Below are 71,696 nucleotides of genomic sequence, written 5' to 3'. Positions count from 1 at the left end.
AGGAACTCCCAGAGGGCTCTACTGCTAAAGGGTCACTTGGAAGCAAATGAGATTGGTTTTTTTGAAGGCGGATTGCATGTGTTCTGTATGAAACAGCCCAGCGTTCTTTCCGGGAGAAACCAGGGGCCAGATTCTGCTCTTACATGCACCAGTCTAAATCCTGAGTAATTCCAATGACTGAAATGGCACAACTCCAGATTTACGTAAGCCAGCGTCTCTGAGATCAGAACCAGGTCCCTTGTTTATAAATAAGGAATCCTTTTTACTGGAGTCTGCACCTTAGAATAGGGCTCTAGTTAACTTACTGCAGGAATCAAATTTGAAAAAACCAAACTGTCCAATGACAACCTGCTTCCTCATTCCCTGTGATTTGCTTCTACAAAACATAGAGGTTCCGGAGGAGCCATGAGGTGATGGAAGGTTCAGCAGTAGGTGGGACAGGGACAACTATCTGAAAGCTTGTCTCTTGAGTAAATACAGTTTTAGGCAGTTTAGCTAGAAGAGCTTGAGATGCCTGGCTCAAATCAGGTCCACCATTTCCAGCTCTCACGTGGTGGGAGGATAAATTTGCAAAAGGACTAATATCCACGTGCCCCTGCTCTCTTACGTGGCTTAGACTTGGCTTTCTTCTTAGTGTAGCTCCTCTTCCCTTTGTGCAGGACGTGTTCAAGTACAGAGCCAGGGCGGGGAGTGGTTTTAGAGAGGAGGAAGGCCAGGGACAATATAGAGAAGGAAATGAAGGCCCTGAGGTAAAGCTAAAACTTAACCCATGCATGCTAATAGGTAATGCTCAATAAAGAGAATGAACAATAATAGTTATGACCAATAACAACAGGTAGGGCTGAGCCTAGACCAAAACCTCTGGCACAATGTAGAACTTTGAAGAAGTTCCATTGGCAATTCAAACTGAGAAATGGCATGAAACAGTGGGTCTAGAGAGACCTGGGTTCAAGTCCCCTGGGTGAGTGATCTGATTCCCCTCCCACCCTTTGTCTGTCTGTTACCTTTGCGCCAGTAATGCAAAATAAAACCTGAGCCGCAGAGTTTGGTAATCTCCGGTTACACTGGTGGGAATAATCCTCATGCCCTGAGTTTGGAGCCATCAGCTGATGTCCACAGAAGTCAGTATAGAATCTTCTTGCTATACGGACCATTGCCTAATCAGCTTTTGGTAACTCTCCTCTAAAGTCTCAAGCAAAGCTCACTGCTGGGGGCAGACTACGGCAGAAGGTGGTTCACTGGTGCAGTGGCAAATTATTTGTTGCACTATGAAATATATTGTACTTTGGGGCTGGTGAGAGCCTGTGGGGGCAGCATGCTCAGGTCCTATGGATGGAGAGGTTACTTTGATTAGTCAGCACATGATGGCCCCCAGCATGAGCTGTGGCCAGTCCTACTCCACCTAGAGGAGCCTGGATACTGCAGTGATGGGCATATGGATCAGGGAATTAATGGCTGATCACCAGCCAGGGTGGCCTTTAGGGTGGTAGGGGGACCAGGGCCAAAGGAAATTGCCATACTCTGTTTGATTCTGTCTTCTACTTTCACTTTCACTGATCCTACTGGAGACCGTGTGAAAATTCACCTTGCCTTCACCTGACTTCAGCGGGAGCAGGTCTGAGCCCTTGCTTTCATGGTCACTGTTTCCCTCTGCACTGAAGGAGCCACACATGGCGTTGCGGAAAAGCACAAGGTGGTGGATCTGAGGCTGAGTTAGATCTTTGCTGACAAAGGTTTGCTCTGTGTGTGGTAATTGCTCCTCCCACCACACTCGGCAGCAGGGATCGCCACAGAAGAACAGCTGCGGCTGCCTCATAAATAAAGTTGTCTAAACATGCACGTAATAGAAAAGTAGATACAGCCTAGTATGTCGCAGCTAGAATGGTCAGTTCACACCAAATTAATCTCTTTTGGTCTCTTGTAATTTATGGTGGCTTGTAGCAGAAATCCCACTGCAGATAAATGGATGGTCTTGCAGCGAGTGTGAAGGCTCTTCCAAAGCAAGGAAATCTTGGCTTGGCAGGAATCCAGAATACTAGCGCAGATTATGAAATGTCCTTTCCGCTGAGCGGCCCAGCGTATCCTGCTTACTTTGCAGCTCTCCGGACTGCCTCAGCTTGTAGCTAGTGTGTCAATGGCTCTGAACAAGCTGCCTGGGTTAAGAACTCAAGCGCTGCTCCCTCCCTTCTTCTAAAACCGCAACGAGCGGCAAAAATGAAACCATGCCCTGAAATAATCTATCCTGAGAGCATGGTGTTAACCTCTGAAGCAGGCCCACTGGGCAGTAAACCAAACAACCCAGAAGTGATCTAGAGGTCCTAGAGAGACACCATTTGCGGCTTCTTCAGTGCAGCGGGAAACTGAGGCCATAAAACTGAGGGCCGAGTCCTGCTCCTGCTGAAGTCAGGCCATGTGAATTTTCACATGGTTTTCAATAGGCTCCCACAACAGTTCTGCAGGAGGATGTTTACACTGACGTTGAGTTGATTGTGTTAATTCCATCATGTAAAACTTGATAAGGAAGGGGTGCAATTCTGATTCTGAGCATCTAATAGAAACTACATTAAATAAGATGAATGAAGACACATGGGCTCTAGCAAATAATTCTCTTTTAGCCCATGGATAGTTTAATGAGGGAACAGACGGGGAAGCAACACCTTGTGTTAGAAGGATGCTTAAGTGCAGCCTTGGAAGTGTTTCATTTCTGGCTCTCTGTGTGGTGTTGTGTTTTTGGTTTTTTTGTTGGTTTTTTTTTTTTCCAGAGCTTATCACATCTGTCTTTGCCCCTGGACATGTGCAAGTTCACAGAAATGGTTCTGTTCCAGGGCTAATGAGTAATTCCATGGTCTTGGGCTCAGAGAAGGGGGATGGAACATACAGCAGCTGGAATTGTATGGTTTGCAAGGAACTCCGCTGGTACAGAATTTCAGGCCAATCCATGTTTTTATTGTTGTCCAACAGGCTTTTCTTAAGATTGCTGCTGAACTCCTTGGCTGTTGGTGCAGAAATGACCCCTCCAAGGGATGCAGAAATCCAGTGGGGATACTTGTTTTCGGCATATCAAGTGCAAATGGAAAATAATTACGCCAACGCAGGTGGTTTGAATTTATTTGGGTGTGAACTTTGCTCAGTTCATGAAGGAAAAAGTGCTTGAATCCAGAAAGTACACAGGCTGTCCTGACTCTGGTTTAGATCTGATTTGTGTTGGGTAAGCTGAGATGAATTGAGTCTTAGTAAGTCTCAGCAGATCACTGTGCGTTTGTTTGTTAAATTCAGCTTTTCTCCAAGCAGCGAGAGAGTTTCTGCCTGATGATTCTGTAAAGAGCACCGGAAACAGAAGACAGATGTCATATGTTTATCAAATGTTTCCATCACACACACTGGTTTTCCCATCCTGGCAGGCTTGCAGATCTCAGGCCCCAAGGCTGGGTTTACACTGCATGCACAGCAATGTATTTGTAGTGTACACAATCACTTATAGATTCTCCCCCCACACACAATTTTTCCTAGTGCTGGCATCCATAAATGAGGTCATGTACACACACACTGCATGATTCCAGCCACGCAGCTTCACACATTTTAATTGCTACTGCACTTTCCCTTTTTTATGTGATCACAATCTGCCTCCTTAGACACCTGTGCATCACTCCTCACTGCCATATTCCTCTTCCTTTCTGCTGTCTGCCTCTTACTCGGTCCCATGGGACGTATTTCTGCTTATCAGAGCTCACAGGCTTTTCCTGTTTAAGGAGAAGTTGGGAGCTCCCCTCCCCCCTTGTAGAGAGACTGATTAGAAAGGGAATTCTTTTTATAACCAAGATCTGAGGATGTACGCTAAATCTTTTACAGCTGCCCATGAAGCATGAACTTAATAGGCCTCTTTCAGTCACTTCACAATCGCTCCAATAAATTATGGTTGAGTGGTGCGAGCACAGGTCAGAGAGCCAGGAGCTGCTGCGTCCTCAGCCAATACACTGATTCTTTCTGGGGCCTTGGACAAGTCAGCAGTGACCTGATTTCCAGAGGTGCTGGGCACAGGGCACTAGCAAATTCACTGCAGTCACTGGTTTGCTACAGTTTGGCAGTTCTGAAAATCTGGCCACAATCTTCTCCTGGCTTCAGTTCATCCTCTGTCCACTGAGAAGAAATATTTCCTGCTTTTCCAAGGTGGCACTAGGTCCCTCTTCAGAGCAGGGAGTGTATTTTATATGATGTCTGTGCCGTGGCTAGGACAGCCTGAAGGTGATGTAATACAACTTAATGAAGTCCTGCAAAGAGAAGTGTTCAAGGTTATGATCACCATCCTATCCTACCCAGTTAGCAGGACACGCACTGCAGTGTCATCACACTTTGGGGAAGGGTGAGACGCTCAGGAGCTCTGGCTTCAGTTCCAAACTCTCTGCCACAGGCTTCCTGGGTGACCCCCAGGCAAGTCACTTAGGGTTTGTCTACACTGCAATAAAAGACGCGTGGTTGGCCTGGGTCAGCTGGCTCGCAGGGCTCAGGCTGCGGGTCTATAAAATTGCAGTGTAGACGTTTGGGCTGAGTTCCAGCTCTGAGACCCCACCAGGGGGAGACTCCAGCCTAAACCTGAACGTCTGCACTGAATTTTGATAGCCCCTCAGCCCGAGTCAGCTGACCTGGGCTCTGAGACTTGGTGCTCTGGGTTTTTTTTATTGGTGTGTAGACGTACCATTAGGCTCAGGTTTTCCAAAGTGCTCAATACCTATCAGCTCCCATGGAGAGTAGTCAGAGCTGCTGGGGACGGAGCTTTTGAAAATCTGGCCATGCGTCTCTGGGCCTCAGTTTCCCATCCATGATATGGGGATAATAGCACCTCCTTCCTCTTGCCATTGAAATAGACAAGACGGACAAAGGGCAATTCCTTCAGGACAGGGACTCTCTTACTTTGTCTTTGTACAGGGCTTAGGGTTGCTAATGTTGGTGGACGTATTCCTGGAGGTGTCATCACCTGACCTGATCTTTAATTCCTAGAGACTCCAGGGCAATCCTGGGGGTTTTGTAACCTAGCACAGTGGGGTTACCACTGCAGTGCAAGGCTTTGCATGCTATTGCAGTCCTCTGCTCCTACTCCTCTAGCTGGTCCTGATCCTATGGGAGATTCAGGAAGCAGTACTGAAGGACCAACCTGTGAGGTCCATAGCAATGGAAGGTGCTTGCAATCCTGAGCTGTTGGGCCCCAGCTGCACAGGGTATTATTCAGTCTAGGGAGCCCCACCGCAGGGTCAGACTGGCTGGGTGTTGCCCCCTTTCTTTGCCCAGGGACATTTGCGTTCTGGCTCCACACCTGGCATTCAGCAAGGGCCCATCACACACGCTGTGCCATCCACCTTCCGAACCGCCCCACTGAGGGGGCAGAGTTTGGGACAGGCCGGGCAGTGGAGGGGTAAAGCCGGGCACCAGCACCATTAGGGATAACCAGTCAGTGCCGAAGTGAATCCAGCTTTCCCCTGACATCCCTTTACTAGGGAATTCTCTGGGTTACCTAGAAACAGATAGCACATATTGCCAATGCAATGATTTATTCTGCTGGGCTACTCCCCTTCCTGGGCCTTGACATCTGTCTGCCCCCTTCCAGCTCCAACCAAAGGTCAGTGCTAGAGGTGGAGGAAGTGGATTGTATAGAACCTAGCCTAGAATTTCACCGGGATCTGGCCCTGAGTGCATTGCCTGCATTCACAGTACCAGCGTTAGGCTCCGAAGCATGCCACAGCATTCTTTGTTCTAGCGATGGCCTTGCTTGCGGTGCTCTCGCCTATCAGCAGACTTCCTTCTCCATTGGACTCCTCCTGATCTACTATTGGCCCGGGTTCACCACTGGGGGGGGAAGGATTTTGCTTCTGCATCTACTCTGATGCCTCCTAAAATATGATCTCCTCGCTGGCCTCCTTTATTGCCTGAAGCAGAGCCTGGTCAAACGCCACCTTTTGCTGTTTGTAACTAGTTTGATTACTTTTGGACGGATTGGTTCATTGTTATGCTCCGGGGTGTCTCCTGGTTCTGTCTGGGAGGGGAAGCAGAAGAGCCAATCTATTCTGTGTGGGCCCTTGCGGGATTTCTGGACTAGCAGGAAGAAGTAGACATCTTCTGGGAGAGCTGAGCCTTGTGAGATGGCAGTCCAGGCTTCAGCAGTTCAAATCCATGTCTGGATTGCGGGGTGCTTCTCCAAAGTGAACAGCTGAAGCCTGCCGGTCACTGTCTGCACACACGACGCTCAGAGCACAGAACAATGCTAATATCCTCTAATGTACGTGAAGGTTCCTTATTCCATGGCAGCGGACCCCAAAATGTGAATGCGTAGGCAGGCTTTGCGACCCAGAGGCCAGGTGAGTGTTAGTCAGATGTGAAAACATTTCACAAACGAGCAGCCCGGGGGAAACCTTGTTTTGATTTCAGAAACCTCAAACCTCCACACCCAGCAACCTGCTCCTTTCTCTGTGGAAACTTTCCCACTGAGCTGAGGTCTTGGCGACCAACGCTAGGCTGAGTTTATTTGGTTTCCCAGTTGCGTGGCTGTGCTCCCTCGACGCTGGTAAACTTTCCCCTGCACAGAGGGTGGTGGTTGGCCCGGCGTCCTGGGGGTGATGAGGAGCTGAACGCGCACTGCACTGGAAGAGGGAAGGGTGGCGGAAGCAGAGAGGGCTCCTGTAGTAACAGCTGACCTGCTCCTATGGGCTGTTAACACATCTTACAGCCAACTTCACCACCGCCCCTGACAGGCCGGGCGTCCTCAGAGCTTGACAGGCAGCCGGAGCCAGTTGCTTTCATCATGACAATGTCATTATCCTTAAAAGGGAAAACTCTGAGTTATCTTATCTGCTTAACTGCCTTCTGGTGCAGATCGCTATATTGCTAATCTGAAGTATGCAACTTAGTCCCAGTGCGCTCTAGCTACGGCAGGCTAACCAGTACTGTGCCATTCTGCACTGTCTCTCCAGCATACTGAATTGCTCAGTTCCCCCCACCCCCTTCTGACTCGTTGAACTGACAAAGGAAGGCCCAGTAGCATCCTGAGTGTCTCCGTGCAGTAACCAGCGGAGGGTATGTCTGTGTGACAAGCGTTGCGGTGACACGGTTGCAGCTGCATCGCTGTAGTGTGGACATTTAGTCCAGCGATGGAAGGGGTTTTTCCAGATCTGTCATACACCACCCCAAGAGGCAGTCGCTAGGCCAGTGGAAGAATTCTGAGCCAATCGGAGGGTCTAATCCTGACCACTCTGCACAGGGTGTGAAATTTGTCACGGCCCTGAACAATGTAGGTAGGTCAACCTAAGTTTTAGGTGGAGACCAGGCCTGAGGCCCTGATCTTGTGCTTTCAGCCCCCCCAAGCCTGTGTGGAGCCCTGTTGGGGGGCCCTCTGTGTGGGTACAGGGTCCATCCACCTGGAGAGGTCACTGCAGGATTGGGGCCCCGGTGGCAATACAAGATTGGAGAGCTGCTAGAAGAGGTATACCTGGACACCACGAGAACTCCAGGATAACAGGGTGGGAAACAGCGGCATCTTGTGCTCCTGCTGCTAACTTTTCAGGAGACTTCGTGAACTGTGGAGGTGAATGGGAGGGTCCACTGAGTCCTGGTTCATGGCCTGAGAATTTCTTCTCTTCTCCTGTGGAGCAGCCCAGCTAGAAGGCCACGTCCCACCTGGCTAAGACTTCTCTGAAGCTTGTCAATGTCACAGGTACCATGTGGCTGAGCAGGGTCACGCAAAACTTCTAGAAACCGCTCTCCTATTTTTGTGCTAAAAATGGTGATTTGGTGACCAGATCAAGGAGGAGGATGATTTTTTGGCAGCAAAAATACTTTCATTCAAAATTAGTCCAATTTCCAGAAGGAAACAATCCCCTTTTTGTCCAAGTATTTTGCAAAAATGGGATCAGATTTCTAAAGAAATGTGAAAATGGCCCTGTTCTGAGACTCTTTGAACTCACTGTGACTATTTTCCTCCCCTTGAGCAGTACAAGACACTCCTTTCCCTGGCCGGTGACGGATGCAGTTTGAAAAACCACCTCAGAGTGTAGCCACTGTGGTCTGCAACCAAAATGAATGTGCCCACAGCTTAAGGTTGATCTCAACTCCCATCTAACTTTTAAATGATCCTTGAAGTAAATGCTCAGTGAGGGTGAGGCCAGTGCACGGTCTGTGCTGCTTAAATCCCACTCACTCCACATCTTGACTGGCCCTCTGCCAGTTTTGCTCTGAGGCCCTGATCTTGCAATTACATCTGCATAGGGAGAGAACTTTGAACCCATATGGCTGCAACTGCAGGATCAGGGTCTTACTACTTTGAATATTATGATCTGAGATTTGGATACTGCCCCTCCTTAATCCAGCAGCTTGCATACAAAGTACAGTTGGCATTCAGAGCCTTTTTAAAAGTTAACTAGTTCTTCTCAGCCTTCCACTCGGACGAAAACAAGTCAAATGTATTGGCTCTGCTCAGTAAAACCAAGCCAGAGCAGCTGCCATCTGTGCTGCTGGGAAGTAACACCATTTCCATGGAAAACGATCAAAGATTCCAGTTCTCAGGCTTCCTGTGTGAACTTGGGCAAGTCACATAGCCTCTCTAGGTCTCTGTTTCCCATCTATAAATGTAACCCTTCTGCCCGTCAGAGTTGACAGCAACAAGGGCCAGGTTCAATATCTAGGGGATCCATTCCAATAACACAATGCAAACCGGCTCGAGCCCCCACCCAGTGACCTGGGACAAATATATACCACCCCCGCTGGGCGCCTCCAAGAGGCAATACTTCCCCTCTCACAAGCACATAGTCTGAGTGTAGCAAAAAGCCTTTTAATAACAGAGAGAAACAATGTGGCATTATGTTGGGGAAACACTACCAGCAGGATTCATAACACCAACCCATGAGCAAAAACCCACCCCAAGCAAATTTGGGGCATGCCCTTTCCCTTTGGCTCTTGAGTCCAGCAACCCCAAATCACCCAAAGTCCCAAAAGTCCAATGACCCAAAAGTCTCTGTCCCTGGTGAGGGCAGCCCCAGAGTTCGAAAGTTTATCTGCAGAGCTTTACCTCCCAACCTGGGTGGAGATGGGGGGGTGGGGAAGAGAGGTAAGGGGCACCTTACATGATCTGAAGCTGACCGCCCCACAGCTCCATAGGCCTTTGCTCCGCTCTATCAGCCACCCCACAAACTGCTTTGCTCGGCTCCGCTCTGGGGCCCACACGCAGCTCCTGCCATCCCACGAACTGCTCTGCTCTGCATCCCACAAGCAGCTCCCGCCATCCTATGAACTGCTCCACCAGCCTGTCCACAAGGCACTCCAGCCGTCCCAGAAACTGCTCCACAATATATCTTCAGGCTCCCCCACTACTTAACACAACGCTCAGTGATTTCAGCTCTTAGGTGAATTCAGCTTGTAGTAGGGGCTCCTCAGTGCTGGTGCACCATTAGCCCAAAGTGAGCTCAGCAGCCTGTAACTAGACTCCTAATGGAATCAAAATTAGCTCTGATATTCCACAGTGGAGAGAGGAGGAAGTGCAATTAGCATGTAAGGCCCTCACCAAGGGGCCCATGCCACCAAGTATTAATACTTGTCTCCAGCCCCTCTCAATTCACAGAGTTTTGGAACCCATGACCCTTGCCTAGCAAGTGCTACTTCGTTGATGGTGAGTCCCTCCATCATAACAAAAGGCCCAGTACAGTTCCAAGCACAGTTCCCATAATCAGGGTAATAACAATTTATTATTCCTCCCCCAATAACAGAGACAGTGGGGATCCCACAGCAGCCAAAGTGACCATTTGGGCAGCTATGGCCTCATTCTAGGCGGGGTGGGTGTGCCTATGCAAATGAGATCAGCCCCTGAAGTTCTTTTCCACAACTTGCCACACCTCAGCACCAGATGTCAGGGTGGAGCTCATTCTGACACTGCTTACATAAAATTGGGGATAACAGTACTGCCTACCTCACCGGGGTGTTGTAGGGATTCTGGGGAGCTCATATACTAGGGTAATGGGGCCATCATAGCCACACCTATGCCTCAGAAATATGCTCCTTGTGGCAGCTAACATAGCAGAGGCCTTAAAATGGAGGTGGCTGCTTTATTTCCTCCGAGGGAGTCCGCAATAAACAATAGCTGTCATTTCTGTTGGACCTCTGGAAGATCACGACGTGTGTGGGTATAAAATATTGGACTTAAAAAGCAGCTGGTTTAGGGCATGTCTTTCTGGGACAAGGTATCCTGTTAGATGAGGAAAATGCAAGAGGAAGAGCCCTGAGTGAATATGAACACTGCGCGATGTGGTAGCTGAGCTTCCATAGAGGTCTGTGAACCTGGGCTCCCCATGTGCAGGTGAGAGGTACTAAGTAAGATGAATCCAGGGCTGGTGGAAATGGTTTGTCCCAGAAGTGTGTTTAATTAAACACTACTGTGGGGGTTGTAGAAACTTGGCACCCCCCCGAAAAAGTCAGTTTTCCTCAAATTATTGGGTTTCTTTTATTATTAAAAATAAAAGAAAACCTCATCCGCCAAAATACGGAAAAATTTTCACTGAAAGAGACTTTTTTTGACCAGCTCTAGGAGACACCCTCCCCCGCCCCTTACAGATGAGGAAGTTGTGGCTACAGGATTGACCCAAGGTCATGATAGTAGCCAGCTCTCCTGATTTCCATCCTGTGTCTTAACCCCAGGACCATCCTTTCTCCTTTAGTAAAGCTCACCCAAAACATGTTTCAAATTTAGATCAGGCATCTGTGAAACTTCTGGAAGCCAAGAGGCCATTAAACACTGACATAAGTGGTGTGGGGAGGGGGAGCCAGTAACCCCTGCAACAGCCTCTGTTTGCAAGTTGTCTGGCCCACGTGGGGAAGGTATGACAGGAGCTGTCTGCAATACTCTTGTCTCATCTCTACACCCAGATAATTCTTAGTATTGTCCACCCACATCCTCCCTCCTTCTACCCCCTTGACCTCTTCCTTCATACAGGCCCTTGCAGTCTTTGCACTAGATGACCTCATTGTTCACCCTGAAATGCCTCCAAAAGAATGTCAAGTTTCTTATTTCGCCCTCATGTTTAAACAACAAACCCCATCACGCAGCATTCGTAGTCACTCAGGGCTCTTCCTCTTGCACTGTCCTTGCCTAACAACACGCCTTGTCCCAGAAAGACATGCCCTAAACCTGCTGCCTTTTAAGTCCAATATTTTATACCCATTCAAGGGCAGGAATTCTGGGTTCTATTCCTGCCATTGCCCAAGGACTTCTGGAGGGGGATGGGTGAGTCATTAAAGGACGACATTTCAAAAGTGGACTCTCACTTTTTTTAACTCTCTCAATTTTTGGATTGACTTCAACTGGAAACATGAACATCAGCATTTCTGACATTCAGGGGCAAGATGTCCATTGAGCAACCAAAAGCAGAGAGACGCAGAACTCGAATGTTTGAGAATCTAGGCCTTAGCCTCTCTTGTGCCTCAGTTTCTTTAGCTGTGGCCTGTATGTAATATCTCCCTCCCTCACAGGGGTATTGAGGCTAAATTTAGATTGTAATCTCTTGGGGGCAGGATTGTCTTTTAGTTCTGGGTCTGTACAACATCTAGCACAATCAAGTCCTTGTCCATGGCTGGGACTCCAGGGCTATATGGTAGCACAAAGAATAATAAATGTCCAGAAAGTGCGTTGAGATCCTGATGGGAAAGATGCTATAAAAGCGCAGCATCACTCCGCGGATGATGATGTGAGTCAAAAGTGGGGACTGAGTTTTAACTTCTTGTCAATTTGATTCACTTGCCCTTATTTTTAAGTAACCCATTTAAAATTAATCTTCTTCCATTGCAGCCCCCAAACGCTGGGGCACCATCTAATGTGTGAACCTACCCCTCCTCCAGGGGGTTCCTAGAGGTTTGAATCCAAATGAGATAATCAGTAAGGAGGACAAATGACAGCTGCACAAGTAAAATGATATTTATATCAGCATGGCTATACACAAAGTTGAGCATGTGTGTCTGTCTGTGTGTCCCTGCCTCAAAGAACTTTAAGTCTAAAGGCACAAGATGGCATAGGACGCCTCTATGCTTCTTGGGAATGGATAGTTTGGGAAGGGGTTTGATAGAGAGAATAGGAGGTAGAGGGCACTTGGTGAATGTTAATTAAGAGGCTTTTCCAAACACTAGGGACAGCAGGAGAGAAGGGGTGATGTCAGGGCTAGGAGACGAGGTGGGAAAGGGGAGACCCTGGGCCAAGCAGAGGTAGCAGGAAGGATAGGAGATGTGCAAGGAGATGTAGGCAATGGGTATGGGGGAATTTCTAGTGTGGAGATGCTCCATGTATTCTGAGTTGTAATATATCACCCTGCAGCTCCAGGTGCAACACAGGCCTCTGAATTCGTGTGAGAGAGAACAAGATTCAATATTTTAAAACTGATGAGTGTTGGAGGGGGGCAGTGGGTTATTAGTCATATAGCCTGGTTGCTGGGGCCCAGCCAACCTCTTACAGAAACTGTATAAAATTCCCACCCTTGGCCTTTAACGCTAACAAGACAGGCTAGCATGACCAGAGAGAACCATAAAGCTGAAAGCAGGTGGTTTAAGGGCTGATCCTGCAGACCCTTCCAAGGCTAGTTCTATTTTGCAGAACTGGGCCATAACTATGGAAGGGTAGGAGGGTGGGTGGGAAACACTGCTTAATAATACTTCACGTGCTCCTCGACGAGCAGGAATGCTCTTGCCAAGCACAAAATTATTAACTGTTAAACAGTGCCACATCAGCAGTTGTCACAAGAATAATGCAGTTTGCATAACCATGAGGTAAGGCACTGGGGGATATCGTGACTAAGTTTCCAGGAACAAATTAAAAACTGTCTTTCCAAAATGTGTGGGCTTGCATAGCAGAATGAAATATAGGGTTCTTCTGTCTCTAAATATTATGGCCGTGTTTTGTGCCTTTGATTAATTCCTCTAATTCTCCCTTGAACTGAAAGGCGAAATCTTGGAGAGCTTTGTAGTTTATGGCTCAGTTTTAAGGTAAGATCCACATTTTTAACTCTGAGGGTAATTAACCATTGGAATGGACCAGCCAGGAATGTAGCAAATCCTCCATCACTTGGGGCTTGGAGGTCTTCCTGAAAGAGATGCTCTAGTTCCTCCACAAATTGTTGGGCTTGATATAGGAATCACTGGGTGAAACCTAGGGCCTGTTTTTATGCAGGAAGTCAGACGAGGTGATCATAATGGTCCCTTCGGGCTAGAGCTGTTCACTGGCTGAACTGGGAAAAAAGGTTTCAGGTGGACCCAAAACACACACTTTTCAAATTCGGCAGTGACCTTGAAAAAGGTGAAAAAATCTGTTTTAGGTTGAACAAAAATGTTTAAATTTTTTTTTTTTTAGTGTAACTGGTTTAATGGAGGCAAAATTTGACACAGGCAATTTTTGAATAAAAATAAAAACATTTCATTTTGAAAACGTCGGAACACAACGTTTCGATTTTTCATTTTTTTTTTTTTAATTCAACTAAATGGAGACAATTTCAGGAACGGTTTCGGTTGGCAAAAAGTCTGAAACATTTTATTCAGCTCTACTTCTGACCATAAATCTCTGCATTTACATGGGAGCAGAAGCAAAAGGGGGAATGTTTCGTATGTCAATACTACATTATGGTCTAAATGCGTTTAAAACCATTAATACGTGCTCCACATACTTCATTTAATCTAGATATTTAATTTTACCAACATCAGTGTTCTAGAAAATCTGTGATGCAGTTAAAGGCCACTTCTTAGAGTGGCTGGAAGGAAGTAATTAAATCTTGTATAAAGTAAGTTGTATATCCGGGATCGATCGGCTTTCTTTTATCAGTACTCCAAAAACAGCAGTTAAGCAAACTGGTGCTTGGACAGCCTCCGATAAAAGGTGACCTGCAATATTCCTCTGTCCCTGCGAGGGATCACAGAAGCGATTCTATTCACTTTTATAACTGGATAAAGCAAAGGGCGAGTAAGTGACTTTCCCAAAGAAACCCAGATACTCAGTGGCGGTCTGGGGTATAGAAACTCAAAGCCCTGGCTTTCTAGCCTCTGCTGCAACCACTAGGCAACACTGCCCTTAAATCAGACACTTGCAATCTGCTTGAGGAACTTCCCCAGTTTTAGGACCTGCTCCTGTTCCCATAAGTCAGCTCTAACACTCTCAGGGGGGGCTCAGTCGTGAGCTGAGTTATACACCGGTGCGGGAGAGGAAGGGGTGGGAGGTTCCCCCCCACAACTAGTCTGTGTGTTTGTGTGGGGAGAGGAAGGAAAGTTGTTGCTGCAGGGGTGCTACTACCCCTCCTCCACAGCTGGGGGAGAAGTGTGCGCCTGCATCCCAGCCAGAGCAGCCATGGCAGTAGTAAGCTGCCCTCGGCACAGGGTTATCAGTGCCGCAGTTTGATTCCTGGCCTGCTCCTGGGGCAGTGCATAGTTGTTCCGCCCCTTCCTTGGGATTTGTGGCTAGCCCGTGAGCTAGCCCAAAGACTAGGCTGGACACAGTCTGCACAACCCTCTATGGCTGTGATAGAACGTATCCAAGCAAAGACTTAATACTCTCTCCCGATGCCTGCTCTTCCTTCTTGTTCCGAACAAACTGCTCTGAAGCCGAGTGTGCTTAAAAAGGAGTTTTATTGCCAAATCTCAAAGCTCTTTACGCGCAGAAGGCAGCGTTGCCTTTCCACTAGCCATGACAGCTACAATCGTTCACTGCCACTCACTAGCACATTCACTTCCTTCCTGTCGGAACCATGCAGCTCTGGCAGTCCTTGAACAAATCTGAAATTGAGTCATGCTCCATCTCGACACGCCCACAGCGTCTTCAGACATGAGAAAGCAAGCTTAGTGCAGCTGGGGATTTTGAGTGACGAAAAGCTAGGTGCTCACTGGTGGTAGGTAAAACGAAGACTGGAATTGTCCTACTAGATCAGCGTAATGGGTCTTCTACTCCAGAACCTGGCTGGGACAATGGCTAGTACTTGCTGTTTAAGAGGAAGGTGCAAGAAACCCAGAAGACAGCTCTGGAATAACCTGCCATCCCCATTGGGCAGAGATTGGCTTATGCCCTGAACAAGAATAACATGTGCAAAAACTTAAATGGTCTAAACAAACCATGAAGCTTTGTTTATATATAAAAGCCCAGTCGACCCAAAATTCTAGGTGGGTTAATCACTTTTAGAATGAAACTGCTAAACCTATACAAAAGGCTATTTTTCCGTAATTAACACAACATTTTCAGCCATGGAGACACTGGGTGTTAAAAAGAGAGTTCACTTAATTTATAGTTATTTACAAGACATAGTACATGAAGGTAAGTGACGTTAGTACATACAGTATTTAGCTCTCCCATCTCCTAACAGATTCAGGTGTCTTCTGCTAGGAATCCTATTGGGGTTTCAGTAAAATATCAGACATTAGAATATTCAGTATGATTTAAAAAATACAGTAAATATAAGCACATCCTGTAGATTCTTGCTGCAATAGATAAGGAGATCTGGGACTCTTCGTCAGCACTACAGTAGGTAGATATTTAATAGGCACATTGTGATGACAAAATATTTGTAAGAGCGAAAGCATCCATGTATATCGGAGATGAGTCTGAGCTGGATCGAGACCTTCCCCAGTGTTCAAAGGTATTCAAATCCAGGGGTTTGGTTTGGTCCTAATAGGGATAAGGGACAACTTTAGCACTGGGATTTGAATCTGCATCCAAATGTTGACCATGGCCAGATCATGGTTCTGGTCTGGGCACATACCTATTACATATACATCTCTGTTAGCCATCTATTTTATCCTTTTGTTATACAATTTTTATCTCACAAATGCCTCCCGCTCGCTGAAGGCTGACGTCCCAAGACATTCTGTACTCACCAGGTTTGTACAGCTCATGTTCACATCGCACAGTGTTCGGTAAACAAAAGTGCACATGCAGAAAAAGACATATTAGAAGCTGGTAGGCACTGAATAGACTAGGTCTGTATTGTTAGCCCTTGTCTTATAAGCACATCTCATAAGAAAACAAGATACCTCAGTTCACATTGACTCTACAGCAGTAAATTATGCAGAACCAGAGTTCATCCTTGGCCTGCATCGAGGGGACTATGCTCTGGACTGCATATATTTGGAAATCCGGTGTCTAAAAGCAGGGCTGTTTTGGCACCTGAAACTCAAGCAAATTCTACTATGCAGAAACTTTATGGGTGACGGAATGAGAGACTTTCAATAGAATTCCTATGACTGGCTTGAGAATGAGGCAGCTTAAAACAAGGCTGTTCTAATCACTCGATTTGGAAGTGTCTGGTTGAGTGACTACGTAGCTCTTATCTAGGATGTTCCCATTTTTCAGTTCCTGAAATGCCTTAGGTCAGGGCTGGGCCGGACATGTCAAGGAGTACTCATCAGCTGAATTAGGAAGTGGTGGGGGAGGGAAACTGTAGTTTGAGTTTTACTTTGGCTGCTGCTATGGTAGATGTTTGCAGCATGGGGTACCATGGAGCCTCAGTGAGCTACTGGAGAAGGAACCTGAGATAAAGAAGGCGTATAGCATGATCCTGGCTTAGTACTTGGAAGGGGCAGATGGCACAAGCTACTGGGTAGTGTAGATACTTTTCAATGAGAACTGCCAAGCTGAACTCTCTTCTGGCTCAGAAATTCTTTGTATTCTGCTGGGCCTTAGCTATTCAACATCCACCTGCCTTCCCTGGAGCTCCATAAGATCAGCTTAGAAAAATCCAATCCTTCCTCTGCTGCACAAACCTAGATAAAGCCAAGAGGAGGTGGTGGCCCTTAGAATCCCTGGGTAGTTGATGTGGTGCCATTGAGAATGAATATTTTAGGGCAAAACTCTGAAAGAAGGATACAAGGGATGCACCCGCACCCTGTGATGACCTGGCTTGGTTGGGTAAATGAGCATCGCTGAACTTGGACTGGTTCACATCCACACGTGTTGTCTGAGGGTGCAAAGGGTGCTTACACTTTTAATCTTTGTCATGCAAGACGTAGTTTTGTAATCATTTTGTCACTATGACTATTCTCATTTCATCACATTTCTCTCATTGGATGCTTAGGAAGATGCGACTTCCCTAAGGAAGGACCAAGGAGGACCAAGAAATTAGGGCATTTTGCCATTGCCTTCCATGGGAACCAGACTGGGCCCTTATTTAGTAATGCCTTCTTCATTTCAATGTACTAAGTTCAGCCACCTACCCACCAAGATTTAAACTGCAAAATGCATTTCCCTGTTAAAATGATATGATTAGACATTCCAGCAAAACCAGTTGTCATGACGCACATGTCATCAGTCAACCTCCCAGGACAATGCTGCTCGACACACAGCAGGGGGAGAGTCTACTTTCAGAACAACCAGCCAACCGCTCCCATGAGCCTCCAAACAACTGACTGTTTACGTCTACAAATACAGGAGACTCTCTAGTTACCAGGTCAATGTATTGCTTCAAAATGAACATTTCGGGCTGCTTCAGCAAGAAGCAGTATTTCAGACGAAGCAGCACTGTCTAGGAGAAAGAGCACAGAGTTAGGGGTAGGATTGCTAAATTCTGTCCCGGGCTCTGAAATGAACTCCTTCTGTCGGCAAATCACTTCACATCCCTGCCTGTTTCCCCACAGGAAAAACTAATACTTGCTTGGCAATGGTAGTTTGAGGCTCAATGAATACTTGTACCGTTCTTAGAACAGTGCTCTGGTCTAGAGCTGAAAACAACTGCTTACCATCACCAGTTTGCAAGTTTTGTACGAATTTCTAAGACAATTTTTGAACTGCCGATATGTTCAGTGAGTATCTTTGGAAACTGTTAACCATTTGTTCCAGAATATGCTTGGGCCAGGTAGTCAAAACTTGTCAGCAAGTGAACAAACTGAGCAAAATTTAGCAACGTTTGCGGCCAGATTCCCAGTGGAATGATTTCATTGGCAAAACTCTCTGGGTGCCAGTACAAACTGAGTAATTCCATGTCTTTACATGCCAGTTTATACATGCACACATGAATTTTTTGCTGGAATATCCATGCCCTCCTTTGAAAAACTGACCTTTAGTCTGATTACCAGTGTTGTGGTGGTGGGTTTTTTTGTTTGTTTGTTGGTTGGTTTTTTTTTTTTTTTTAGGGCCTAATCCAAAGCCCATTGGTGTTTTTTCTGCTGACGTCAATGAGCTTTGGATCAAGACCTTAAAGAATATTCACATTTTTGCAACTGATACTCGATGTCCTCTAACTTCCTATTGTGATCAGGGATGGGAATATGGCATAAAGACAGAACAAAAAGAAAATTATAACTGAAATGCCCTGCTCTGAATGCTTGGTTTGTGCATAGCAAAACATAACCTTATTTAACACTGGCCAAGCAATGGTATAAGTCGTAAATAGCAAATATTTAGCTTGACTGTAAGAAAGAAGTGTCGTCTTAAGTACATCTCAGGGAGCACTTCTCCTATAAAGAGTTACTAGATCCTTCGGCTTTTCTTTCGGTTTCTCTGTCAGTTCCTTATTCAGTTCTCCTAACCCTTTAATTTCTTGTAGGACTTGTGTTGCTTGCCGGAGCTGTTCTACAGCCTCATTAAGCAATGTCTCTGCATTTACGGGGGGCCCATTCCCCTCCTGTGCTTGTTCTAACTCTCTGCCTAAAACCTTTTGCAGAAGTTTTTCTGTCTTTTCCCTTTCGCAAGCCACTTTCTCCTCCATTTTAGCCAGGCAGGATTGGGGCTCCTTCCGGAAGCCTTGACCCAGAAGTTCTTTTTCTGCATTTTTCGATTCATTCAGCAGTCCTCCTACGGATACACAGCGAGTTCTGAGAGGTGAGGAATTTGCTATGGACTGTGGTAAAAGTGTTTTCTCTTTACTAGGAACCTCTGTACTTTCCTGCTTTGCTTCGGTAACTAAGGAAGTCTTTATTTGTTCCTGTATTGTTTGTGGCTCCTCTTTCTCAGCAGCAGCTCTCTCACTTCCTTCTTCAAGCTCTACTTTTTGGGGAGTGGATTCTGTCACTTCCCCGTCTTCCATTTCATCCCTGAGGGGCTTGGAATCATGGGGCTCCTCGCCTTCTGAACTCTTCGCCTCTAAATTGCTTGGGGTGGAATCCACACTTGCTGTCAATTTTTCTGATAAAATCTTATGAGGAAGTGGAGGTTTCACAGTAGCTTTTGTGACCACCTCTGTGAGGTTTTCTTTACTGCCACCCTTGGATGGTTCCAAACCTTCTGTGCTTTGAGGGTGAGGGGCTGGTTCATCCCACCTGACCCCTTTCAGCTTGTCCGATAAGATTTTAGGAGGAGGAATCGGAGGCTTTGCCGTGCTGCTGCTGCTGACCTCCATGAGGTTCTCTTCCTTGTCCCCTGCTGAAGCTTTGGGTTCTTCACCCTCCTCACCTTGACTGACCGAACCCTCATCCTTGTCGTTCAGATCGTCCTTTGACGGCGTACTCTCCTTCAACTTCTTTGCTGGAGGCAACGGAGGCTTTTTAGGCTCTTGATCAGCAACGCTGTTAACTGCACTCTGCTTCTCTGACACGACACTGGGTTTTGTAGGAGGCATAGGTGGCTTTGGAGTTTCCTTTGGAGGGGGGACGTTCTCATTATCGCTCACAGTCAAGGTGACGTCTGGAGGGCCATTATCCACTATATCCAGATCTAGCCTCAAGATTCCATCCGATGTAGACTTGGCGACCTGAGAAATGTAATATGAGAGAGCTTTATTTAGACTGTGTCCTGTATCAATCCCCTGAACGATCCTGTCCTCAAAACCAGTCTTAACAAATCGTTTAAGTCAAAGAAGTGGAGGTGGGGTGACTGAGGGCTGGACTACACTCCCGCGCTACATCAGTGCAGCTATGCCACTGTAGCGTGTCTGAAGACATGCCATGCTGATGGGAGAGTGCTCTCACATCAGTATAATTTCTCCACCTCCGTGAGAGGCGGAAGCTGTGTTGGCTGGCACAGCGTGGTGCAGACACCGCGTTCAGTCAGTGTAACTTACGTTGCACCAGGTGGGGGTGGTGGCTTTTTTACACCCCTGAGGAACGAAACTTACATCAGGTTAAGTGGCAGTGTAGACAAGTCCAGCATCTGACTACAAATCTTTCCTCCCACAAGGAGGACGGTACAGACAAACCTGTACACCTCAGCACAGCTTACACGTGTGAGACTGAGTGTTGCCTCTGTTTCTGCTCCCCTTGACGCCCCCACTTCTTACTCAATTTAACACCCTGCAGGACATTACACCAGCACCCGCTTCAGTGCGTGTGTACTTGCCGCTGCGCTATTTTGTCTCCAGTAGTGGGCGACAGTCAGGAGCGCCTCAAAGCCAATAATCCCAAGAGGTCAAGAATGTGTACTTTGGACTGCTTTGGACCATCAGCCTATCAAAAATCCTTCTTCCTTTCTAAGTTATCAACACTGTGCTGTGCGGTTCTGATGTGGACAGTTTGCGCGTTACAAATATTTACATGGGCAGGTGCGCTGTCTGAATTGATAAATGCAAAGAATTTCCCGGAGCAAAGAAGAGACATAGTGGGTGAGGAGATATCCTTTTATTGGAACAACTTCTGTTGGAGAGAAAGAGACAAACTTTTGAGCTACACAGAGCTCTTCCATGTAAATGGTCTTAATACAGGGGTGTTAGTGGGCCACTTCACCTTGAATGGTCCCTTAAAGTACATGCTAAACTATCTGTTCTACCTTGCATTTAGCTGTGAGATTGAGTACCTTTTCCAGACCTGAGGAAGAACTCTGTGTAGCTTGAAGGCTTGTCTCTCTCACCAACAGAAGTTCGTCCAATAAAAATGGCCTCCCCCGCCTTGTCCCACTAATATCCTGGGACCAACACAGCTACCACGCTGCATACAACCTAGAGCAATGGAGGCAGATCATCTGGTTCTATCCTCTTGTAGGAATAGCTGTTGAAGTAGCCTAGCATATTTTATCCCCTTACTACCCAAGTCATCCCCCCCAAGAGTGTTTCCCAGAATTCCTATTTCTGCTGTCCTTACATAACTTGTTGCATTTTCTTAGATTGATAAAATGTACAGGTCTGTTAGTTCATGCATCGAATCCTTCAGTCCAGGGCACTAATGTAACATCATTTTGCGTTTGGCTGCTTCCTCTCCCCTCCTGACATCATCTGTCTCGGCTGGGTTGGGCCTCAGCCAGCTAGTCCTTCATGTCACAAGCTCCAGGCAAACTGCTCAACCACAGCTGCCGGATCAGAAGGGATGGCCATGCAGAGCTGCATTATCTCCATACTGAAGCCCAAACTTCCTAAGTCTCCTATCCACCCCAGAGGCAGAAATGAGGAGAGAGTCCCTGTTTGAGGGAGCCCTGGGGACAGACAATGCCCAAATGCATCTAGGCTCAGACTCCCTCCAGAACAGGGAGGCTGGCTATAGCCTTCCTCCCACTTGAGCCCTTTTAAGAGACCTCCTCACCTGGGTGAAGTACCCCTGTACTGCCTGACCCTCTCAATATGTGTCCCAGGTCTCCTGTGTGAAGCTAGCCCAGAGTATCTCCCTTCAGGATTGTGTGACCAGCAATTAAAATTTCCAGTTAACGGGGGGGGCAGTAATTACTACAGTATTCAAGTCCCTACAACTTATACTCAAATAAATTTGTTAGCCTCTAAGGTGCAACAAGTCCTCCTTTTCTTTTTCCGGATACAGACTAACACGGCTGCTACTCTACAACTGTCTGGTCACCCTCTTTACTGTGTCCTTTCCATAAGGTGACAGGAACTGAACACGGCTTTCAAGATGAAGCGTCACTATTTCACGGTGGAGAACTGAGTTGTGTCCCCTTCCTCGGGGTCTGCAGCCCAAGACTCTCCTATTCCCGTTCAGCAGTGCTGCAGCATACAGGTCTTCACCCCGCACTAAGTCCCGATCCTGATCGGTATCTTGCTGTACATGACTTCTCAGAGTCAATGACTCTGATCGGACTTCTGGTTCAGACTCCTTACATTACATTTCTTGGGAGTGAAATGCGTAAACTGCTTTTTCACCAGCTACTTCACTAGGGATGTTGTTGCTCTCCTCCTCCTTACCAGCACTGTAGGGTGCATTTTCTCTTCCACGCAGCGTCTGTATAGTCGTCCCTAATACTAATCTTTGTGGCATGTCAGTACCCAGGGCCTCCATCCAAATAACATCCACTTACACGTACCCTCTGTCCCCAATGTCCACAGAAGACCTTTATTACCCTATAAATGGCAAATTGTCCCCTTCAAGGTGAGGGCACTTGCAATAACAGAGCTGAGATTTCAGGCCCAGTTTACAAGGAATTAGGGGAATAACATCAGTGTATAAAATTCCCGGAGAGTATTTGTGCCTCTGAGATCATTTTGAGCAGAAGGGAGGGACTGTCTGGCTCTCCAGTGATTATTTCTCTGAAGAAAGATTCTCTTGTGAATGTTGCAGGATTTCTGTGTGCTAGACTAAAAAGCTCTGGAGCATGTCGTCTGCACTATGATCACTTGAGAGTTGCGCAGAAGGTGAGAGTCGGCAAACTGTGACGTTTGCAGAAAGAGGTTTAGCCTTAAACCCGTTCGTTAGTTTAATCCTCTTCTAAAGTATCAGTACTATTACAATGTAGAAACTCCCCCAGAAACAGGAATCTAATATTTATTAGGCGTGGGTGTTTTTGTTTTAAATGCTAGCTACAGGAAAGCTACTGGGAACAGAATACAGGCTGCTCTATAAACCTGTCTTAGAAAACCCAGTTATAACCCGTTCTCAGTGCTTCGGGTTGTTTATGTAATTGAGCAGTAATGGCACGTGCCGAACAACGAAGCAGCTCACGAACTACAGAAAGACTCACAAATATATCGCCACCTGTTGCAGCAGCTGCCAACCTGAAGGATGCAAAAATCTTAAACTGCTGCAGTCCACCATCCTATAAAAACTTGCTTTCCCTTATTCCTGTTACCGGCTGGTTTTACAAGTAAGGGGTCAGCTAGAAGCTTGTGTTTTGTGTGTTGCATGTAATCAGCATGAACAATACACCCAGAAATAGTTCTCTGATGCCGGCTTGGGACTTTTACCAGATGGAGATTGCATACAGGTGATTTCACTGCGCTGCAGCATGCAACCCCAAAGTGCATTCTTACCTCTTTCAGATGAATTCTGGTGGGTGGTCTGCGCCCATGACCCACTTTCACTCTGTCTCGAGTCACATGTTCCAGGGAAAGGCTCTGATCTACCTTCACCTTTAAATGGGAGGAGGAAAGGAGAACATCACTGACTTATCAATGCATGCCTAAAACCATCTCCTTGGAGGTCTTTTTCTGTCATTTCTGGTAAGGGTGCATTTGTAGCCAGGATGGCTTTTGAATATGTCGCCATTACAATCAGGTCTCAGATTTCTAGGCTTATTGAAACCAAACCGTTAACGTTTGTTTTCTGTGTGGTTTTTATTGCTCACCAGCATCATTATATTGCCTTAAAACCTGCACTCCCTTTCAGAAGCATTTAGAATAGAGCTCAATGATGCACTCTTATTTATAGCCGTATGTATCGGACCCTTGAGCGCTGAAAGAGTTGCCAAAAGCTTCTCTTTTAGCAGGAAAGTTACGCAACTCTTTCTTGGGTGGACGTTTGTAGAACGGGCTCCTTCACCCTCTTAGCCCCTGCCGTACATATGCAGACAATCTGTAGGGTCTGTTCTTGGAAAGCTAAAAGGTGGGGGAAGACTTAAACACCATCCTCCATTCCTTACCGCGGGCTGCCAGCAATGTGAACTTGCACATCTACAAAACGGTGCTGGACGTGGCTGCAACGTCTCTTTAGTATTTTCAAAGCAAACCCAGCTGTGATCTGGCAGAACCGCATTCAGAACCTTAGCCAGGGGCCCTTGGAATGCGATGCTAGCTCCAGATTCTCCGCTTGGTTTGCAACATGCACATTCATGATGGCTCAGTGTCAGAGTGGAACAGACTTCATCCACAAGATGCTGAGCTAGTTCTGCAACCCCCCAGGTGAAACTGAGAGCATCTGACTTGGCCCATCCAACTTTCTGAGGTTTGCCAATCCTAGGTACCTGCAGGGCAGGAAAAGGAGGGCACAGGAGACTTTTGTTGTCCTGCACCCAGGCTGGGCTTGGAACGTGGCAGGGAGATGTAGTAAAACTAATCTAAGAGGTGAAGGCACGTTAATAATCCTGACCTGACTGTGAACTGTATCCGCAGGCCTTGTTAACAGACCTTTCTTTGTACAGCTTTAATGATCTCAGGAAGCTGAACAGAAGATGTGAGCAGCGACCTGGATTAATTGCAACAGTGGCTCAATTAACACGTTTACTTACTGGAATCAGATTTAAAATTCATTGCGTCGCACATGGAAAATGAGAGCCAATGCTAAGTCCTGTTACTATTCTGGCTCTATGCCTATCACTCCTGCCTCCCTCACCCCTCCACCTACCTCACGAAGGGGGCATGCTGGGGTGTGGCCACAGCGTACCGCACTCTAGTGATCCCAGCTGGCATAATGGTCCTAAGCTGATATAGTTCAGAGTGTCTCTGAGGCTGCTCTAAACTACGCTGGTCACAGAGCTGACCTCAGGAACGGGGAGCCATGAAGGTCTCCTTTGCATGCCCCAAGCCGCACCCAGCGCTTATTGGCCACAGCCAGGGATTCAGTCCCCAGTGCCTGAAGGCACAGGGGGAAGCTCCAATAGGGGCTTTAGAAATGCCAACTGATTGCATGCATCTCTTTCCAGTTACCTGGCTCAGCTCCCCAGAGAGAAGAGAGTTCTCTGGAGTAGAAAGACTGACCAGGCCTATGGAGTCAATTTAAAAAAAAAAAAATTGGGAGGGATTAAAAACAAAATGGGCCAAGTCCTCAGCTGGTGTAAGTCGGCATAGCCCCATTGATTTCAGTGGAGCACAGCTGACTTGTGCCAGCGGAGGACTGGGCCCGCTGGTTTTCGACAGGGCCTGTGCACACAGATGTTGAAGCAGTTAGTGAGCAGCACTTCCCTCCCCACAGGTCCTGTGGCTGGGGGTGATCATCTGAGCTCCCTCTTCGATACTCTGCGCTAGGGAGTGCGGCATTCATCGCACGTCATCATCACCGGGGCGGGGGAGAGAGAGAGACCTCCATTTCGGAAAGACAGCACAGCACCAGCGCCAGTCTCCCCCAGCAACCAGGGAGCCAGAGGCAGGTTGCTACAGCAAAGACTGCCCAGCATTACGCTACATTACATCACCTCTCCTGCTCATCGGTAACATGAGAGCGAGCTTGAATGCTGAGTTCGCTGCTGCTCAGATTTATAATGTAGCCCTCGCTTGTCTGCTGCTCCCAGTAGGTCCAGTTACTTACAAATGCTGCTTTTTACATGGAAGGATGAATGAGCAATGCCTGCCCTAAAAACACCTGACACTGAACGTGATTTAGTAATGCCAGGAGGGTGCTTCTCTGGGCCACCTCCAGTTACTGCGAGGTGCCTCCCATGAATAAAAATAGAGTCTGGATCTTTTAAATGTAAATGTTTTCTCATCAAAATGGCACACTACAATTGGAGTCCGATTCTCCACCCCTTACTCCAATTTCCCATTGACTTCATTGCCTGAATAAGAGGCCCAGGATGGAGCCTGACGAGTATGCATTCTACAACTCCACGTCTGTAATGCATGCTTGATGAAGGCATGTGGTGTTTTTTAATCCCTTGCCTTTCTCTCAAAGATTTTTACATAACACTCCAGTTTCCACTTCCCTAAAGACTGTTTCTCACTAATCAGATCTTGTTGGTTTCTTAGTCTCCAAGTTCCCCCTACTCATTTCTTCAGGGTGGCTTCATTCCCTTCGTGGTGGCTTCTCCTTAGCTTGGTGGAGTTTACGAACTTCCTTCCAACTACTGCATAGTAGATACTGCCCTTTCTGGTACGGGATTGAGGTTAGCTCCATGTCAAACCCTACGCTGTGTAATTTTAGTCCTTCCTTTGCCCGAATGTCTGGATTTGGGGGTAGTTTCAGAGTCGTGTGGGGGGAAGCAGCTCCTTGCAACCTCTCCGCCACAGCCGCAGGTAGCTCTTGGCGACGTCTTGCCGGATGGTAGCGCTAACAGCCCATGTAGTAACTTTCCACTAGACGTCTCTCCAGGCAGCATGAAAAGCTGGTGGACTCTGTGTCACATTACACGCGTGTCCAGATTTAAAGGTGCAGTAACCAGGCTGTGTGCTGCAGGGAGCCACGGGGCTGAGAGGAAGGAAAGTCCTTCCATGGGGCAGAGCAGCTGCTTGGCAAATTCCGAGCTGCAGCAGCTCTCGTGCCCAAGTTCCTTCCACAGGGATGGACACAGATTCCAGTGGATTAACTTAGAGCCTGATCCAAAGCCCTCTGGAGTCATTACAATGTCTCCCACTGACTTCAGTGGGCTCTGGACCAGGCTCTTAGTTGCTTTTGCAGCTCAGGCCAACCCCACTGTGTCAGCAATTTCCTCTACTCCCCCCTCTTGTCCTCCTGGAGAGTCCCAGCGTTACAGTGGAGGCAGGGGGCAAATGACGTGTATGGGGAATGCCCAGCTTAGTGGGTGGTGGATTCTATACACGTTATCCCAGAGAGGCTTCTATAAAATGCTGCTGAAACGACCATGTTACGCATTCACAGGTATGTTGTTAGAGAGGAAAAGACGTGGCATTGTTCTCCCACTTTCAAGGGGCAAATTCTGGGGAAGTCTAGAGAGACTCTAGCTTGATTTCACACAGACCCACACATACCTACACCTTCCAGGCCCCTCCGCATGTACGTGTTGCCAAATCAGAGTTTAACCCATTTAACAACCTAATATACCCCTATCACTCTCCACACACTGCTCTTCTGAATTTGGCTCACTGAGTCTTAGGTAGTCTGTGTAACACACATACCACAGGGCCAGAAGAGAGGGGGAAAAGCAACTAGCAGCAGGACATGAGATGGTGTGAACCAGCTGCTACTTTAACTTCTTACATGCTCTGGCTCCGCTGCCATGATTAAGCCTTGCCTACACATTGGTAAGCGGTGTAACTCAGCGTAAGGGAGCGTAACTCACTTCTCCTTATGCCACTCTGAATCTGGCCACAAGAGTTTTTCTTCTTTTTTGCTTTAACCTTTGTTGCTGCTTAGTATTTAGGAGGCCCGAGCAAAGGAAGGAAGGGGGAGAAAGGCAAACGTGACACCTGGCCACTAGGTCAAGAGTGTTGTTATAATCTAAACCTGCTAACAGCAGTATTGGACTCCAGGTGCACAATTTGGACCTGGAGCTGGAACGCCCATGAAGCTAGGAGGTGCGGGAGGCAGGGGGTGTCAGTGCCCCTCTACACGGTAGTGAATGAAGGTTGACACACAAACACATACAGCTTGAAACCCATTTGTCTTACCTCATCAAGTATTTTATTTTTGGCTCTGCTGATCCCTTCATTCAGGGCTTTCATCCATGATTCTTTCTCTTCTGCGTTCTGACCCTGAAATTTGATATCATGGACCTGCAAGATGAGAGATGTAGAGAGATGTTTTCATCTTAACGTTACGTGCCAAGGACAGAGAAGTAGCCTATACATCATTAGTGTGTTAAATTCAATCTCCAGCTGAGCCCGTGTTTAAACTAGACATTCCTTTGCACTTTGGCAATGGCTTCACCCCACAGCCGCAATCAACAAACCTTTGTTATGCTGGATGGTTTGTTGCTATAGTTTTTATTTTTGCAACTAGCAATTAAATTAATAAAGCGAATGACAGTTTCTTCCTCCCACAAAGAGTGATGAAATGTTCCTGGAGCAACAGATGGCTGTTACTTAGGGAATAGATGGACTGTGTATAGGGGACGTGCCCAAATGGGCAACTCATGTTGTGGTGTTAGGTGCAATAAGATGCCGTATCTCCAACTCCCCCCCCCCGCCCCCCCCCCCCCCCCCCACACACACAGTGTGAAATCTGTGAGGAACAACCTCTGCTTGCTCTTGCATAGTGCTGCTGCATAGGACTGGGGCAGGATTCTGGGACTCTGCACAGGGGTATGTGCAGCCTGGCTCTGCAGAGCACAGACAGGCTTGCAGGGCAGTGGGGAGTGCTCACCTGAATCACAAGATGTGAAGGTTCAGAAGGATAAACTGGCAAAGCCACATGGATCCACCTGCCATAATAATTTCTCCCCTTTCCACCCTGACAGAGAAGGGGCTCAGCAGCTCTGAGACTGTAGTACCAGATACAGACATGAGCCACTGCTATGGCCGGACAGAGGCTGTGCTGAAGCCTGGAGAGGAGCAGGAGATCCCCAGCACAGAACCCGTTCCTTCAGACTGTGCAGGGGGGCCATGGACTCCCATGATGCAACTGTTCTGCTCACCACCAGCTGAGCCTATGGTGCATCATGGGAGATGTAGTTTGACCCAGGAGCCCAATCTATAGAAAAGAAGGAGTGCACAAGGCACATAAGCTACAACTTCCATTCTGTACCATGGCAGCATTTAAAATATTTCAATTTTTGATTTTTCACTGAAAGGTCAAACTTTTCCGTGGAAAATTTCAATTAAAACTACTCTTTTTACCACTTTAATCACAATTTTCTGCAGTGAGGGAGCCAATTTCCCAACCAGCTCTGACTAGTCCAAGGAATTCCTGGTGTTCTGCCTTGACAAACCCCAGGCAGCAGTCCCTGAAGGAAATCTTAGGTGGGATGTAATCTCTCTAGTGAATGAATAAGCAACGGAATTCCAAGAGTCTGAACTCTGTGCTTAACTGGATGGTCTCCTGATAATGTCCATGCCAGAAAGTTCAGTGTTTTGTGATCACTGCATGATAAATATTTCTCTTCTACTTATCTCTGAACCTGATTGAGACAATTCTTGGCAATAGTTATAAGTGAATGGTGTGGAAATTCTCCCAAGGCCTGTTCTGAAACAGTGCATTTGTTCAAAAGAATGGCCGTGGCCACTGGCAAATGTAACATCCTCTCATGCATCCAGATGTTGGAATGTAACTAAAATGATGACACAGTTATCCATTCCTGAAGGAATTACGCAAGTTTCTCAGTTGGGCAGCAGTGAAATGACCTAATGGGCATTCTCCATCGCTGGCTTTTACTTCTATTAGGAGCAATGTAGTGAAATTAAGAGAGGAAAAACTTAGTCTGCATACCTGGAAAAGCTTCCTGACAGGGATCCGTTAGCTAATGAAATAAGTTTCCTCAAGCATACAGAGAGGGAAATTGAGGCAGAGAGGTTAATTGACTTTGTCTAACACAGCAGAGCTGGGAACAGAACTTAGGTGCCCTGACCTCAGTCTCCCTGTTCCAAAGCCTGGGGGTGCAAGGAAAGATGAGCAGAATTTTAACAAGGGCAAACCCCTATATTTTTCCTTAGCCTCATTCTTGGAAATGGCTGAACTGTGTTGGCTGAAATTTTCCAGAAAAATTCAGCCTAAAGCAGACACTGGCCTAGAAAGTTTGAGCCCAAACAGTTGAAGTTTGGTCAAATTATAAGCAGCTGAAAACAGGGTCTTATAATGGGAAGAAGTGTCAGGCATCCTTAATAGGCAGGGCTACCGATCGCACCTATACTTACAGAGGCACTTACAAACGGTTTGATATTCTGAGCACCCAGCACAGACGTTAACCGGAGGGATGGGTTTTTGGCACCCTCTGAAAACCAGGTCCCTTTTTTTAGGTGACCATCAACAGGCAACCTCTGTCTAGGCAGATCACCAGGGCCAAAACGTTCAACGTCACAGGAAGGCTGACAGGCCTAGAAGCCAGGCCTCCTCCTTCCCTCTCCTGAGCGTTAACCACTCGGCCATCGTCCTTTTGCTCTGCAGCTGCCCTTCATCAGGAGGGATGGGGTGTCACTGGCTTTAGTTTCTAATTCGCCTCAGTCCCGCGCAAACCCTCTCTTTAAACGTCTATAAGTCATTAACAAGGCCATGAAGGTGACTGTTACAGGGCAGGTTTCAGAGTAGCAGCCGTGTTAGTCTGTATTTGCAAAAAGAACAGGAGTACTTGTGGCACCTTAGGAGACCCTTAGCTTCAGCATAGTAAAAAGGGAGTTAATCCTTCCTAGAATGTCCTGCTTCCTACATGGGAACCAGTGGAAAAGGTGAGAAGATGAGGCGGAGATGCTCCCAAATAGCTCGACTAAGATGTAAAGGCCTGAGCTTTATACAAACAACTCCCTGACGGGGAGGCCGAGAGCTCACGCTAACCAGGGAACCTAAGGGAAAGCAAGTCTCCAAAATGCAGTGCCAGGCTGGTTTTGTTTTAGCCCAAAAGGGCCTGTTTTTTGTGTGTGCTTAAAACCCTCTTTGTTTGGAAACAGTTTTGCTCTTAAGCGATTAGAAAAGCCTCTGAGAAAGATTTCCTTGTGCACAGCTCAGCTGTTGGGCCGCCTGGCAAAGACCTGGCAGCTTACACCGGGAGTACAGAGAACTCTGGACATGTTGTTCAAGGAAAAGATCCCCTGCTTTCAAGCTTCCTCCTCTGTGGCCACTTTATGTGCCTCATTTCTGTGTCCCTGACAAAGCCCATGGGCCTCCGAGAGTGGAGCGTGACGAAGCGTTGGTTGTGTGGCAGGGCTGAGCGAAGGCTCCAGGGACTGTTCATCGTTAAGGAGAAGCTGAGGTGTCCCTCTGGCATGTAATTGTGGGTTGCACACTTTAATGCTGACTTACAGTTACAGGCACCTACATGCAGCTATGGCAGTTCCCATACCCCACCAGGTGGGTTGGGAGATTGTGGAAGGATGCTCATCAGGCTCCAGTACGGGACTGGGAGGGGGGAGAGACTGGCTGTGTAACCTGGCACAAGTCGTGCTCTGTGCTAGTTGTCTTCTGATTTCTAAAATGGGGCTTGTGTGACAGGCCCAGCTTTGTGCTCCTGTGGGTAGCACACTGGACTAGGAGCCAGACACGGTTCTGCCATCAACTTGTTCAGGGGAGTCCTGTGACCTGTTATGTGGGAGGGCAGATTTGATGATCATAACAGTCCCTTTTTGCCTTAAAACCCATGTATTCGCAGGGGGATTAAGGCTAAATTCATTAATTGGTGACCAGAGACCAGCACAAGGGTCTTGGTCCCGCTTGAGCCCTCTTCTGGGGAGTTGAGTGATGTCTGGGCCGTGGACTGGCCCTCTGCACGCAGTGAATTTCACCCTAATATCTGTAAAGCATTTTGAGATCCTTGCATAAAAGTGGCAAGTATTTTAAAAAACTTGCAGTAATTCTGCCCACCCCAAAATGCCACTAATCCTCACTACCAGCAAATTCAGGGGTGCAAAGATGATACTGTATACGTCCCTTGGTCTTTTCTTCAAGTCATAGGCTTTCTGTGAAGCACCTGTATTTCGAGGGCAGTATTTTAGCTACTTATACTCGCCTTCCATCCACTCCATAAGTCTTGATACATGGAACAACCTTGGTTACTTAATGCAAACAGCCATGTGGAGGGAACTGACTCTATTTCCCCATCAGAAAATGGGGATAACACCGTTACCTTCCACCCAGAATGGCTGAAGGTTATATATTGGCTGAATAGGGACAGTGCTGTGTAGGTGTTAAGTATTTTCACAGGCGCTGTGGGCTTAATGATCCCCGCACAAGTCAAGTCCCTCCCTTCTATCCCCTTATGCTGAAGATGGTCACCACTTTTGGGCTCTGTACTATGCATTCTTAGCACAGGGAAGCAGCGTTCCAGACCGTTCTGTTTTAAATCAGTGAAGTTAAAGGCTAACTATCACAGGCAGAGAGAAGAGGATGGGCTGCCCGGGGCATCTTTTCTTAAGAAAAATCCTTGCTAAGAACACCCTCACTGTGGATCTGCAGAGTCTGGGGTCTAAGCTGTGTTGTACTGTCAAGGACATACCCTTGACGGAGGAAGAGAGGTGCTGCTGATGGACTTAAAGAGAAGCCGCAGCGAGCCATTGCTGATGTGGAGAAGCACTCTGCAATGCATGTGTTTTGAAAGTAGGGTAAGAGGAGATACAAGAGGGACACTGGAAGACTTGGAGCCCAATTCTGACCCGCCCTTTCCCCATAAGGGTCTATAAACTAGTCTTGCTCAGGTTACCACAGACTTTGAAGTGGAACCTAGGAAAAGTAAACAGAGTTGCTTCTCTTTGTATGTTTTCTGGTATAGGTATTCCCAATCTGAATATTAAAGAAGTGCAGGAGAGACACTGAGCAGCCACAGACCATCTGTGAGTAGTTTTATAATGGCAGATATGTAACATGTGGCCTGACCTTCTGCTCAGAACCGTTGAAAGTAGAAAAATTCAGCAGCCCAACTGTACAGCCAAAGGACAATGAGCTAGATGATAAATTTGCTCTCCTGTTTCCTAAGCCAGCTGAGACTGAGTCATGACATAAACAAAGTCCTGATGTTCTAGTAAAAGCCCTTGTGGTTAAATCTGATGCAATAGTGACGTCTGCAAGCAATGAATAGGGCTATGCAATTTACTATAACTGAACTCAGAGGAGGGCACAGACCAGCCTGTTCAGGCTGAATCACTGACTTGATACAATGGGATAAAAGAGGTGCACATCCAGTTCATTCTCAGCCGTAAAATGAAGAGGCATCTCTCAATATGATCCCATGTGTCCCCTCCCACACATAGTACATCCAGTAAGCACTAAAAGGGCCTCCTAGTCACACCTGCCCGGCTTTCCATTTAGGAGAGGGAAAGGTACATGCATCCTGTCCATAGGCCCTGCAAGAAATCCTCTCCCTCCCTGTTTCTACCATGAATCCTGGTCCCTGTCAGATTATGTCTTCAGGTGAAAAGTGGAATCAGAATGGATGGTTCATGTGGGGATTTATTGTATTTCTCAGCGGCTGGATGCAGAGCAGTATCTGCGTCAAACTCGGGTAGGATCAGAAATCAGTCCATCAGACTCAAGTCCATCAGAAATCAGGTGTATGTGGCAAAGTCTTGTAACTTGTGGTGGGCTCCAAATTCAGCTCCTGGCATACACAGGTACGCAGTCCCCATTGAAGTGAACTGGAGTTGAGTTCAGCAAAGTCACGGGGAATTTCCACCCATTTATGCCTGGGTTGCATTGGGAATGGAGTGACATCACCTGAAATGAGTCTTTGCTAGTTGCTTTTCTTGCTACATCCCTCACTCCTCAGCTCCCCCCGCCCCCCGCGGTGCAGGCTTTAACAACCACTGAATGCAAGTTACTGCCTTGTAGATTCCCTTTCTGAGGGACTTGCACCAGATAAATTTTACACCAGTAAATTTGGCCCAGAGATTTCCAAGGTTATTGTCCTCAGTTACAGGCTCAGTTCTGTATTACTTGCTTAATTTAATTGATGAGGGTGGATTTACTCATTTGAAGATTTCTAAACGAACAAATTATTTGCGTGCTTCCACCTTTCTTTCTCCTGGTCTCAAGTCTTCAGCAAAGTGCTGTACTTACTTCTCTTTAATTATACTTTGTTTCAGTTCCGTGGGAGTAAGTAAACCAACAAAAGAGCAAGACAAGAGTAAAGACTGCATGAAAATGTCTATGCTCAAACATTCTCCCAGAATAACACAGCCTCCATCCTAGAGATTAAGCCAAATAAAACCTGAGATATTTTTGCAAGAGGCCATCTCTAGCAAGGCATCTGGAAGATACTGTAAGGGTGTCTCTAAAACCAGGACAAAATGCCTAGTTTTTTTCAATTGATAGATACTTCATGATATCATAGATCCATGATAGATGTTTACAGCATGCACTTGTACCTAAACACACTATGGATGGAATTGAACATCTTGGGTAATATTCCCATATTTAAACTTTTTACACCCATTTAGACCACAATCAGCACATGTGGCCAAGAAAAGACAGCTAGGCCTGAGGAGCGCAGAGATCCAGATAACGAGGTGTGTGATTTCTAACTGCTGCACGTACAGTGGATGGCAGCACGGCTCCCAAATGGAAAATGTTTCGTTGATAAGTATCGCCGCAGCTGCCATTTCAAAACAGCAAGACAACAGTTGTGTACGTTGGCCTGCTCGAGGAAGCCTGTTCTGACATCTGCGAAAGTACGTTGTGTGTCAACAACCTCCCTAAGTTCACAGTCAAAGGGGAAAAAACCACTACAGACAGTGAACTTTTCACGTATCAAAATGGAGTTATTAACAAGTGGTCTCTCTCTGGGTCTCCGTTTAAGGAGGTGCCGGATATTATACAGGGCAGTGGACCGGGGGGCTAGTGAGGGGGTCTGTCATGAGGCCTGTGCTTTGGAAAGGTGAAGTTAACCTTCAGCGGTGGGTTTTGGGAGTGGAAATCATGACCTTTACGGTAAGGTATGATATATCTGGGGTCACCTCTTGTGCCCCTATGCACGTGCGTAGTGCCGCTGAAACGTATACCGTTCCTTGCATGAGTAAGCGGAGCAGGATTTGATCCTTTACTATCTAAGCAACATACACTAGGTTCCTACTGGGCCTGTCATTTCTAAGCAGACTCATCTCCATTGACTGCAGCTGGGATTTCGGCTTCAAAGTGAATGATCCGAAGTATCTACTGGGACCCAGCAACTGGAGCTGTGGGTGCTCGGCCCTGAACAGGCTCCGCACAGCATCTTGTGCGGTTAGGCTCTTAGGACCTAAAATATGAGATTAAGTTGCTATTCATTTTTAGTCATATTGCAAGAAACCCCACAAATAGGAGAGGAAGGCTGGTCTTGTGTTGACAGCTCTGGTGTGGCACTTAGGAGCCTCGCTCTGCCACTGAGTTCCGCTGTGACCTTGGGCAAGTCACTCTATCTCCACTTCCCCTCTGCAAAATGAGTATAAAGTTACCTCCTTTCTCCTGGTCGGGGTGCAGGATCCTAGCGGAAGGGCCTCTCTCTATGGGTTTGTACAGCAGGTAGCACAATTCTGCCTGAACTCAGTTGAGACTTCTCAGCACTACTGTAATAATAAATACGGACTGAAACCTGGGTGTGCGCAAAAAACACTGCAGTGACTAAAGAGTCCTCATTCAGGTAAAATATGCAGAGCTGAGATGCTGACACCTTTGGCTGCAGAAACCCTTGTAGAAATGAATTTGTTTTGATCAATCCCCTTGCCCCCAGCCTGTCAGATCTGAACTAGGAAGGCACACAGGAATACAGTGACATGTTCTCCATCTTAGGCCAAAGAAAACCAACAACAAAACAAATCAAAAGAAAAACCAGAAGTGAGAGATTGCAGTGCAACAAAGATACTGGAACGCATTATCAAGTCATCAATTTGTAAGCACTTAGAGCAGCGTTTTTCAAAGTTTGGGTCGCAACCCAGTACTGGGTGGCGGCATGTCAGGTACTGGGTCGCTCTGGGCAGCACTGCCGAGCGGGATGTTAAGTCTCATCGGTGGTGCTGCTCAGCTAAGAGCAAACCCTTCATCCCCGACCCCACCCCAGAGCCTGCAACCCCAGCCCATAACTACACAATGGGGAATAACTGGGTTATACCGGATCACAAATTGAATATGTGTGAACAATGTGATGCACTTGCAAAAAAGGCTAATTTAATTGTGGAGTGTATTAACAGGAGTGTCATATGTAAGACACCAGGAGGTCACTGCTCACTATACTTGGCACTGGTGAGGGCTTAGCTGGAATACAGTGTGCAATTCTGGGTGACACACTTTAGGAAACTTGGATAAATTTTGAGACAATCCGGAGGAGAGCAATGAAAGTGATCAAAGGTTTAGAAAACCTGAGATCGGAGGAAAAGTTAAAAAAAACCCTGGGCATGTTTAGTCCTGAGAAAAGAAGATGGAGGGGGGAACCTGTTAACAGTCTTCAAATATGTTAATGGTTGTTACAAAGAGGACCATGATCAATTGTTCTCCATGTCCACTGAAGGCAGGACAACAAGTAATGGGCTTAATCTCCAGCAAGGGAGAGTTAGGTTAGCTATTAGGAAAAACTTTCTAACTCTAAGGATAGGTAAGTTCTGGAGTAGATTTCCAAGGAAAGTTGTGGAATTCTCATCACTGGAGGTTTTAAAGAACAGTTTGGACAAACACTTGTCAGGGATGGTCTAGGTGTACTTGGTCCTGCCTCAGTGCAGGGGGCTGGACTTGATGGCCTCGGAAGGTCCCTTCCAGCCCTACATTTCTATGATTGCAAAGTTCTGTCTCATAAAGATGACTAACTATGTAGCCTATAATTTGGGAATTATGGTAAACCCCCAAGCAGAACCAGTAGCAAGCAGTGCTGTAAAACAATCACTACCCATAAGTCAAATAAACACACTGGCGTTCAGAGAATTCTGCTGAATCAAACCTTCGGGACAAAATGGCTAGCTGAGTTGTTTATGACACACGACTATCAAAACTGGGGGCACAATCCAGCTCTTCTGGCTCACAACAGTCTTATGTTGAAAGCCGCGAGGCTGTGTGGGCGAGCGAGGCAAGCAGGGTTTGACACTGTGGCTCAGTGCTATAGTATATTTATGAAGGCATTTTGACTCCTGCACTAATTTTAGGTGGAACCAGATGGTAACACAGGAACCCCTTGTGCTAGAGTTTGGGGGATTTCCTATAATAACACTAGTTCTCCAAGGAGATCAGTACTCCCGTTTTACACATGGGGAAACTGAGGCACAGGGCATCAAGTCAGAGCCAGGAATAGAACCCAGGTCACTGGAGTCCCTGTCCAATGCTCTAGCCACTTAGCCATACGCTTTCCTATATAACTCTCACTGACTTCAGAGGGACTCGAGTACATGTTTAACGTAAGTGCTGTCCTAAATCAGGACCCAGGGGAGAACAGATGGGTGCAGAAAGAAGCAGGTTTTTTCATTCTCCACTGATGAAACAGTATCTGCGACAGAAGGACAGAAGACTCTAAAGCTGAAAAATTCATGAGGAAACACTTCTCCTGAGGGAAAGTAGCTGTGAAGACAGAATTCCTCCCCCGTCTTGCTGCCCCACAAGAAGAACAGGGCATTCCACCCTCCCCACCTCCTGTAAAGAATTCACAGCCACTTTATGATGGTTCCTTTGCTGCTCACAACATCCCTGCTGCATTGGGGATGAACCTGAGAGCCTCCCACTCCAAAAGCACAGGTCCATATTTCATTAAAGGGAGAATCGCCCTTGTTTGTTAGCAATCTAGGATCTATGACACACAGCAGAGCCCAGAAGGAGGGACGGGGCGGGGATGATAGATACACACGTTAGCTAGTTCTTTGCCGTAAATCACTGCAAAATCAGAATGAGAATTCTGGTGTCCTGGGGTGTCTAGGCACATATACATAGATACGTCAGTAGGCAGTGGAGTTTAAGGGGAAGAGAAGGATAATCCTACCTTCTTACCCGGGGATCGAATTAAAATGAAACGGTTTTTCCTTTTCAAGAGAGCGCGCAAATCCTGGCACTTTTCATAGCTCTCCAGTTCCACCGTTTCTAAGCATTTCTGTTCCTCCTGCAGAGTGGGGAGAGAAGGGGAAAGCAAACCTTTATCTGCAACATGATACCTCTAAATCAAATCCATACAACAACATCTGCCTTTTCAGCCCACCTTTATGTCTCCCCGATGCTCTTTCTCCTTTAAAAACCCACGTGCAATTATAGTTACGCGGGCAGCAAGCCTCCATAAATCAGGCAAAGGCCTCGTGGAAGAAAACCTGCTGTTGTATAGACTGTATGTCACTCGGAAGAGGCGTCCACTCGCAGGACTCTTGTTGCTCTGAGCAGAACTGGCAAAACTTCGCATTTCTGTCATGCTTTCTATCACCATCTCAAAGCGCTTTACAAGCCTTAACTGAGCCTTGCAGTCCTCCACTGCATTAGGTAAAGGTTATCCCTGTTTTACATGTGGGGAAACTGAGGCACAGACTGTGACTACTCAGGATCACACAGGGCGTCTGGCAGAACTGGGACAAGAATTCAGCTCTCCAGGATCTCTTGTGCTGCAGGCTTGGGTCACCTTTCCCCTCAACACGAACAAGGTCAGTGACCGCTGTAGATTGGTGAAGAACATTTTTCCCTGCCTGCACGTTTGATCTGTCAAAACAGAATCATTTTCCGACAAAGAAAGCAGCACTGCCAGTTCCTCGCTGCGGCCTAGCTGTCCCTGGCGCAACTCCACAGCAGTCCATGATGATTTCAATCAGACGAACTTGGCCCATTCTTCCTAATGACACAGCGAAAATGTCATGCACACGTTGTCCAGGTTCAGTGTAGTTACACAGAAACAGCATCGTTCTCAACTGGTCCATTGGGTAGGGAGCACAGTGTAACACACAGGGGATATGATGATGTGTTTATATCACAGAGGTGCCAATCTCATTTGGGCCACACAGTGCAAGGTGCTGTACAAACACAGAGGTGGGGGGGGGTCCCTGCCCGGAAGAGTTCATGATCAGCTCAGTGTTCAGACATATCAATCTCTCACATTAGTGTAGCAAACCCTGAAGCCACATAAGTGGAGAACAGCAGCCTCTGCAGGAGGGACGCTCACAGAAGGAGAGAGAGAAGCAGCAACACCGAGGTCTCTGAGATGTGAACCAAGGGGTGTTCCGCGAAGACGTGGGCTCTGACTGGGACTTGGCCGCCAACTCCCATGGACTTTATGGAAGGTGGGGATCCAAATCCAAACATCGTGACTAAGGCCCGTCTCCGTCGCACACTAAAACTCCAGCTGTGAGCACCCCCAAATTGTGAGGTCTGATCTCAGCCCAATGTTTAGTGGCTCAGACCAGCCTCTAGCTATGATTAACAAACACCAGGGAAATAGTGCAAAGGAGGAGTGTAGGCTGTGGGCTGCATGTCCTAGCCAGGAAGTTACTGAACAGTTAGAGGCAGGGAAGAGTCACAAGGAAGTGTGCTGAGGGGAATTTCCTTGGTTTACCACCTGACATTTAAGTCACAGGGGCCAGCTCTGGCTGTGTTGCAATTTCTTTCATTGCATTATATTTGCAGAGGAGGCCCCAGCTGCAGTGCTGGGATGCAGAGCAGGGTGCGAGCAACGTGAAGGTGTCTGGACCTAACTTAGGTTTGGATTTTTTGTAATGAAAGTAGCATTTATTTCCATTTGAAACAGAGGAGGTGAGTGTGAGGGGAGAACTGGGAGCATTTGCATCAGCGTCTAATGTGCAGCGTGAACCTGCTCCTGCTCACACTGAAACTAACTCCCTCCAAAAATGCAGGACCAAGTCACTGCTTAATTTGTAATGAAATTGGTGCCAGGGCTCAAGCAATTTTTTGTACATTCATAATTGATGCAGCAAGCCCAGAGGTGCTGGGGCTTTGAACTGCCACGCCTAGAGGTGCCATGCCGGGACTCAGCCCTGGCACAAATTAAGCATTGGATCAAGCCCTCTATGTAGATGGCAGGCATTCTGACACAGGGCTCACACTGCCTTTCCTTGCCATATAATTACAAACATGTAAAGGATGGAAATAGAACATTTAATAATCCCTCCAAGCCAGCAAATGACAGAGGAGAGTGAGGTCAAACACATGTGCCTATAGGCTGGGTGATCTCAGCTGGGTTGTTAGAGGAGAGTTGCCCACATCATAAAATTGCCACCCAGTTAGCCGCCTCTCTGTGCAAGTCTGTTGGGGATGAGGACTAAGGTGGATTGGCAGAGCTTTGTGGGGAGGTTCGCTCAGAAAGCCTGTGGGCAATACTCCATGCCAGCAGCTGTGCTCTCAGCATGTCTCTAAGGGCCATGTAATCCTCCCCAGCTCTCCACCACTTCTTTCCTGCCTGGAGGGTTTGACAGGCACCCTCCCCCAGATCCCAGAGAAGCCCTTCTCCTATCTAGGAATAGTTGGTTTTGGGGGAGTGGAAGGCATGGCAGGTGAGGGACCAGAAGCTCTACAATGGACATCACCCCCACTCCAAAGCTCTGGAAATATGCTGGTCACTGCAGCATTTAACCTTCACTATTTCCCTGGGGGGAGGAGCTGGGGCTTAGGCACAGCCAGGGAATAAGTGAGGACACGTCCACCTCCGGTGCAGTACCGATGGGGGACACAGAGAACTGCAGAAGGGCTAACTCTCTGTGCACAGGCCCTGTCCTAGGGCACAGGCCTGATTTCTAGGCCATGCCCCCATAGGGGAGAGGGGATTTCAGAAATCGGAGTTTCCCAAGTAAATTACCCCCTCTAGTGAGGGGGAGAAAAGGGTAGCCTGGACCAATATGAAGAAGGAAACCCTATATAAGAGGCCAAGGAAGATTCTAGGCTTGGACTATGTCTTAATGTGACTTGTGTGTGTAAATGTGACAGTTTACCAATGGCAAGGGGCTGGCCTTTTTTCTGTGCCCAGCCAGGTCACAAGGAGATCCAACCTATCTAATGTCCACAGCAGAAATACAGAATTGAAGGGCCTGACTCTGAGAGGCGCTGAGTGCCAGCATGTCCCTAGGATCTTGTGGCAGTGATATACACATAGCATCTTTCAGGATCGGCCAGCATGTTTCTGTAACTTTAAGGCCACCTCTGAGTTCTGGAGACCTGCTCTTATAAATGGGACTCTTCAGTCTGTCCCTCACCTGCTTGGGTTCTGGTTTTCTCTCGTGTCACAGGAGAGTTACAAAAACCATTTTCTGTCATGCTAAGATTCAAAAGTTTAATTCAGCAGCTGCCTTAATCTGCAATCAAGTGTTTCCCTTTATATTGTAGCACAGCTGTTTGGGGATGTCCCATGGCATTTCAAATACTGTTCAGTTACTGGTTCAGGAGCACTACACGTAACTGTTGAGAGGTGACAGCAGGACGGTAAATTTTATTCCATCCTCCTTTCTCTTGACATGTGTTAGAGGATGATTTTTAAATCACTTTTGCACTGGCTAGGGTTAGGGGCATTAATGAGACACTTAAAACCCTGATGCAAGAAAGCAATTAAGCATGCGTGTAACCTGAAGCATGAAAATAAACTCATTGATTACTCAGGTAGTAGACAACTGGACTGCTGACTGCTTAAGCACAGATGTAACTTTAAGTGCTTTGCTGGACTGGGGGCCTGAGGCAGAAAGTTGTTCATACTGGGACACTTTTTAACACATTAATACATGTACTCAAATCACTGTGTGTTTAAAAATCATATGGGTACAGCTGAGTGAAAAATTGAAGATCCCTCCCTGCCCCGCCCACCCAAAAATTTCGAATGTTTGTTGAAAAACCCAAAACTGAAATTTTGTTGTGTTTGGCAGTCAAGAATCTTTGACTGAAAACTGCCAAAAACTGTAAAAATGACAAAATGTGGGGGGGGGAGGAGGGGGATTTGGTTTTATGATTTTCCAACATAATCATCAAGAATTTTCTATGAAAGTTGTCATGGGCATAACATTTTTCATCAAGCTGAAAATGCCATTTTTCCATTTAAAAAAAAAGTTTTGATTGAAAATTTTTGTCCAGCCCCCAATGTACTAGTTGTGGCTATCCACTGAGTATATGTCTAGATTGGCTGTAATAATAATTTCTGTTTCTGAGGATCTCCAATTTAATTAATTAAGCCTTGAAGTAGGGAATGCATTATCTCCACTTTACAAATGGGGAAATGCAGGCAGAGATGGTGAGCACTTGACCAGGGTCACACAGGAAGTCGACTGCAGAACCAGAGATAGAATCCAGCTGCCCTGACCTCCAGTCCTGTTCTTTACACGCTAGATTATGTTTCTTGATGCCTTAAATGATATACATTTAATAACATAACGAACCAACTTTTTAAATTAGTTCTGTTACTTTGCACAAAAAAGGATCAGAGGTAATTTCAAGAGTGAGTGATACTGTCTAATTTGTACTGGGACTGCACCAAGTTTTATGTTTAACCTCCGTCTGTACAGGAGTCTATTTTCTTCAGATATCCTTTGTAATTCTCAGAGTTTCATTTTCATTCTGGCCAGGATATACATTTCTCTTGAAGACAGTCAGAATCATTATTTCTTAACAACTCTATTCTATATATGCTTTATACCATGTTTATCATTGTAGTAGCTGAGCAGCTCCCTGAGAATGTGAGTGCCATGTTCTTGTATGTATTAGTTTGGGTATGCGGGCAGCCAAAGTTACTGTTGTTATATGTGCAACGTATATACTATAAATGTATCTCGGGTAGCACAGTCTGAGTTCATGTGGAGATTAGGGTGTGGGTAATGTAGGTGAAGCCAAAATGGGATACAGGAAATACACCTAACTTCATACCACATCAACTGAAGGAAGTTTGAAGCATATTAAAGGTACCAGAGATTTTCACCAACCATACGCTCATGGCTAATATGATAGCCAATTACAGTTTGCCTTGGGCAGACAGCTACCCTTTAAAACAACCCTAAGCCTGGCTAAGAGATGATGAACATGTTTCAGAAGGCACTGGCAAGTCCTAACTGCCAAATCTCAATCTAAGACAAATTATAGAAGATAACCACAAATGACGCTAACACAGTATTTGTGCTAGTCTTATGCTATATTTTTCAGTGATGCAATATGATGTAGCTAGATTTTCAGCTGCTCTTAGCTTTGCCTCCAATTGTGTATGCACAAACTTTGTACACACAAATGTTTCCATGTGCAGCTTGCACACTTGTGCACTCAGAAAAACAAGCATGGCATTTAGACCTACAAATGAAGCAACTGTCAGGGGTCAGCATTAGAAAACCTGGCCTTCTACTGATTCATGAAGGGTTGGAAGGCTGGTAAAAGGATGTGTTGCCTTTTGCCTCTTGGTCACTGGTTGAAGTCTAGTGAACTGGTGGGGCCTGGTCTACTGCTTCATAGACAGCCATGCCTATCCTAAAACCCTTCCCTTCCCTCTCTCAGCAGAGAGGCCTTTGAAGCTCACCTCCCATCTCACCCCTTCGGGTCAGGCTTGGGACACATTAGGAAGGAATCATGTACTATCATGTTGCACAGGCTAAGGAGAGACCTTCACTTCCTAGGGCTAATAACCCCAACCTTTCAAAAGCACAAGCAATTCCATTTAAAACTATTTGATTCTCAAAAGAGCAAGGGAAGCTGTATTCCTCTTTAGGCCTGCAATGAGAGATACCGGAAAGGAATGTAGGATGGCCCTGGGGTTCAGATTGGGCACCAGGAAGCAGAAGATGCAGTTTCAGTTCCCCCTGTGCCACAGACTTTTTGTGTGACCTTGAGCAAATCATTTTCATTTCTCTGGGACTCGGTTCTCTCTCTGTAAAATGGAGATAATACCACTTCCCTACCTTGCTGGGTTGCTGCAGAGACAAAGACATGCAGTGTGAGTGGCTCACATATTACAGGGATGGGGACCTTTTTATAAGTGCCTCACTAAAAACAGCCATTTCCTTCAGTAGCCCGGCAGCAAATCTGCACAAGCATATGCTGTCTTATTACACTACCACATAACTTCATAGAATTTCTACTCCTAAGATACACTTCTTCAATATGTGCCACTTTAACAGCCTATAGATATTACCATGGCCCTGTATTTCCAACAGTGGGACGAGCCTGCTAACCAAGGTCACAGATGCAATTTACTACAGGATGTTACCACAACCGATACACTACCAGAAAATAGTGTGCCTGGTTGTTATAAATGTCCTTTTTTCCCTGTTGAGAAAATAAAATACCTCTTTAAAGAACTAGGGGTTTTCCTTCCCCTGAACATCTGTGGAGATTAATCTTACTTTAAAATGCCTCATTTCCTTCTGTGAAGATAAAAACCTCCATATATCTAGTTTTCAAAGATGTCCCCGTTTAGAAGCCTATGTCGTCTTTATAGCCCCAAATCTGTGTGGCTCTGAGCACTTGAAACTTCAGCTGGAGTCTACAGCAGTCCGGGGTACTTGGCAGCTCTCAAGAGAGGCTCAGCAATTTGCAGAATTGGGTCCCATGTCTTGCCACACAGCCGTGGCCTAGTTACGCCCCCTACACCCAAGCTAATAAACGTGTGCCTAACTTTCTGGCTGCTGGTGAGCATTTTATTCCAACTCCTCATTTAAATGCTCAGAAAAGCACTTCATGGTGCTGGCAGTTTCAGAGCTAGCTGGAAATTTCCCTTCAGGGTGGATTTCTGGTGGAAAATGCCCTTTTCGCATGGGAAAATTTTGATTTTGATGAACAACTTTTGATTTTTCTATCAGGCCCCCCCAGCTAAAATGGTGGCTCCCCAGGTGCCCTCCTGGAAGGCTCCTGGCAATTTCCCTTTCTGCCCGCAGGGAGAGAGTGAAACTGCCAAGAGCCTCTTGGGGGGACCTCAGCCAGACTTGGGAGGGAGGCAGAAAACAGAGGTACTCAGCCTCCAGCAAGCCAAAAAATTAGGGTTTGGTTCTCTCAAAATGGGTGTTTTTCAGGAAATCCCTTCCCATGAATAATCTCACATTTCTGACTTTGTGTCCCAGTTTGGGATGAACAGTCTTTGAAAAACGTGTAATTTTTTGCACAAGGGGATTTCCATTTTCTGACTGGCTCTGCTCAGAACAAATGGCCTCAAAGGGGCAATGGTGATTGCCGGGGGGCATACCAAGTGGCATTTGGCTTGACTGATTTGTGTCAAACCTTCTCCATCATGTAGCACATTTGGAGGAGGGGGAAGAGAGAACCAAAAGTATTTGCAGGGTTGCTCTTCCTCAAATCATCACAATAATGTAACTGGTAAAATATTTCCCCATTCTAGTGGCCCTGACACAGGACACACAAACTTTATTTACATGCTTTGCTTTACAATTTTCTTACACTTCTGGGCTGGATGCCACAAAATCTTGCTCACACAGGAAATCCCACTGAAATCATGGGGCCCAATCCTGGAAATCTTTACTCACGCATGCAGTCTCTGTGGGACTGGGCCCCATATTTTCATGCATTTATAATCCTCATTGAATGCAGATGCGAGGAAGATTTAATTTGGCTCTTACTTCTCGGTTGATTGAAAAGAGTATTAAACTAGAGCCAGGCCCTCTAACTTTTTGCATGCAAGTAATCCCAGTGAAGTGCATAGAAGGGCTCTCAGGAGAAAGGCTGAAGGAACAGGTCCTACTCCAGTGCAGTTTAGTCCTGCTTTTGATCAAATAGAAGGGGAAAGCCAAGTAAAATCTGCCTTGTGTCTGCATTTAAGGAGCATTACAAATGCTCACAAAAACACACTCCACACCCATGAATGGGTAAGTGAAACCCTGAAGAGCTTGAAACGTTGCAGGCCAGACATTTGAAGGCTGCCAAACAGCTGCAAGGCTGTGTCATTCACTTGAGTAGCAGGTGGGAAGTCAGCCTGTTGCAATTCAGTTTTATAATTTAAAAAGCAAAAAAATCTATGTCCCACTCTCCTTCCCACTGCTCCCAAATTGATAATCTGCTCCGTTTCTTACAGAATCTCTTTTTTTTTCCAAATTTGGCAAAAACATTGGCAGTTTCTTGTTATGGGTGAAAATATTTATAATATACAATATACTCTAAAATGCACCAGCTGTCTCCTCTCTATTGCATTTAACCTTCCAAGATTTTTCTTGAGAAACTGAATGGGACTAAATGAACTGGAGGAAAGGGTGAAGGACAAACATCCAGTGTCGACTAAGGGCCTGATCCCATGCCGCACCATGCAGGAGAGGGCCCTTATTCCGGAAAGCCTGAGCAAACCGTACCTCATCTTCATACACCAGTAGCTGCGTTTTACATAACAGGATGTAACGGTCTTTCCATAATCCCAAAAGCCCTCCACTGCTTTTCTTAATCCAGCCAGCTTTGTCTGCGGTCGGAGCACGTTTCGGTTTCTCCGTGACCTCTTCTTTCACACCCTGCAAAGACACCACAAAAAGCAAAGGGAAGGAAGATTACGTTCAGTTGCACTTTTCAGACCTAGGCAGCAGTAGCTACGTATTCCAAAGGGCCTGCTGAGGAGAGGTGCTAGGCCCCCCACCCCTCACACTCAGGCCACTGGCAGGACGTAGGGCCCACATGTGCTCTTACAATCCCTTTCAGTTTGGCAGGTCCTCTTTGCCACGCACGTCTCTTACCAGGAGTCACAATCTGGCCAGGGACATACACTCCCCTGTGTAACTATTCACTAACTCTGAAGAAAGGTTGGGGTCAGGCTTTCACCTTGCAGGGCAAGGACAACTCAGGCAGGGTCCCCTCAGGCAGCTTCCAGCTCGGGGAGGGGGTTGGCAGAATGGACTCCAGAACCAACGCCTCAGGAGGGAGCTGGCAGAAGCGAAGGCTGCCTCTGCCACCACACCCCTTGTTAGCCCCCAGGGTGCTCTCCGCACTTTCAGCACAGTGGTGTAGCTGCACTGCTGGGATTTTCTTTACCGCTGCTCCCCTGGGCCCCTTTTTAAATTCCCATGATCCCAGGGGCTCCCTGCACCACAGCATCTGAAAAACATCACCCACATCTCAAGTTGTTGTGGGCGGGAGTTCGACTCTGCTCTGTTCCTAACCCACTCTAGGAAACCCAGAAAATCTCCTGGCCTTACTCCTGCTCCCATTGTAGTCAATGCCACAACTCCCAGGATCCAGCCCAGAGCCGCTCTTAGGCAGTTTCTCCAGGCCCAGTTTTTCTCCTGGAAGCTTGGCCATTTCTTCCATACACACGATGCTGTCAGCTGTGGGCTGCACTGCTGTACCCTGTGGAATTCCGGGCCCCGCTGTCATGCCGGGTTCGGCATTCTGAGACTTGCGTATTAACACTGCTAGGCTGAATTGCACCATGCAACACGAGGGCAGCAGGAACAAGGGCTTAGCTCTCGGCACTCTGTTGTTCCTCACACTGACTCATTCCCTACATTCAGGCTAACTTCTGCAGCGTGCTGATTTTAACTTGAGTGGAAAGGACTAGCAGGAAAAGAAGGAAGTTTAAAGCAACAGTTCCTTTTAGTTGGGGCATTTGTAGCTGTTGCAAGCAAAATTTTCTGTGTCCCTGTCACCCGCCCCATCTTCATCTAACCGCCAATCCTTGCCTCCCCACAGCCACCTTTTCCAAACCTCCAATTCACTGCTGGAGCGGATGTTAGGGCTTGAATCATCCTGAGGGCACCCACTGCACACACATCTCCCCTGGCCCATAGGGAAAGGGAGGCCCTCCGTGGGGCTCGGGTTGTGCATCATCCCTCCCCAGTTCCCAGTGGAATATGCTGCAAAGATAATACACTGCTTTAGGGAAGCTGGTGCTAGGGAAACCTCCCTGTCAGTCTGAGTCCTGGCATTGAAAACATGGGAAGAAGGGGGTTGTAAGTATGTGCAAAGGGGCAGAGATTGTAGAAGAGCAAAATCAATGGTCAAATGTTGGCTGTGCACGCCTGCTTTGTTTCAGTGCCTTGGTGTTTAACGAAACACTGGTGGGCAAATCAGTTTCCAATCTCTAGTCCGTGCTGCTACATTAATGTACCTTTTTCGCTTATTCCCCAGGCTGGTCTTAGGTTCCATCATCATAAGACACTACTTAGACACGCAGACGCTACTGTATACGTGTGCAGGCAGCTCACAGACAACTGCTGGCTGCATGAGTTTATCAGACATAGATCTGCTCTGCTCCAGAGCTACAAGGCCTGATTCTCATCTCCCACACACAAGTGCTGCCTTCCATTCACCACAGTGAAGTCACTCCTGATTCCCACCACTGTGGGATCAGAATCAGGACTGTGGGTTTAGAACCCACTCATTTGTCCTAAGAGTTCATACACAGTTTACAGCAATGTACCCCACCCAGAACTATTCCTGCTTAATCTCAGGTTTGTGGGAAGTGGAATTTTTGAGGGTCTCAGGATTGTCCCCAAAAATCTCAGGATTTGGGGGAGGAAGCAGGTTCCACAGCCATGGGCTTGCTGCAGGTGCTGTGACTGCAACATGTGGAGGAGAATCACAAGTCCCGGGAGTCACAAGGAACACAAGTTTTTCATTCTTGAGCCCTGTCATTTTCCAAATCCACTTACAATGGCGGGGATGAATTACTCTCATGATTTAAAAAATAAACAGAAATGTATCTGATGCCAATAAGCTTTTCAGCTGGAAGAAAGAAACCCAGGAGGGGGAGTCTGTGGTCAGCAAAGCTCCCCTAAATACAAAACACTGAAGGCACAAGCTCTTTTCAAGCTTCAGGACACGCTCTTGAATAGCCACTGCAATGGAAGATGAGGCTTCCACACAAACCGAATCCGTCCTTCCCCAGTGCTTCTCACTGTTTCATCTGTGCTGCTATTGGAGTGCTGACCCTTTTCTGAGTCTCTTCTGCAGGATCAGGCAGAGATTTGGAATTCCTTACTCTACCTTCAGCTGAGCCAACTCCCCTGCAAACAGCGCTTCAGCAAACTCGTGACTGCAACAGGGAGGCCAACCCAGAATTCTCCAGTGTATTTCAGGAGAATGACACTTTAAACACAGGCTGAGTTTCCTCCATACTCTGTTGGGACAAGAGGCTTGTTCTGTCTAAGATAAATCACAGAAGCTTTGTGCTCTCCTTAGCAATGCTAAATTAGCATGCAATATGAAGGCAGAATCCCAACCCATTCCAATATGGTCCTGGTTAGTTACAAAATGCAACTCTTCTTGTAGGAAAGAAGGTCATCAAAGTAACTGTAATTTGGCCATCGTTTTTTTTTCAAATGAGGAAATGCAATGTGCAGGGATGGAGATCGAAACCAGATAGTCCCATGGCCAGAACTGATTACAGACAGAGCGAGCGTAGAAGGAGGTGTTCCAAAAACTTAGTGTGAGATTTACTGACAGATGATGTGAGCCTTGGTAACAAATCTGTTTCCATGCATCCAACTCACAATGAACACACCCTTGGATTGCAGCTGCCATTTGTTTGAACTGGAACTGCAGGGAAGGCAGCCATGCCAATAGAGAGAGGGGGAGAAAGTGACGGAGTTGTTCTGTATATAGGGCCTTTTCCGGTGCCTACTGAAGTCAATGGAACAGCTCCTATTAATTTTAATGGGCTTTGGAGCAGGCCAATACTAAGAAATTGTGTATTTTGGCATGTATTTAGAGAGAGATTTACCTGGGATAGTTGGGTCACTAGGCAGGTGCCATCTTGATCACACTAAATAGCAATTGAAAATGCTGCAATACAGGATGGCAGTACATGCAAAGCTCTTCATGGAAATGAGGCGGTATTATAATTCTTGTTCGTTTGTTCTACCTAACTTTTTAGGTTGCCAGGAAGTTGTACTCTGTTGTGATCTGCCACTTCAGGAAACATCAGCTAGTGCACAAATATAGACATGCTGGTTTCCTGAATGAGCTGCCTTTCGATGTCATTCATAGGTCCTTGGGGCCTGGTTCCAATCTCACTTACAGCAGTTTTACACTGGTGTAATTATGCTGGGTTCACTGGAGCCGCTCTGGATTTATACGGGGAGGAGAATCTGTCAGCCCCAAGGGCTTAATTTTACAGAAATCTCAGAGTTCTAACAGGTTTTTTGCAAGAGAATATTAAAACATGCATGATCCTCACTTAACCCATCAGATGGCAGCAATGTTGTCAGGAAATACATCCAGGGATGTACGTGTCAGACCTAGGACTTAGCTCTGCAAAGGGAAAACTCCCCCATTCCTGTTATTTCTGTGGTTTTAAATAAAAAATGTTCAGTGTAAAACATAAGCTGTTAATTTATTCTCCTAGAAACCTACCGGCCCTGTTACTACTCATGTTTTAGTTCATCTTCATCATCAAGCTTATACTATAAGAGGCAAATGTGCAAGGTTATGTTGGAGTTCAAGGGGTGCTGTAAGAGCCACAACCTTCCAGTCCGTACTCTTTCATGGCTTATATTTAGGACCAGTCCTGATCCCGTGTGCTCCCTGTGGATCCACTCGTTCTTTAACATTTCAAACTCAGTGATATTCGCTATACTCCTTTATCATTTCAGTTAGGGTTAGACGGACCCCTCCATGCTGGAATCCACAAGGAGGGAATAAGAGGGAGGAGGATCCCTGTAAGGACCCCTTTGTGGAGCTTCCCCTCCAATCGTTCAGGGGCACAAGTCTGCTCCATACCATGAAATGAGCCACGTATGGTTCTGCCTCGAAACTATGCAGAACTTCCAGGATCTGCACGTAGCCCAGGGGCTCTGCAGCAGCCATCCACATGGAGGGTTAGCATCTGGCTGCTGGCACCAAAACCTCCTGCTCCCTGTCCGCATAGCCCAAGGGAGCCAGAACACTTGACCCACCCCCTTACAGAAGGGTTCCCCAGTGCCAACAGCTTCTGGGGAAAAGGAAATAAAGCCTGGGCTGTGATACTGTCCCCAGGGAATGATGTTGGGGGATGATGTGGGACCCACCAAAACCGGGTCAGCCCTGCACCCTGCCAGTCTGGGCCTGCACAGATCCTTACCCCACAGAGCAGGCTCCCATAAACAGGCAGTGGAATGGTGCTGTGGAGACTACCAGCCCCCAGTTCCTTTCCAAGCAGGCAGGGAGATCCATGAGCAGAGATGCCCACCCTGCAGATCCGGGGGGAAATTATCTAGGCCTGAACTTGCCATCCAGCCCCCTGGCCTCTCCTAAAACATAAACACTAGGGGTTCAAGTCAGCATTCCTTGGATACTACGGTGGTGCAAAGGGGGTCGAACTGCCTAAACAAGGCATCTTTCGTTAGCCCCATCCCTTAGAGGATGGTCATCCTTTGCTCTACTTCTTAGTCTCCCATCCCTCAGCCTGGCATCGAGAAAAACTTGACCAGACCCAAGGATCAGATCCTAAAGAGTTTTGACTGTACCAGGAATGTAAAATCAAACCCATTGGGCGTGATCCTTAGCTAGTGTGAACCAGTTTATACGAGCCCAGGATCTGGCTTCTAGTCTAATCCTTTCTCAAGAGAGAGGTGAAAATGAGCAAAGGAAACATGTAATGTCACAGGCATAAAAGTCAACATAACTAAACATTCATGTTTGTTACAGTGAAACAGGGGAGGGTCCGCTCAGAAACAGCATCTGACATTTTCGTGGACTATTTTTGTGGCAACGAAGTAGGTTCGTGCCAGAAGGGACAACATTAGCATATCATGTTAATGGGAGCTTTGCCAGAGCAAGGACTGCAGGATCGGGGCCTCAGTTCCACTCTGTGCTCTCGGACCTGGTATGTGGGTCACATAGGATTACAAAACTTAGTAAGGATGGAAAACTTCAGAGGCTTTTTATTTTTTAAACTTAAACAACCAGCTCTAACTTCCCCCCAGCCTCCTCTCCCAGTATTTTCAGGCTCACAAAACCACAAGTTTCATGTCTTCTGAGCAAAAAAAAATTTAATCACTATGGTGGTTTATGAACTAACTATACATAAGGTATTGAACTTCCTGCCTCAGTTTCACTAATCTCATTTCAAGCAGATAGATAGCAACTGTAACTAACTATGACTAATCAAAAGTACACCTCTAACAAGAACTACTTCCCTCTACTTTTAACGAATACCCTAGTGCAGAGGCTCTCAACCTTTCCAGACAACTGTCCCCCTTCTGGGAGTCTGACCCATCTTGTGTACCTGCAAGTTTCACCTCACTTAAAAACTACTTGCTTACAAAATCAGACAAACATACAAAAATGTCACAGCTCACTGTTACTGAAACATTGCTTACTTTCTCGTTTTTACCATATAATTATAAATCAATTGGAATACAAATAGTGTACTTACTTTTCAGTGTATAGTAGATAGAGCAGTATAAAATTTTAGTGTTGTACTGACTTAGCTAGTGCTTTTTATGTAGCCCTTGGAAAACTAGGCAAATCTCTAGATGAGTTGCTGTAAGACCTCTGTGTACCCCTGGTTGAGAACCAATGCCCTAGTGCCATCTGGTAAAACTATTTTTTTTCCCCAGGGGACCTCAACTTGGCCCCTGATCTTGCACATACAATATTGCAGGCCAAAGTGTTCTAATTTAGCTTTCTATCAACACTGTAACAGCAAATCAGGTAACTAGACAAATAACGCTAACCGTTGCCACCTATGGTTGATCGGGCTCATGAAACTACATTTGCAATTACTGGTGGGTGCAGAATTCGAGGCTGTCTTTGAAAAAGTGGCCTGTGAAGTGTTAATTTAGCATTAGAAAAAAAGTGCAGAGCGAGCGGAACTGCAAACTTAAGTCATCAGTACACAGAAGGGGCAGCCTTGGCAGCTGGAGTGAAAGCTGTCATCCCAGCACCCTGCCAATGCGCCTCACTCCTGAACCGGGGGTGACCACCTCTTGGTCTGGTTCAGCATCCAAGCTCATTCAGGCCTCGGCCTGCTTACCAAAACAGCTAAGAAGGTTGCCAGCTGGAAGGTGGCTTTTGTGATGTGGATTAATTTCATGTAGGCCCATGGATAATAACTTTCAGTCGCTACCAACTTGGGCTGCACTGCAGTCTCCCAACTGTCTTATTGCCAGTTTTCAGACACCCTGGGCCTTGCCACACAGTTTTGGAGCCGGAAATGAAGTAGGGGAAAGGCATAACTTGAAGGCTTAACATCAAATGTGCCGTGGCCCAATTCTGAAGTCCTCAAGCAGGATGAACTCCCATTCCAGTTAGCAGTGGGAGCTTTGCCCATATAAGGGCAGCAGACTCTCATTTGGGGAAAGGAGGAGGAAATAATGCTGTAGCCAGATGATGTGAGAAAAAGAATGACATTTGTTTAAGTTGCTTGCAAGCTCGTAGTTTATAGAATAAATCCTGGAAGAGACAGATTACTATGCAATGGGTCGAAGATGCACGAACACAGACAGTGCATGGAAAGAGAAACAATTGCCACATGCATTTTCCCAAATTCAATCCCTTCCCAAGCAGAACCTCCCATAGCCTGATATGGGAGAAGAGTTGACACCCTCATGAAGCACAAGGCTCTTTGTCAATCTATTAGCCTGGCAGAGGCTCAGACATTATGGTGATGGGCACCAGTACAAAATCCTTAAACGGAGAGAATTGGGAAGTATGATGACATAAATAAGGGTTTCATTTTAAATGGCTGGGTTTCATCATACCCATACTTTGAAAGTACAAAAATAGGGATAGACCAGTTTCACCCAACGAATTGAAACCATTTAAATAACTCAAGATAGTTAAGTCCACAGCTGATTGCAAAGAGTTGCAAAGGGATCTCATTAAACTGGATGACTGGCAAGAAAATGGAAGATGAAATTCTATGTTGATAAGTGCAAAGTAACGCACATTGGAAAACATAATCCCAACTCTATGAACAAAATGATGGGGTCTAACTTAGCTGTTACCACTCAAGGATAAAATCTTGGAGTCATCATGAAAACATCTGTTCAGCGTGCAGCATCAGTCAAAAAAATCTAACCGAATGTTAGGAACCATAAGGAAAGGGACACATAATAAGATAGAAAATACCAATGCTGCTTAATAAATCCATGGTATTCTCACCCTTTGAATACTGCGTGCAATTCTGGTCATCCTATCTCAAAAAAGATATACAAGAATCAGAAAAAGTACAGAGAAGGGCAACAAAAATGATTAGGGGTACGGAACAGCTTCCATGTGAGGACAGATTAAAAAGACTGGAATGGCGCAGTTTAGAAAAGAGACTATTAAGAGGCGATACAACAGAGGTCTATAAAATCATGATTGGTGTGAAGGAAGTGAATAAGGAAGTGTTATTAACACCTTCACACAACACAAGAACCAGGGGGCACCAAATGATATTAATAGGCAGCAGGTTTAAAGCAAACATAAGGAAGTACTGCTTCACACAATGCACAGTCAACCCGTGGAACTTGTTGCCAGGGTGTGTTGTGAAGGCCAAAAGCATAACCAGGTTCAGAAAAAATTAGATAAGTTCCTGGAGGATAGGTCCATCAATGGCTATTAGCCAAGATGGTCGAGGATACAACCCCACGCTCTGCATGCCCCTAAGCCTCTGACTGGCAGAAGCTGGGACAGGTCAACAGAGGATGAATCACACGATAAATTGCCTTGTTCTGTTCATTCTCTCTGATGCATCTGGCATTGGCCTGTGACAGGATACTGGGCTAGATGGACCACTGGTCTCATCCAGTGTGGCTGTTCGTATTTAAAAGCCAGAGGGAAAACTGTATCCAATGACAGGTTTCAGAGTAACAGCCGTGTTAGTCTGTATTCGCAAAAAGAAAAGGAGTACTTGTGGCACCTTAGAGACTAACCAATTTATTTGAGCATGAGCTTTCGTGAGCTACAGCGAGCAGGAGAGTGAGTTTGTGTGTGTGTGTGTGTGTGTGTGTGTGTGTGTCCCCGGGGAAGAAAAAAAAAAGGGGGGGGGTGAGAAAGCCTGGATTTGTGCTGGACATGGCCCACCTTGATTACCATGCACATTGTAGGGAGAGTGGTCACTTTGGATGAGCTATTACCAGCAGGATAGTGAGTTTGTGTGTGTGGTTTTTGGAGGGGGGTGGGGGGGGTGAGAGAACCTGGATTTGTGCAGGAAATGGCCCACCTTGATTATCATGCACATTGTGAAGAGAGTTGTCACTTTAGATGGGCTATTACCAGCAGGAGAGTGAGTTTGTGTGGGGGGGGGTGGAGGGTGAGAAAACCTGGATTTGTGCTGGAAATGGCCCAACTTGATGATCACTTTAGATAAGCTATTACCAGCAGGACAGTGGGGTGGGAGGAGGTATTGTTTCATGATCTCTGTGTGTATACAATGTCTGCTGCAGTTTCCACGGTATGCATCCGATGAAGTGAGCTGTAGCTCACGAAAGCTCATGCTCAAATAAATTGGTTAGTCTCTAAGGTGCCACAAGTCCTCCTTTTCTTTTTGTATCCAATGAATTGCTGCTATTCTGTAACTTGTCCATGGGAAAGCCAAAAGTCAGCAAGACTGCCATTTAAAAAAACGAAGGCCTTTATGCTATTTATCAGGCAGCGATTTACAGCAGCGTGAGCGCCTTGCACCTGCTGCACTGCCAAGACAGCAGAAACTGCAACAGGCATTAGGTTTCAGAGTAGCAGCCGCGTTAGTCTGTATCCGCAAAAAGAACAGGAGGACCTGGGGCACCAAGACATTAGGTGTTTTGCTTGTTCATGTTGGGCAGCCATTCTCAGCGGCTCTTCCGTGTGATAACCGGCACCCAGCTGCTGGGGGGTTGCGATGCCCGGTGCCCCTTTTCCTGTTTCGGTTTCAAACTAACCCATCCACGTTTGCATTCAGCAAGGAGCTTTGGGGGCACTTTAGATAACCCCAGCTGGCAGAAGGGGACAGCATCTTCCAGTGCCACCCAGGAGACCCAGTGCACTAGAAGGTGCGTGTTTGGGCCGGCGTCTAGCTTGGGTCGGAGCAAAAACAGAGTGAGCAGCTCTCACGGAAGCAGTGAGTTCTCCTTTCCCCCTTATTACCAGCCTATCATCCATCAACAACAATCTGCTCACCCTCCGCTTCCCGGGCCAAATGCCATTGCATACCAAAACCGAAGAAAAAGAAAAAAAAAAAAAGTCTTCAGGCCAGGCCAGGCCCTAGTCAGAGCTGCCTCTGTTCTCCCCTGTTCCCTTTCACCCGCCAGCCCCGGGGGGGTGGACACACACAAGGAGCAGACTTTCTTTCCCTGTCTCCATCCTGTTATTCCTATTTTGCTTTTTAAGAACTGCAACGCGCTGGGCTGGGCTGGGGGCAGAGCTGCACCCAAAAAGAAAAAAAAGAAAAAGGGGCTGAAGAGTCTGTCCAGCCCAAGGAACTCTGCGGATTGCAACACATGCCACTAGGGATGGGGGGTGAAAACTCAGGCTCCGGGGCAGCGTCTTCCCTTCTACCCCGGGGGAGGTGGATTTTCGCCCTGCCGCCCCCACCGCGTCCTGCCCTCTCCTCCCCCTGCGGGGCTGCTAGTTTTCAGGGCTCCTTCCCCCCCCACTCTGGAAAGGGGGGGGGGATGTCGGGGCGGCTCCCGCGGGCCCCCCCAAGTTACTCACCTCCTCTTCCATGGCCGGAGCCCGCTAGCGTCCCCTGCTCGCCGCGACTCACGGGCTCGTCCCCGGCAGCAGGAGCCCCGCGGCTGCTGGTGCAGACACCGGATCCGGGCGCTCAAACATGCCGGGCCGGGGGGGGTCCGGATCCGCCTGCCCGGGGAGCGGGACGTGCAGCCAGCCTGGCCCCGGCGCCTTCCCCCCGCCCCGGCTCCCTCCTGCTCCTCCTCGCCCCGCTTCGCAGCCAGTCGGGTTTCCGGTGGCTCGCTCCGGCCGCAGGAGGAGGAGGCGGGGTGCTGGGAACCGGGAACCCCCAGCGTGCGCCCAGCCACCGCCGCCTGCGGACCCGGACCCCACCCGGCGCCTTCCCCTGCCTGCGCGGGGCGGGACCCCGCTGTGCTGCGGGCCTCCCGCCCCGGCTGGGGCTGGCCAGGGGGGCGAGGCCAGGGCCAGGGTTGCCCACCCCCGGGAGCAGCAGGGCGTGGCCCCTTAGCGCCTCTCTTCCCAAGGGCCGAGCCGAGCTGCCCCTGGTCTTCCCCTCTGCCCCCCATCTCACCCTGCTTGGAAGCTCTTTGGGGCAGAGACCCGGCTAGCTGTGTGGGTGGGCGCCCTGCCCCGAGCCCAAAGGGGGTCCTGCTCCCTGGCTGCCTCTCCTGGGAGCTACCGCAGTGCACACAGTAATGATCATCTTCACTCTCTCTTCTCCAGCCGCACCCCCATGGGTCTCACAGTGCCCGGCAGGAGAGGACCTGGAAAAAGGGTCTGCACCCTCTTTGCGAAATGAGGTGTCACTGGGTGTGGCCGTTCCTGACCCCAGGGGAAACAGCTTGAGTATCATAGAATCTCAGGGTTGGAAGGGACCTCAGGAGGTCACCTAGTCCAACCCCCTGCTCGAGCAGGACCAATCCTCAACTAAATCATCCCAGCCAGGGTGTTGTCAAGCCTGACCTTAGAAACCTCTAAGGAAGGAGATTTCACCACCTCCCTAGGTAACCCATTCCAGTGCTTCACCACCCTCCTAGTGAAATAGTGTTTCCTGATATCCAACCGAAAACTCCCCCGCTGCAACTTGAGACCATTACTCCTTGTTCTGTCACCTGCTACCACTGAGAACAGTCTCGATCCATCCTCTTTGGAACCCCCTTTTGGGTAGTTGAAAGCAGTTATCAAATCCCCCCTCATTCTTCTCTTCTGCAGACTAAATAATCCCCGTTCCCTCAAACTCTCCTCATAAATCATGTGGTCTAGCCCCCTAATCATTTTTGTTGCCCTCCGCTGGACTCTTTCCAATTTTTCCACATCCTTCTTGTAGTGTGGGGCCCAAAACTGGACACAGTACTCCAGATGAGGCCTCAGCAATGCTGAATAGAGTAGGAGACACCCCCCCCCCCAAAGAATTGGCTAGCAAAATGTTTTGTACCAAACATTTTGTAGCCCAGTGGGGCCCCAATCCTGGTGGGTGCTGCTAGGAGATGCTGGGTGTCAACAAGTCATGTCTGGCTGCCTCTGCTCCATACCGGTGCACAATATTCATCTGCCAACTATACAAGCGCCAAGGCAGATGGTCACAACACTGATGCCAATGCACCCCAGGTTGTGCTTGCGAGTTTCTGAATGATGTTGGCTCTCGTTTTTATCTTTGCAGCAATGGTCATTGCCATTCCAAAGCCTGGGAAGCCCACTGGTGAACTGGGAAGCTATAGGCTGATTTCTCCACTGAGCACAACCTATAAACTTCTTGAGCGGATCATCCTCAAAAGAATACGCCCTTTTACTGAGCCAGTTATCCCTGTTGAACAGGCAGGCTTCTGGCCAAAACGTACTTGTTGTGACCAAGTTCTGGCACTCACAATTCACACTGAGGCTGGCTATCAAAAAAAATTAAGCTCTGGCACAGTATTTGTCGACCTGTCATCTGCGTATGACACTGTATGGATTAAGGGCCTGATGCAGAAACCTGCAAGAATTATACCTTGCTACCAAACACTTTGCCTGCTTTGAACCATGCTGAGTAACAGACAGAGTAATAAGACCAGCTTACCCTGTGCCATAAACGACGGGCTACCACAAGGCTCTGTACTCGTCCCAACCCTTTTTAATGTTTACATAAGTGACATGTCTCCAACTAAATCGCTTAAATTTGGATATGCAGATGATCTTGCCATGACAATCCAAGCACCAAACTTCCATGACATTGAGGAAGCATTAACAGAGGACCTCCGAATGATGGAAAAATACTTCCAGAAATGGAGGCTCAAACCAACCCCTGGAAAAACAATCGTAAATGCATTTCATCTTGATAATTGGAGTGCCAAAAACACACCGAACGTAGCTTTCTGTGGTAAAAATGTGCAACATGATGATGCCCCAGAGTGAAACTTGACCGCATCCTCACCTTCCATGATCACCTTGAGAAGATAGCTGCAAAGACAAAAACAGATGGACTAACTGAGACATGGTGTGCAGAGTTACAGAGGGAGTTACTCTCAGAGCCAGGTCAGAGAGGAGGAGATTCTGAATCCCATTGATACTCAGACCACTAAGCCACATTTCTCTCACTATAGTAGGGAAATCCCTATTAATACCCTTTTAATACTCCTTAGCTTGAGTGCAAAGCCCAGGGGTACCGGTATATGAAAATAGGGACTGAACGTTTCAAAAGAGGCCCATATAGACCTTTTAAACAGCTGGTTTCTTTTCCTTTCTTATTTTTCTGGTAATTTTTTCATGGTCAAATGACACTAGGGTCAAAAAATCCTATTTTTAATTCAGGAGAATTCAGTTCACTTCAGTCCTGTGTATGCTTTCCCCTACGAGTGGCTGCAGAAGGTGCAGGAAGAAAGTGTACTCTGTGGATTTCAAATCTGTGGAATAAAAGAAAAATATTCAGAAAAATGACAAAGAGATTGAAGTTGGACAGACCAACAAAATTTCCCCAAGACTGGGGAAATCCCTTTTGCTTTCTGGAGGTCAGCCATACTTCCATCTGACATGGGAGCTGATTTTAATATAAGCTCTTGAATTTTTAGTTTCTTGAAATACTTCAAATAAAAATATTCACACATGATTTGTCACCGTTCATCGGTTCGGTCCCTTGTTCTTGTAACAAGAAACTGCTTCCTGGCCGTGTCACCGACCCTACTGGTGTTCCGCAGGGCATTCTCCCCTATCCTTGGAAAAGTTATAATCCTGGCTCCTCCGGTATGCAACCAGCCAACCAACTGCTGTTGCAAGAGTCAGCATAGCTGATTCAATGCTGAATGGCATACTAGGTATAGTCATGAAATGAGCGACTTCAGCAAGCCAGACACAATGCCAGCCTTCATCGCCCACTTGTTACATTTTCAAACATGCACCTTCATGCCTTCTCCCATGCTGCCCCTCATGCTTGGGAGGAGCTCTCCATAAACACCCACAGAGCTACCTCATTTTCCTCCTTCAAATCCCTTCTTAAAAGTCTCCTTTTCCATGATGCCTACATAACACCTGACAATGGTTAGGCAGCTGGTGTGCTAAGACCTCTGCCTATCCTGGTAACCAAGATTGTCTTCTTGTTTCCTTGTACTCCCCGGTCTGTCTGTCTGTATCCACCTGTTGTCTCTTGTCTTACACTTAGGCTATGTCTACGCTGCACTTTTGTTGTTAAACTTTTGTCGGTCAGGGGTGTGAAAAAAACACTCCTTGAGGGTGGTTTTATTTAGCCGGCAGGAAAGCTCTCTCCTGCCAGCAAAGGGCAGCTACGCTGCGTACCTTACAGCGGCATGGCTGTAGTGGTATGCAGTGTAGACATGGCCTTAGATTGGAAGCTCTTTGGGCAGGGATCACCTTTTTGTTATGTGTGTACAGTGCCTAACACAATGAGGTTCTGGTACATGACTGAGCTGTGCAGCAATACAAATAATAATTAAGCCATAATGTAGTGGAAGGTTGCTTCCAATTATTATAACCTTAGTTTGCAGTGGGGCAAGGTTCTGACATCTCTGATGTAAGAGCTTTGTTGTACAAACTGTTTTTATGGTCTGTTTCTTATGCTTTCCTTTCAATGCTGACAGGGAAACTGTGCAAAGCAAACATTGTGATACCACTGCAGACATTGCTACAGTGAAATCTTATGAGTATGCACTCGGTGTGTCCATTCCAGGGCTTAAAAGTGTTCATACGTCCTTCACAACATGAACTATTCAAAGATCTGACCAGAAAACTATGGACCACCATTGTACTTCATAGTTGTAACAACGTGTGGGTTAACTCAGTGTTGTACAATCTCAGATTGGAGCTGGCTCAGGTTCGTGGAACTGTTCGTAGTTGAATCTTCCTAACCATGACAGCGGTGGTTCTGCTGGAAAGTTAGAACAATCCCAACTCACCTACAATTTTTCTTTATTTGGAGGATGATAAAAGGCCAATAAACTCTGGATGCACAAAATCCTGAGCAGCCCCTTTGATCAGATGAGGCAAGAAGGCGTCAATTATGCAATTAATTATTTAAAACAAAATCTATATTTCACCCATGCTGCTATTGTACCAATAAATAAACACATAAATCCCACCAAATGCCTTAATGTGAAAAGTGGAGTTTAACACTCTCTGCTTAACTGACAGCTCTGCAGGGGAAAAAGGCTCAGTGACCTTAAAGACAAGGTGTTGGCCATAACAATGACTTTCCTGCAAAATTTTAATTAGTAAACGAGTTCAGAATGCTTTAAGCGTGCTGTCACTGCTGAAGCTTGTGCATGGGCTATTTCAGTGTGTGGCTTACCCCATTGCATATATTCCTGGTGGTGCGTGGTGCTGTGTGCTGCAAACGCTATATTTTTATTTAAGGAGCACCACCAGTGCTGCAAATATCCGAAGCCATAGCCCCAAAGCGTTTGCAGACAGACACAGACTAAGCAGAGGAGACAGCACATGGGACAGGAAGATGAGCTGGAGGTGATGGTAGAAATGTAGCAATGGCCGTTTTTTATCGACTTCTTGGAACAGTAGTTTGAAGGAGGATTTGACAGAAGATTCTTTGTCCCATGGAGATGGAGACTGTCCCAAGCATATGGGCTGGTACTGCTTATGGTACAAAGACGTGGATGAGAAAAGATCCATGTATATTTGGTCACAATGGTACTTAGGCTCCTGTGGATCAGAGTGTGCAAGAATGCTCAGCGGGGGTGTGAAAGTAATAACACGTAGCACCCTTTGTCTTCAAAGGCCGTTACAAAGATTAATTACTCCCTGCGACATCCTGAGGCACCCAGTAGCTCCTATGCCAGAGCTTTAGACCGGGAAGGGAAGTGCTCTCTGCCCTTTGCATTTCCAGACTATTGTCCTATTCATTGATAGTCATGATGTAAATGTTTCTTCAAGACACCGAAATGCAGTTACAAGGGAGCTAATGAGTCTGTGCTGGGCAGGAGGCAGGAGGAAGGTGAGTCAGGAAACCAAGGAAGTTGGTTTGCAAGGAAAATCGGCCTGTGCTGATTTAACCCCTTCTATGACTTAGCATATAAAGTGTATTCTGTGCTTAGTAAAGGTCCAGTCTTGTGTGGTGCTGAACACTCTCCACTCCCATTACCTTCAACTCTGCACCTTGCAAGCGGGAGTCAGCACCTTGCAGACTTGTGCCCTAGAAGGGCATGTGAGTGGCCACAAGACACAAGTCCCAAGGTTTTAATGAATGACAATGGAACGTAGGGGGAATTCATCCGCAACACCCGCCCCCTGGGATGCCTCTGACATCTCACACAAGGGTTTAAAGTAAACAGTAAAAAGAAAAGGAGTCCTTGTGGCACCTTAGAGACTAACCAATTTATTTGAGCATGAGCTTTCGTGAGCTACAGCTCACTTCATCAGATGCATACCGGATGGGCTATCACCAGCAGGAGAGTGAATTTGTGTGGGGGGGTGAAGGGTGAGAAAACCTGGATTTGTGCTGGAAATGGCCTAACCTGATGCTCACTTTAGATAAGCTATTACCAGCAGGACAGAGGGGTGGGAGGAGGTATTGTTTCATATTCTCTGTGTATATATAAAGTCTGCTGCAGTTTCCACGGTATGCATCTGATGAAGTGAGCTGTAGCTCACGAAAGCTCATGCTCAAATAAATTGGTTAGTCTCTAAGGTGCCACAAGGACTCCTTTTCTTTTTGCGAATACAGACTAACACGGCTGTTACTCTGAAACCTGTCATTATGCAAAGTAAACAGTGCATATTAATTAATGACACGGCTCTCTCTCTTACTCAATACTCATAGGTAACACAAGTCATATGAACGTGAGTATGGAACTGGGTGCACTTCCAGAAATGTACAGCACTGGTTTCTGATCAGTTTATCATTCCGTCTGTACTACTCTGCCTGTGTCAGATAGTCAACAACATGGGCCAGATACTGCCCATGGAGTTCTGCAACACAGCGGCTATAGGCTGCATCTTCCACAGAGCTGCAGAGATGACAGGTTTGATCACAGGAAATTCCACCTTAATCTGAGCAACCTAGATGCTCTAGTCTGTGCAGGCTAGTCTGTGCAGGCTAGTCTGTCCAGCACCCCATGTGAAAGAGGACGGAGGTACAAGATGATCCATTTTATACAAATTAGGGGCATCCCGTGAGCTGCTGGCAGGGAAAGAGGAAGGTTGTGGTTAAGATACTTGGCAGGAATTCAGGAGATCTGAATCTAGTTCCCAGCTGTTCCACAGGCCCAGTGTTTCACCTTGGGCAAGTAATCCCTGGGTTTACATTTGTATCATCTGCAGAACAGAGTCCTCCTTTTTCATAGATTCCTAAACTTTAATGCCAGAAAAGCCTGGTCTGTCCTCCTACATAACACAGCTCACCTGCATAAATTACATTTAGCTCTCCTCTGAGGAAGGCCAAGTCACCTCCTTCCCCAGGCCCGCTATCTAGATAAATATAATTGTATTGATTATTGATATTGCCATAGCTCCTACCTTGTGCTGGCCACTGAGCATAGGGGAGAGCCTGGACCCTGTTCTGGGCAACTTACAACCCCAAATGACAGAGGTAAGGGGAGGAGGGTTGGAAAGATGGTCTGAGATGCCAGGTTGGATGGAGAGGGATAAGTCACAAGGGGAAAGGCAGAGTTGAGAGAGGTAGAGAACCAGGAGAGGACAGTATCACAAAAGGCTTATGGGATGTTGAGAAGAGAAGGTGTGATTGACAGTGTCAAAACCATCAGGGAGGGAGCGGAGGATGAGAACGGGGTAAGGGGTGCAGCATGTATACAGCGTATACAGCGTGTGTCTGAATAGCAGGTACATGAAATTTGCTTCTTATTGTGCAATTGCGTGTTCTCCAACCCCTAGAAATAGGCTGGAGCTGATTTGCAATGTTCCCAGTTATAATGCCATTGGAATGCAATTCTGGTTGGTACCGCAAGAAGAAAACCCTCGGTTAAAGCATAATGTGGCACGAGCAACACTACCCAGCTAGCTCAGATCATATGACTTTGCAACAGGGATACTATTACACCAGGTATGTTTCTGTTCTCAGAGGCATCACTGTGAAGCCTAACTCTCTTCCTCTTAAAAAAACAATGAGGAGTCCGGTGGCACCTTAAAGACTAACAGATTTATTTGGGCATAAGCTTTCATGGGTAAAAAAGCCACTTCTTCAGATGCCTGGAGTCTTCTCCTCTTCACGCCAGCCTGTCCACCCTACAACTCTCTACGCACAGGGGGAAATTCTGCTCTCAGTTACACCAGTGCAACCCCAGTGAAGTCAGTAGTGTTGCATCTGTGTAAACTGGAGGAGGGTTTGGCCCACAGCGTATAATTGTTTAACAAATGGAACCTTTCTTGCTTTTATATATGCAGGAATCTCATTGATTTCAATGGGCACCAGAGATATGAGGAGGCTGAATAATCCTATATCTCAATGTCTCTCAACCTTTCCAGACTACTATACCCCTTTCAGGATTTGTCTTGCTTGCCCCAAGTTTCACCTCACCTAAAAATTACTTGCTTATGCAATCAGACATAAAAATACAAAAGTGTCACAGCAAACCATGACTGAAACATTACTGGTGTTCTCATTTTTACCATATAATTATAAAATAAATCAATTGGAATATAAATATTGCACATACATTTCAGTGTCGAGTATATAGAGCAGTATAAACAAGTCAATGTCTGTATGAACTTTTAGTTTGTACTGACTTCACTCGTGCTTTTTATGTAGCCTGTTGTAAAACTAGGCAAATATCTAGATGAGTTGATGTACCCCCTGGAAGACTTCTGCACACACCCAGGGGTAAGCGTACCCCTGGTTGAGAACCACTGATCGATATGGTAATCGGTATGTAGGTGTAGACCATAAATGTTCTGACAATTTAAATTGTCGCAACCAATATTCTACACTGCCATTTAGCCTAATACGCTGGGAACCCTGTAAGCAATAAAAGGGGTTACATCAACATTTGGGTATGAATCAATTCTCTTGTCTAATTTTCTAATACTTCCTTACAATTCCATCTTCATTTATTCCGTCACTCAGTGTCTGAGGCGCCGGTCAGCACCACCATAACCAAATTCAAGTAGTAGTTGTTGTAAACTTTGATTTCAAAAGGAATTTTCCTGATTCAACCTCATGTCTAAGCTAAAATGGAGCAACAGCCTCAGTGTAGCCATGAAGACGAAACCTCTGCTACACACACTGACCTGAAAAAGTCCCTAAAATGTCAGCTCATGGAAATACTTTTTTAAATTATGAAGATCACTGAACCCTTAACTTTGTGATTTAGTTTTCCAGTGGCAAGTGTGTAAAACTGTATGCCAAGAAACCTTATGATTGTTTCTGACTGCCAGAGGGACTGTGATCATAAATAATTCATGTACCCTGCTTCAAGTTCCCCATCTGTAAAACGGGGGTGACCCCACATATACGCCCTTGTAGTAGAAGGTCCTGTCTAATTATACGCTATGATTGCTGCTGCCCATGTCATATTTCATTAGGCAGCCTGTGAAATCAGATACTGAGCATTTGTCTATGAACATTATCGCTGTTTTCACAAGACATGACACCATGGTGATAAGCCGATCAGAGATCACAATCTGGTCCTGCACGTGCTGCAGTGTACAGCCACCTCTTGAGATTTTACCAATCTATTTAGTTTGTGATGTAAAAAGCAAGCGCACAGGGTTTCACTGGAAATAAGTGATGCAGCAGGCAAGCAGACTTGTGGGAAAGAGATCTTTACCGAGCATGAATAGAGGTTGGGTTTATATTCTGAGAAGGCTGCCTCTGCCCAGTAGCAGCCTGGCCACCAGCTTGCGCACGTGAGCTCCTGTGGCCACACAAAACTAGATCCTTTGTGAAACTTGACTCTCTTTCTCCAGTTCCTCTCATATTTCCACACACCAATGGGCACCACCCACTCAAAGGCCTGGGTGCCCCTCGACATATATTTAAAAGCTCAGTGCTAAAGGAGCTAAAGCACCACTTCAGGTGGCATGGAAGCATTTTACCAAGAACTGGGAATAGGGTAGCATCTAATATGCCTTTTTGTTCTACGGAGCAGATCTATGATCCAGAAGGACACCATGCTGGGGAAAGGGACCCAGTCCTGCTCCCAGGGAAGTCAATAGCCGACTCCTATTGTCATCAGTAGGAGCAGGAGATAGCCTGCTGTGTCAGACTCAGTTCAGAATTTCCTGGCTTCCAACCATCTATGCCTCAGCCATTGTTGTTTTAAATGTAAAATGTTGTTTTAATCTAGTTTTTCTGTCTTTGGAAGTCATCACGCCCTCTCTCCATATCCTTCCTCTGCACAGGGGTTTGTTTTTCCTCTGACTCTCCTGTATTTCCTCACTCTGCCCTATTTCTCTCTCCCCTAAAACCTTTATCACTTTCAGCCCTGTGCGTGTATGAGGGGGTGCCTTACTCCCACATATGCTAGGCACTGTAGAGTCCTTGTTTCTGCCTGGGTGTGCGTGCCAGGTCCCACATCATATGTATTAAATCCTCCAACTCCTTGTCTAGGTGACGCTTTCCCAGGGTCAGAGGGCTGCCTCTCCAACAGTGAGCACTAGTGAACACCAGCCGTTGGCATTTTAACCACGATGCACCATGCTTGGAGAAGGTCTAGACAACACATTGGCTAAAACACTGGCAGCATGTCTATCTGTTCCAGAGCTGCTATCACTGATGGAGCCGCACCAGAGGGAAATGTCTGGGAAAGAACCCTATTCAGATAGAGGTGGGGGTGGGGGTGTGCACTCTGGGCTCCGTAGAAGCTGCATGTATCCTTTTGGTATCTGTTATCATTGAGCTTGTCATAAACCCCAGCATTAGGTTGGTTACTCTGGGAGCAAATTCACAAAGGTGTAATTTCACATTCAAAGTACATCCCTGGATGGACCCTGGCATGGATTGTTATAAGCAGTGAGTGCCAGGGTTCATCCTGTGCTTAAGAGTGCAAAGCAAGTTTCCTTTTCACGGGGTTATAATTTCCTGGGAAGCTTTGAGCTGAAATTTTCGATGCATGTGTGACAGCTACCGTCTTGGCCAACACACCAGGGATCTTCAGAGCTGAAAGCAAGAGCACCCGTAGTTTGAGCTAAAGATCCCACATGCTTTAGGTGGGGTTGTAGCAGCCTACTCTCCTCTGCGGGCCTTGCAGCTCTCTCGCCAGTGGGTTACATTTGGGCTCTTTTAAATGCGATTTTTCTTTTAAGTTTGAGCAAAAAGTCTGCAGCCAGGCAGAACCACATTTCCGCTGTGGTACAAAACGTTCTACCCAGGCTTTTCTGGCCAGAGGTGGAGCAAACCCACCAGAAATCTAAAACCTGGCCCTGGGTCTTAATTGAGGAGTGTGAAATTAAAGAGAAAGCCCATTCGAACAGGCTTTGTGCATGTCTAAGACTTTCAAAGCCGAGGTGGGATTTCCAATGGAGCCTAAGGGAGTTGGGTGTCCAGCTGCTTTGAAAAGCCCAGCACTGGGACCTGATCCAGTGCCCAGCAAACTCAATGGGAACCTTTCCATTGACCTCAGCCAGCACCAGAATAGGCCTCTGAGATCCCAGCCCCTTGTGAACAGTGCAGTCTCTCTGATGAGTCTGACAGGCTGCTGGAGGGACAGCTTGCATGAGGCTCGCATAAGCCTCCCATTGAAACCGGCACAGCTAAGCAGTAGCCCTAGCTATTTTCTGTTCCTGGTCTTCTGTTCAAAGGTGCGGCTGTCCATCAAGCATTATGTACACCAGAAAACACACAGGATGTGGAATGTGACAGAGCTGTGTGCTGCTGCTGGGGCTGTCATTTTTACATCGCCAGACTTTGTGTGGCTTTCAGCTGCATCCTTAACAATGCTGCCTGGTCCAAATGCAGAGCTTACCTCCCCAGCCGTGCATTCCCGCACGTTAACTTTATTCATATTTATTACAAACCACCACATGTAACTTTCCCTGGCAGGGAGGGGATGTGGAGGGGGATGGAGAAAAGACATTTACCAGAGCAATGTTCATCACGTTGTCTCTGTGCAGCTATGGGAGACTCTCATTAAAGGTCGTGGTATATGAGCTTTGGCTATTATTACAGATTCTGTGTCTAAGAAAGCCTCTTTGTATAAGACATTGTTTAAACACACAAAAATGCAGTCCCGGCTTAGAGTTTAAGACACCATTTGAAATCATTTACCAAAGTCTATGACGCTGCTTCTAGACCTCAGAAGGAAGCAGTGTTTCCAGTGGTTAAAGCAGAAGGAGTGTTGGGGGCAGGGTGGAACCGGACTCCTGGGTTCTATTCCCAACTCAGCCACTGGCTCATCACATTTCCTGGGGCAAGTCACAGAGGGTCTGATCCTGCAAACACTTACGCATGTGAGTAACTTTCCTTGCGCAGAGACTTTTCATCCAAACAGGTTACAGAAAGGCCACAAAGAGGCCAAACAAAAAGAGGGCAATCTCCTGGCCAGGAGATGTGGTGGTGGTCCAGCAGAGTTGAGGAGGCAGCAAGGAAGAAGAAAGAAAGCTTTAAGCAATGTCAGAAAGCCAGAATGGTAGAAAGTTCTGAGGAATCCAAGCTGGTAAAGAACACAGAGAAAAGCCCAGTTGCAGAAATTAAGGCTCGGGCGTTGAAGGCCTCAGGTGCAGGACTACTGACAAAGGCGGGGGGAAAGGCATATACAGGTTCACCAGGATTAGGCAAAGAAGCACAGTGGACGTTTCACCATGGACCTCGATGGCAGGAGGACTGGGACCTAGGATGGTTGAGAAAATGCACGTATGTGCCAAGATTTATCTGCTCCATTACCATGTTGCTAAGAGGAGGCATCATTCACCTTCCACACATATACTCCAAGGCGCAAATTTATCTGAGTGGCTGTGGTGTGTCTATATTCGTGCATAAACTTTAAAGTACAGTCTCTAACATGTTTGGAAAATGCAGGGAAATTATTTAGATCCAGCAGGCTAGGAAGTTGGGCTGGGAGTCAGGAGACCTGGGCTTTGCTGTCAGCACTGCTGTGTGGGCTTGGACAAGTTACTTCATCTCTCTGCTTCTGAGTTTTCCCATCAGTAAAATGGAATAAGGATATTTACTTGCTTTTTGTAAAGTGTTTTGAGAGCTGTGTAGAACTTGATTGTTCCAGGTTTATAGTCACCTTTTGATTCTCTTTCTCACCCGCACACGTTTTCACATAGAGAAGATTCTGGGATCACTTCGTCAGAAACCCAGGCAACCTGGATGCCAGTGAAATGGCAGATGTGCTGAGGAACATGAGCATGTTCCAAAGTCAACATTCTGCTTTTCAGGTTTCACATAGAGGGTCTGTTAAAAATCATAGAATCGTAGGACTGGAAGGGACCTCGAGAGGTCATCTAGTCCAGTCCCCTGCACTGATGGCAGGACTAAGTACTATCTAGGCCATCCCTGAAAGGTGTTTGCCTAATTTGCTCTTAAAAACCTTCAATGATGGAGATTCCGCAGTCTCCCTAGGTAATTTATTCCAGTGCTTAACCACCCTGACAGTTGGGAAGCTTTTCCTAATGTCCAACCTAAACCTCCCTTGCTGCAATTTAAGCCCATGGCTTCTTGTCCTATCCTCAGTGGTTAAGGAGAACAGTTTTTCTCCCTCCTCCTTGTAACAACCATTTATATACTTGAAAACGGTTATCATGTCCCCTCTCAGTCTTCTCTGTTCCAAACTAAACAAACAAATTTTTTTCAATCTTTCCTCATAGGTCATGTTTTCTAGGCCTTTAATCATTTTTGTTGCTCTTCTCTGGACTTCCTCCAATTTGTCCACATCTTTCCTGAAATGCGTTGCCCAGAACTAGATACAATACCCCATCTGAGGCCTTATCAGCGCGGAGTAGAACAGAAGAATTACTTCTCGTATCTTGCTTACAACACTCCTGATGATATATCCCAGAATGATGTTTGCTTTTTGTGTAACAGTGGTACACTGTTGACTTATATTTAGCTCAGGGGCGGGCAAACTTTTTGGCCTGAGGGCCGCATCGGGTTTTGGAAATTGTATGGAGGGCCGGTTAGGGGAGGCTGTGCCTCCCCAAACAGCCAGGCGTGGCCCTGCCCCTGCCCACTATCCCCTCCCCCCAGGACTCCTGTCCCATCCAACCCCGCCTGTTCCCTGACAGCCCCCCGGGACCCCTGCCCCCCCCCGCTCCCTGTCCCCTGACTGCCCCCAGAACCCCCACCCCTGACTGCCCCCCACCGCCCCATCCAACCTCTCATCTTATTCTTGACTGCCCGCCCAAGACACCTGCCCCCATTCAACCCCCCTGTTCCCTGCCCTCTGACCGCCCCGACCCCTATCCACACACCCCCTCGCCCCCTGACCACCACCCCGAATTCCCCTGCCCTCTATCCAACCCCCCCCTTCTCCCTGCCCCCTTACCGTGCTGCCTGGAGCACGGGTGGCTGGCGACCGTGCGGCACAGAGCTCCGGGTCAGGCCGGGCGTGCAGCTGCACAGCCAAGAGCATTGTGCCGGCGGCTCAGTGAGCTGAGGCAGCGAGGAATGGGGAGCACCGGGGGAAGGGCTGGGGCTAGCCTCCCAGGCCAGGAGCTCAGGGGCTGGATGTGGCCGGCGGGCCGTCGTTTGCCCACCTCTGATTTAGCTTGTGATCCACTATGACCCCCCAGATCCCTTTCTGCGGTACTCCTTCCTAGGCAGTCATTTCCCATTTTGTATGTGTGCACGTGATTGTTCCTTCCTAACTGGAGTATTTTGCATTTGTCCCTATTGAATTTCATCCTGTTGATTTCAGACCATTTCTCTAGTCTGTCCAGTTTATTATTAAGAAATAAATAATCCCCAAATGTCTGCAGTGGCAGGGGTTTCCAGTACTCAGAGCAATGAAGGACTTAACCAAACTTCACGGGGGAGTGACTGCAAGCAAAGAAGTAGTGAGGTCCCTTTGGCTAACCCAAGCTACAAGTGGAGGGTCTGAAAGCTGCTCCTGTCTGTATACAATCCAAAGCATGCCAGAACTGCTGGCCTTCATAGAAAAAAGAACACTCACAAGAAAGGCCTTTTTGTATCAAAAACACTTTCACACGAGCCACTCAAAGCATGTCCTTGGCCGTGAACATTACTACCAGCGTTTGGTTTAGGAAATGCAGCCTCCAAAAATTAGCAAAGGAAGTGAGTGTGTTGCAATTTGACAATGCAGAGTTTGTGGTTAATTTTTCTCAATCTACAGTGTGTGCAATCCAACGTCCCAGCTCTCAGTCTCAGATGTTTAATTTTAGATGTACGGGTAGGTTTTTGAGATATATTTGTTAAAAACCTTCTTAACAAGGCACTGAAAATAACAGCTCAGCAAGCTGAAATTTGCAATAGTAAAATGAAGCAGAGGATGTGTAATGTGACCGTTAAACACTATTGCCACGGATGAACTTGGTCTTCACACTACAAGGATGATCTGTCAAGATTATCAGGTGATATAATGGTGCGAGGCTACATGACGTGTAGGGGAAATGAGGGTGCTTTGCCACCGTGCCCGCCTGTGGATACGGTTTGATTTGCATGGAGCTCCATCATGAGTGTGCTAGGCCAAAGACCTTCAATGTGTTTTGCAGGAGTGAATTTCCTGGAAAGGGACCACCACATTTTATTGCCCTGATGTTTTAAGTTGAAGCTAGCTGGTCTGATTGCATGTGCCAGGAAGGCGTGACCGAGCTGAGCCAGTGGGCTGCACTGCACTGGACACTTGCCTGGCAGCCAGGAGACCTGGGTTTTATTTCCAGTTCTGCGACTGACCTGCTGGGTGATGTGAGGTGACTCATTTCCTACCTCTGGGCCACTTCTCACCCTTTGTCTGTCTTGTGTAAGCTCTTCGGGGCAAGGAATGTGTTTGAACAGGGCCCTGAGCTTGGTTGGGGCCTGTAGGTGCTATCGTAGTATCAATAATAATTGTGGCAGCCATCTTGGATTCTTTGAACTACTGGGGGCCAGGACTATCTAAGGGCTTGTCTTCACTGCCGAGTTAACCCTTCTCAAGTTAGGCTAGCTCGAATGAGAGCCACTGCAGTGTGGAATAACCCTGGAGCTGCCCAAAGTGGTTGTGGTAGCAGCTGCTGAGTTGTGCCTGAACCCCAAGGGGTCGGCTAGCTCAGGTTAAGGGTTTTTGTCCGTGGATGGGAGCCGGGTTATCTCTGCAGTGAAGATGAGCCCTGAGAGAGAAGGTACAGTAGTGGGTGACAGAAAGGAAGAGGAGACACAGGTATTGCTGCCTGGGCAGCACCTGCAGTTGGCCACAGGGCTATTGTAAAAATGGGGTGGGGGAGGAAGGTAGTGAGGAAACGGTGGTCCTGTGTGAAAGTCAAAGGGCCCCACTCAAGGAGATGAGAGCCCTGCTCCTTGGTCAGGCTGGGGGAGGGGTGAGAGATGGGCCCTGCTGCTGAACCCCTCCCTGTTACCCACTTGCATCATGTAAAACACCCTGTTTTTAAATAGTCCAGAGTTCCTACGTGTGACATGTCATCTTATTTATGTAGCA

At 47.0% G+C, this 71,696-nt stretch overlaps 1 protein-coding gene across 2 annotated transcripts; it reads right to left on the bottom strand.

Annotated features, from left to right (window-relative positions):
• Positions 1 to 14,623: 14,623 nt before the first annotated feature.
• Positions 14,624 to 56,085, bottom strand: PLEKHO2 (pleckstrin homology domain containing O2). 2 transcript variants are annotated; one of them, XM_077828816.1, is made up of 6 exons: positions 55,732 to 56,085; positions 45,498 to 45,650; positions 37,241 to 37,357; positions 27,345 to 27,449; positions 23,100 to 23,198; positions 14,624 to 19,670 (listed from the first exon to the last, which is right to left on the bottom strand). In XM_077828816.1, the coding sequence occupies exons 1-6, from the start codon at positions 55,741 to 55,743 to the stop codon at positions 18,423 to 18,425; spliced, it is 1,734 nt and encodes a 577-aa protein (XP_077684942.1). In that variant the 5' UTR covers positions 55,744 to 56,085; the 3' UTR covers positions 14,624 to 18,422. The 2 variants fall into 2 exon arrangements, with proteins under 2 accessions (XP_077684942.1, XP_077684943.1); XM_077828817.1 differs by lacking the exons at positions 45,498 to 45,650; positions 55,732 to 56,085 and having other exon boundaries at positions 37,249 to 37,351.
• Positions 56,086 to 71,696: the final 15,611 nt, after the last annotated feature.

The sequence above is a fragment of the Eretmochelys imbricata genome, chromosome 10 (assembly GCF_965152235.1).
Source record: "Eretmochelys imbricata isolate rEreImb1 chromosome 10, rEreImb1.hap1, whole genome shotgun sequence".
NCBI classification, from domain to species: domain Eukaryota; kingdom Metazoa; phylum Chordata; order Testudines; family Cheloniidae; genus Eretmochelys; species Eretmochelys imbricata.
This window is presented reverse-complemented; position numbering and strand designations above follow the sequence as displayed.

Coding starts and splice junctions, on each gene's coding strand:
- PLEKHO2 (XM_077828816.1), bottom strand. Junction 37,358..45,497: donor TACTGGTGTATGAAGATGAG/GTACGGTTTGCT, acceptor CCCACTCTGCAG/GAGGAACAGAAATGCTTAGA. Junction 27,450..37,240: donor TTCGATCCCCGGGTAAGAAG/GTAGGATTATCC, acceptor CTCATCTTGCAG/GTCCATGATATCAAATTTCA.